This window comes from Podarcis pityusensis (genome assembly GCF_964106645.2).
Source record: "Podarcis pityusensis genome assembly, chromosome: Z".
NCBI lineage: Eukaryota > Metazoa > Chordata > Lepidosauria > Squamata > Lacertidae > Podarcis > Podarcis pityusensis.
This window is the reverse complement of record NC_138044.1, coordinates 9,762,404-9,823,351: the sequence shown is the minus strand read 5'-3', so window position 1 is coordinate 9,823,351 and position 60,948 is coordinate 9,762,404. Positions and strand designations below refer to the sequence as shown.

At 45.5% G+C, this 60,948-nt stretch overlaps 2 protein-coding genes and 1 long non-coding RNA gene across 4 annotated transcripts; 2 read left to right on the top strand and 1 right to left on the bottom strand.

Annotated features, from left to right (window-relative positions):
* Positions 1 to 6,073: 6,073 nt before the first annotated feature.
* On the top strand, positions 6,074 to 21,916 carry NELFB (negative elongation factor complex member B). Its single transcript, XM_080990934.1, has 13 exons — positions 6,074 to 6,273; positions 7,563 to 7,726; positions 9,272 to 9,371; positions 11,747 to 11,977; positions 12,880 to 13,065; positions 14,251 to 14,363; positions 16,600 to 16,702; positions 17,178 to 17,273; positions 18,017 to 18,159; positions 18,778 to 18,884; positions 19,550 to 19,691; positions 20,157 to 20,265; positions 21,341 to 21,916. Exons 1-13 carry the CDS (start codon positions 6,172 to 6,174, stop codon positions 21,479 to 21,481), a joined length of 1,737 nt encoding a protein of 578 aa, XP_080847060.1. The 5' UTR covers positions 6,074 to 6,171; the 3' UTR covers positions 21,482 to 21,916.
* Positions 21,917 to 24,569: 2,653 nt separating this feature from the next.
* LOC308468583 (uncharacterized protein) lies at positions 24,570 to 38,906 on the bottom strand. 2 transcript variants are annotated; one of them, XM_080990960.1, is made up of 7 exons: positions 38,752 to 38,906; positions 35,122 to 35,346; positions 32,970 to 33,063; positions 30,030 to 30,139; positions 28,246 to 28,316; positions 27,191 to 27,320; positions 24,570 to 26,278 (listed from the first exon to the last, which is right to left on the bottom strand). In XM_080990960.1, exons 2-7 carry the CDS (start codon positions 35,328 to 35,330, stop codon positions 25,684 to 25,686), a joined length of 1,209 nt encoding a protein of 402 aa, XP_080847086.1. In that variant the 5' UTR covers positions 35,331 to 35,346; positions 38,752 to 38,906; the 3' UTR covers positions 24,570 to 25,683. The 2 variants fall into 2 exon arrangements, with proteins under 2 accessions (XP_080847086.1, XP_080847087.1); XM_080990961.1 differs by lacking the exon at positions 38,752 to 38,906 and adding an exon at positions 38,594 to 38,721.
* Positions 38,907 to 42,808: 3,902 nt separating this feature from the next.
* On the top strand, positions 42,809 to 53,295 carry LOC308468636. The gene is made up of 2 exons (XR_013981749.1): positions 42,809 to 43,639; positions 51,740 to 53,295. It is a non-coding gene; the product is annotated as an uncharacterized lncRNA (long non-coding RNA).
* Positions 53,296 to 60,948: the final 7,653 nt, after the last annotated feature.

The following is a 60,948-nucleotide window of genomic DNA, read 5'->3' as shown; positions in this document are numbered from 1 at the left end:
CCACATTGGCCAGTAGCCATTGATAACTCTTTGCTCCATGAATTTGTCTAATCCTCTTTTAAAGCCATCTAAGTTAGCAGTTTCAGTTTTGCTTGCCTGGCTGGAGACTAGGGATGAGTAGGTGGATGGGTGCGGAAACTAACCTCTGCAAAGTTTAAATTTACATTTGTTGTTCCACCTACTTTTGCATCTGGTCCCACCCACCACTTTCATGTGGGCCTAAAGAGGTTGCTCAGAAGGCAGTGTGTCCCCAGGCCACAAAAGGTTCTTACCCCCTGCTCTGTGCCCTAACCTTTAAGTGACACTCCTCGATGTAAGAAACTTGACCTGGGACACATTTGCAATGGGATTACAAGTGACAGGGAGTGTTAACAGGACAGACTTGTTACACTTGTCAAACGGGGACACTGCTGCCACTGTGTTAGCACAAGCCACAGGTGGATGAAGGACTGGATTAAAGTGCAGGACACATATACAGTGTGCAGGGAAATCTTTATTTTTGTCAACCCACCAAATCTTGGCATATGAGGAAACAGAGAGAGGTAAAATACAGTTTTTAAGAGAAGTCATATGAAGCTGCCTTGCATCATGTCACACTTTTCTCTCCATCTAGTCCAGTGTTGTCTACTCTTGATGGGCATCAGCTTTCCAAGGTTTCTAGCAGAGTTCTTTCCCAGCACTATCTACCTGGCTGAGTTGCTGAGGTGTTACCAAATGTTAAATGACATCTCAACTTTTCAGAAATTAAAAAATGTCAGCAGCAAATAAGGCCCAAGGGAAGATGAGGCTATACAATATTAGTGGGAAGGGGTTCAGTGGAGAAGAAAGTAGGGAGTGTACAGTGGTACCTCGGGTTACAGACGCTTCAGGTTACAGATGCTTCAGGTTACAGAGTCCGCTAACCCAGAAATAGTACCTCGGGTTAAGAACTTTGCTTCAGGATGAGAACAGAAATCGTGCTCCAGCAGCACAGCAGCAGCAGGAGGCCCCATTAGCTAAAGAGGTACCTTGGGTTAAGAACAGTTTCAGGTGAAGAACGGACCTCCAGAACGAATTAAGTTCTTAACCTGAGGTACCACTGTACTTGGAAGTGTTGGTCATTCACTTCTTCCCCATGACCTTCAAACACAAAAAATAATTCATTAAAGGAAATGGAAGGCCTGCGCCTTAAGTGAGTGAATGTATTAATAGTATGAGACGTATTTGAATGTTGCATGTGATGGTGAAAGTAGATGTGATGTAGGAGGATTGTGATAAGACTCTTTCAGGAAAAAAAGAATAGTGGCCCCAAAGTAACCACAAACTAGGTTATAATCAAAGCAACATGAGTGGGGATCTCTACCCTTTCCCTTTCATGCTACTTTCCTTAGTAAAACAACACCCCCCCCCCCAGCAACTGCTATTTGCTGCTTGGAGGAAAATGTGCCACATCAGTGTACCAGGATTAGACAAATTCATGGAGAATAAAGCTATCAGTTGCTACTAGCCACAATGGCTATGCTCTGCCTCCACTGTTGAAGGCAGTATGCCTCTGAATGCCTGTTGCTGGGAGCGATGAGTGCGAGGAATGATACTTGCAATCAGGTTTTGTTTGCTTCCCATTGAGGCAGCCAGGTAAAATCACAGTGCGGGGGGGGGGGCTGCAATGGACATGTCCTGGGGTAGTCTTGATGGCCAGGTAGGCCTGAAGGGCCACATTTGGACCACCATGCCCACCCACCCACCACCTGTGTGTAAGATTGCCAGGAAAGGTGCACCCCTGAGCCTGAGATTTCACGGGTCAGACTTGAGACGGAGGGCTGGCCCCAGTGATTATATTTATTTCATAAAATGTATCGACCAATTGATTGGGGGGGGGGGGACTCAATGTGGTTGTCCCACCACCACCACCACCACCAAAGCAATGTCTTGGGGTGACCCCTGGTGATGTCATGGAGCAGCTACCAGTGATGTCGTTCAGCATGGCACATTAAGCATTAACAACAGTCACTGAGGGCATGCTATTTGTACACACAAAAACACAAAGACTAACAAATGAGGTTAATTGGGAGATGGGAAGGAGCAGACCTCCCTCCAGCAGGGTCTATGCAGTAATTTGCAGCCGTCCACCTGCTGCCTGGAGGGAGGCAGGCAAACCTGGAGACTCCAGGTCAGCTGTGGCATCTTTACCTGTGTGTCTATTGAATCAAAGGTGTCATGTGAATAATACAGAACAACAGACCACCGATTCTTACTGGTTGAATTACACAAGGCAATGTCATTTCATAACACTTCCAAAGAAGAACAAAAGAGCTACATAAAACACCAAAGGAGAAGCAGGGAGTGATACTGTGCTGTCTGGACTGCCCCCCTCCCCCCATTTCCAAATGAGCTGAGAAGCCGTCTGGTTCAGTGGAAGGGCTCATCAATCCAACACGCCTGCCCTCTGGGTCGAAAGAAAAAAAGTGGGGCAGGGGGAGAGAGGAGAGGCACAGCAATCTATTGTATCCGTCTCCTAATTTGTGAATTTTGCCATGAAATATTTATTAGTGCTCCTAATTTGCACACAGACACGAAAGAAGGAAGGAAGATATAGCGCTGAAAACCAGTTACAACGAAGGTAATCTCACTAGGCATAAATCACTTGTTAAACAGACTTTAAAAGAAGGATTATTAATATTTCTAAAGGCCTTCCCTTCCCCAGCCCCTCTGTGTCACGAGGAAAACCACTCTCCCCACCTCATTGTGCCTGAAATGTGCTTTGTCCTCAGTGTCATCCCAGATGCCTGGCGTGCTCCACTTTGTTCTAGGCCAATGGTCAGACGTGATGTTGTGCACTGGTGATTCTACAGAGCCTAAAAGGGGCCTTGGTAGAATAGAGAGAAGTGCATCAAGAGTGGCTGCTTAGACGTGACACCCCAAAAAAGAGAGATTTGCATAAAGTCTGCATGTGCTAAATTATGTGTAAATAAGACGCAAATTTAGAGTACCGCGGGTGGAGCTGTGGTCTAAACCACAGAGCCTAGGACTTGCCGATAAGAAGGTTGGCGGTTCGAATGCCTGCGAGGGGGTGAGCTCCCGTTGCTCGGTGCCTGCTCCTGCCAACCTAGCAGTTCAAAAGCACATCAAGTGCAAGTAGATAAATAGGTACCACTCTGGCGGGAAGGTAAACGGCGTTTCCGTGCGCTGCTCTGGTTAGCCAGATGCGGCTTAGTCGTGCTGGCTCCCTCAACCAATAAAGCGAGCATTGCAACCCCAGAGTTGTCTGCGACTGGACCTAATGGTTAGGGGTCCCTTTACCTTTTACTCAAGAGTTCGCTGTACCGGCATCCTTCTCCCCTGCCCCAAATGTTAAAAGTGTGGCACTTAATGTAACAATTTCATTGTGAGTACTGGCACCTTTTTTTCTTTTTTAAAAAAAGAAATGATAATGAAAGTAAAAATAGAAAGTTGACAAGGCAGAGAGCAGGTGATCTGTGTACCTGCTCAGATAGTGCTTTAGAGTTGACTGCTGATGGGTGACTTTAAGGCCTCTGATACTCTCCCTTCTGATGGTTCTTTATCTGAATACATTCAAAATGACTGAGGGGATGGAGCGACTATCTCAATGGAAAAAGTAATGCTTCATCCTAGCTCTCTTTATTCAGTGGTCCTCCAAAAGTGTACACACTGTACATTCCCCCTCAAAGAATTATGGGAACTGTAGTTTTGTTAAAGGTACTGGGAATGGTAGCTCTGTGAAGCACAAATTACAGTTCCCAAGATTCCTAGAGGGGCTAGGTGGGTGCTATATGCATTTGATGTAAACACAGCCCACAAAGCATCACATAGAAGTCAGTGGAAAGGTGCAAAGTGATATATATGTATAGCTCAGTTGGTACAATATGAGACTCTTAATCTCAGAGTCATGGGTTCTAACCCCATGTTGGGCAAAAGATTCCTGCAATGCAGCGGGTTGGTGACGGAGCCAGCCGTCACAAATGGCGCAGTTTAGCATAAAATAAAGACACAGAGAGTCAGGATGGTATGAGCAGCTCCTTTCGAACTTCTCTCCTCTCCCGTAACTTTTATTATCCTTTGTTCTCTCCTCTCGCATGGCCGTTTGCCAGTGTCTCACATTACCTACATCCGGTCATGGCTTAAACCCACCCATCGCCATATAGGGTAATTACTGCCCAGAGGGGGAACATAACTCCATATAAGCCTATGCACTTAATACACTGCAAAGCACGGGCATGCAGGTCACTGAGGTCAGCGAGGCACCAGGTGGCGCTACAAGCCTTTTTCATGACTTCCTGGCTCCCACAGGTTGGACTAGATGACCCTTACGGTCCCTTCCAACTCTACGATTCTACGACTCTGTGATTAAGAAATATCTATGCTGCCCCAGCCAGGAGCAACTGGGATACTGCTTAACTGACACAGGAGATATGCCTGTCTGGCCAGGATTACTCGGCATGGTGGCAAACCCACAAAAATTACATTAAAAATATCATCACCAATAGCAACTCAAAATAGAACAATACTGTATTCTGTGCTATTCTTCTAGAAAATGAGGTGCTGGAACTCACCATGAACGCCTCCTACCTTCTCTTAGAATAGCAATGGCACCCACCTAAGAGGTGCTGGAACTGAGTGAGTTCCGGCGGAAAAAAAGCCCTGACTATTGAGAATGCCTGGAAATGGTGTGAGGGAGATTGCTTTTGCTGTGTAGCATAGTGACATCTGACAATCTGCTATATTCAAATCCCTTCTGAAATCCGTCCCTCCTTCCATTGTTTTTAATTTTATTTTTTATTAAAATATTGTTTCCATATTAAGCATTGTAAGTTTCAAATAATTAGTTTAACTGTTATTTGATCGCCATCTGAGGCCCGTCCTTGTGTGCCCTCCCCAGAAGACGTCCAGAGGGTGGCAATATGAGAATGGGCCTTTTCTGCAGTGGCTCCCCATTTATGGAATTCTCTCTCCAGTGAGGTTTGCCTGGCACCTTCATTGCATATTTTTATACTCCAGGCAAAAACATTCATGTGTTTTCTGTTCTTGTTTTGTATTTTAATGTTAATATTTAAAATATTAAATAATATTTAATATTAATATTTTAAATAATTTATATGGTTGTTGTAAACCGCTTTGGGGTTTTACTACAGTCAAGAAATGTATAAGTTCTGTAGGATAAATAAATAATGCAAACACATTGCCAGACTTCCTATATATGCAAGATGTAAACATTTACATAACTAATTGCTTTCATTGTCACTTGTTAGTTCTTTCCCTTGTTACTCAAAAGTCTCCAAGCAACTTGCAACACATTAAAAATATATAACTACATTATACCATTAACAAAATCATACATAGCACCACCTACAATTCATTACTTGCCTCACACCACCACTGCCATTCCACACACCAGCCACAAGTGTGTGTGTCTCACAGAAAAACAAACATATGAAACAATCATCATAGAACTGTAGAGTTGGACAGGACCCTGAGGATCATCTAGTCCAACCCAATGCAGTAACATGCAGCCACCCCATACAGGGATCGAACCTGCAACCTTGGCATTATCAGCACCACGCTCTAACCAAGGGAGCTATTCATTGCCATCCTACTTCTTAGGCACCTCATGAAAATCCACATTAAGGCTGCGTGTTTGAAAAAAGATGACGGTTGTATTTTAAGGCTGTATTTCTGATGCACCCAACAGCCACAGGAAACGTGTGTATCTCACGCCAACAAAACGCCGTCATCCTACTCTTTAGGCAGCTCATGAAAATCCACATTAATAAGGCTGCGCGTTTGAGATCAGACGAAGGTTGTCTTTTCAAGGTTTTATTCCGAATTGTGTTTGTTTCTGGAAGCATTCCAGAGAACTTGGGTTAGATGGGCAGCATATACAGAAGGAGCCACGGAACAATTACTGGCAGTGAAAAGCACCGGTACCATTGTGGTAGTTATAAGAGCGAGCCCTTCTCAAGACCTTGCCGCAGTCCCCTTCGCAAAGTTTGGAGGGATGCGTGGAGAGACCTACCTTCAGCCTGCGCCCAGAGCGGAACCCTTTGTGCTACAGGAGCGGTTTGCGGGAGGACGCCTTACGGGAGTGCTCCGCGGCGCTCTGGGGGGCCGGTTGCGATGTGAGACCCAGGCATTAGGGGGCGGGCGGACCCCATTCAAAGAGGAGGGTGCTGCGCCATGTTTGCCGGGCTGCAGGACCTCGGAGTGGCTAACGGGGAAGACTTGAAAGAGACTCTGACCAACTGCACGGAGCCGCTGAAGGCCATCGAGCAGTTCCAGGTGCGTGGGCCTCCCTCCGTCCCTCCCGTCGCCCTGGAGGCTTAACCTTTGAGGCACCGGCTAGAGATGGTGTGGTTGCATCTTTGTGTTCCCGCGCAAGCCTCGTATAAAAAAGAAAGAAAGGTGCCTCTCGGAGCATGTGCAGAGTGCAGTCACGCTCTCGCGTAGGAAACGGCCGTATGGCGATGCCCGGTTGTTGTTGTTTTTAAATGCAAACCGCATACAAAACAAAACAAGCAAACGCCCAGTATGCAGAAATTGCTTTGGGGTGCAATTCTAGGCACACTTACCTAGGAATAGGTCCTACTAGTGGTTAGGAGCGATAGACTCATAATCTGGGGGACCAGGTTCGCGTCTCCACTCCTCCACATGCAGCTGCTGGGTGACCTTGCACACTTCTTCGAAGTCTCTCAACCACCCTCACCTCACAGAGTGTTTGTTATTGGGGAGGAAGGGAAAGGAGAATGTGAGCCGCTTTGAAACTCCTTCGGGTAGTGATAAAGCGGGATATCAAATCCAAACTCTTCTTCTTCTTGACAATTAAGTCTCTTTCGAGCAGGAGTGGGAAACTTTGTCAAGCCAAGGGCCGCTTTCCTTTCTGGTCAACCTTCTGGGGGCCACATGCCAGTGGTGGGCAGGGCCAGATGCAAAACTGAGTGGGACAAAAATTATAAAAATTACCTTTGTACAGTAGACTAGTTTCTGCACACATTTGAACGTCCCTCTCCAATATGTAAAGGGACGCGGGTGGCGCTGTGGGTAAAACCTCAGTGCCTAGGACTTGCCGATCGCATGGCCGGCGGTTCGAATCCCGCGGCGGGGTGAGCTCCCGTCTTTCAGTCCCAGGTCTTGCCCACCTAGCAGTTCGAAAGCATCCCTAAGTGCAAGTAGATAAATAGGTACTGCTTTCTAGCGGGAAGGTAAACGGCGTTTCCGTGTGCTGCGCTGGTGCAGGCTCGCCAGAGCAGCTTCGTCACGCTGGCCGCGTGACCCGGAAGTGTCTCCGGACAGCGCTGGCCCCCGGCCTCTTAAGTGAGATGGGTGCACAACCCTAGAGTCGGACACGACTGGCCCGTACAGGCAGGGGTACCTGTACCTTTTACCTCCAATATGTAGGCAAGTAAGAGGCATTGTCAGGTAGTAATAATTTATTACCTACCCTTTGCGATCAGGACCCAGGGGACACTGTAATGAATTCTAAGGGCCAGATAGAGATCCCCACCCTTTGCTTTAGAGATATGAGATCTGCAGCATGCTACCTTGACACAGTTTGTGTATGACATTGACAGACAGAAAATGGCATCCTCCTGCCCACTCTTCAGTCCGCCCTGCCATTCCTGGACCTCCACGGCACCCCCAGGCTTGAGTTCCACCAGTCTGTGTTTGACGAGCTGAGGGAGAAGCTGCTGGAGAGGGTCTCAGCCATCGCCTCTGAAGGAAAGGTTGATGAAAGGTATGTTTGGAATACTTCTGTGGGGAAGGACATTTTCCTGTTCTTTTTGTAGATTATCCGGAGCTTTGGGCTGGGCTGTCACCAATATGCTGATGACACTCAGCTCTATCTGCTGATGGATGGCAACACTGACTTGGCCCCGAACACACTGACCAGATGCTTGGAAGCTGTGGCTGGATGGTTTCGTGGGAGCCAATTGAAACTAAATCCTTCGAAGACAGAGGTCCTATGGCTGGGTTGGGATGGCATGGGGATGAGGGACCAACTCCCTTCTCTTGCAGGGGCCCAATTAGTGCCATTGCCTTCCGTTAAGAGTTTGGGTGTTATCCTTGGCACCTCCCTTTACATGGAGGTGCAGGTTACAGCAACAGCCAAGGCGACATTTTTCCACCTTCGCCGCATCAAGCAGTTGGTCCCTTACCTCTCCCGCCCCGACCTGGCCACAGTGATCCATGTGACTGTCACCTCCAGGCTTGACTAGTGTAATTCGCTCTATGTGGGGCTGCCCTTGAAGCTGTCCCAGAAACTCCAGCAGTGCAGAATGCTGCAGCGAGGCTCCTCACGGGGTCTCTGCCATGGGAGCATAGTCACCCAGTTCTTTTCAAGCTGCACTGGCTCCCGGTGGAGTACAGGGTCAGATTTAAGGTGCTGTTTTTGACCTTTAAAGCCCTTCATGGCCTAGGACCCTCGTACCTACAGGACCGCCTCTCCTGGTATGCCCCACGGAGAACCTCAAGGTCCATAAATAGCAACACCCTACTGGTCCTGGGCCCTAAGGAAGTTAGATTGGCTTCAACCAGAGCCAGGGCCTTTTCAACTCTGGCTTCGGCCTGGTGGAACACTCTGCCTCATGAGACCAGGGCTCTGCAGGACCTGATTTCTTTCCGCAGGGCCTGTAAGACAGAGTTGTTCCACCTGGCCTTTGACTTGGAGCCAATTTGATTCCCTCCCTCCCTTTCTTTTTTCCTTTCCTTCTCTTCCTGCGATGAGGCTACATTTTAATATTTTAATGTTTCATTATTTTAATGTTGTATTTTATTTTTATTTTTAAGTTGTAATCATTCAACTTGTTTTTATTATTGCTTGTAAGCCGCCCTGAGCCCAGCCTTGGCTGGGGAGGGCGGGGTATAAATAAAAATTATTATTATTGTAGTAGCGCTAAACATGTGGCGCTGTGGGTTAAACCACAGAGCCCAGGACTTGCTGATCAGAAGGTCGGCAGTTTGAATCCCTGTGACAGGGTGAGCTCCCGTTGCTCAGTTCCTGCTCCTGACAACCTAGCAGTTCGAAAGCACGTCCAAGTGCAAGTAGATAAATAGGTACCGCTCCGGCGGGAAGGTAAACGGCGTTTCCGTGCACTGCTCTGGTTCGCCAGAAGCGGCTTAGTCATGCTGCCCACATGACCCGGAAGCTGTACGCCGGCTCCCTTGGCCAATAAAGCGAGATGAGCGCCGCAACCCCAGAGTCAGTAATGACTGGACCTCATGGTCAGGGGTCTCTTAACTTTAAACATGTTCTGCATGCCTCTCTTGTCCCACACTCCAGATACAAGAAGCTGGAAGACCTCCTGGAGAAGAGCTTTCCCTTGGTCAAGGCGCCATCAATCCAACCTGTGGTGATGTGTGTCATGAAACACCTGCCCAAGGTACAGTGAATCACTAGCATTCAATTTTTGGCATTGCCTGATTTTGGGGAAGGCTGCCTATGCCTAGAAATTGGTATTGGGCCTAGGATTCTGTATTCTCATGGGGATGGATTGTAGCTCAGTGTCAGAAACATAAGAAGCTTCCTTATATTGAGTCTGGTTGAATTAGTCCATCTAACTTAGTATTGTTTATGCTGACTGGCAACAATTCTCCAGGTTTTCAGGCCAGAGTCTTTCCCAGCCCTTCTTGAAGATTCTGGGGATTGAACCTGGGACCTTATTTGTGCAAAGCAGATGCTCTACCAATGAGCTGTGACTCTTCTAGAGCATCTGCTTTGCAAATATATCTGGGACGTCTTGAAAGGCAGCCAAGAAGTTTCTTTCGTAGAAAATATAACAAGGCATTGCATCGCATAAAAAAATACAGCAGTAACTACAATAAAAAGTCAGTAACGTTAACAGTAAAAACTTGTGTGTATCACAAAGACCAGTTTTTGCCAGGCACAGGTTTCCCTTATTAATCTTCCAAGGCCAGAGAATTAAAATTGATGGGAAGCAGGTGGTTCCTCCCTCAAGATAAGGAGGGGTGGGAGTTCACTGTCTTGAAGGTTCCATCAGTTGAGCATCATGATTGGTTACATCAAGTCATGGGATTGGGGCCAGTTTTGCTTAAATCTGACGGGTTATCTTCCTTCTCGTGCTGTAGTTATGCTGCTGAATTGAAAACTGATACTCTGCGTAGCTGCGTAAGTGTTTGTTCACTTGTTAGCCAGATAAGAAAGCTCTGATGTTTTTTAAGCTTCCAAGTTACTTTACTTTGTGCTGTTACCATAAATCTTTTTTTAACCCTGTAGCTTTCCTTTAATAGAACTTTAAAATATTTTTATAAAGAAGTTTGTTCTTTTTTAATGTATTTTTAATGAAGATTTTCTTGATTTACGAAGGTATGTGCAGTGTCTCTCTCTCTCTTTCTCTCGTATTTTTTTCCCACGTAACGCTTTTTTTTTTTTTTTTTTACAAATCGGTTTCATTTGTTGAGACATTAGGAAGAATAGGGGGAAAGAGGTGGAGGGGGGGGGAAAGATGAGTGGGGGTGGGGTTGAGTGGTGATGTTTCTATTTAACTTATGTGGGGTTTTGTGTCAGCGTTGCTTGTGCGGGTTCTCTGCTGTTCACTTGTGTTCCTTTGGTGGTGAGAGACGTTGGGGTTGGCCTAGGGTGTGGCTGTTCATTTGTGGTTGGCTGTGGTGGTCTTTGTTTTCATGTGTGAGTAGGGTGCGTGAGTGTTTTGGATCAGGTTAGCCATATTGATTTGTATACTGTTGGTGGATTTTCGTCATTGTCTTGTTGGGCTCTGTATGTGATAAAGGGGAGCCATACCGGGGTGAAGGCATCTTCTTCTATTTGTCCCCGTGTCAGTTTGTTTATTGGTTAATTTTTCTAGTAAGGCTGGTTTCCTATACTATTTGGTACCATTGGTCTCTCCAGTGTCTGGTTATGATGTTTCTGGCTGCTGAGAGTAGGTGGGTTATGAGTTCTTTGTGGTGTAAGTGGGCATTATTGTCTTGGAAGATGTTTAGTAGGGCCATTTCTGGGGTGAGTTGTAATACTTGCTTGGTTATTTTACATATTTCTCGTATGACTGTTGCCCAGAATAGTTGGATTTTGGGACACTCCCACCCACCACATGTGGAGATATGTGCCTGTAGAGGTGCACCCTCTACAGCATTTTGGTGAGGTTCCTGGGCATATTAGTGCTAGTTTTCTTGGTGTTAGGTACCACCTGTAGGTGATTTTCAGAGTGAGTTCTTTTCTTTTTGTTGATATGGATTTAAAGGGGGGTTTAGACCACATTCTGGTCCATTGAGTGGGGTTAATCTTGTAGCCTATGTCATCCTCTCATTGTTTTTTGATTGTGTCTAGGGAGTTTGTGGGATTTTGGAGTAGTATTTTGTATATTGCGGATACCATCCCTTTACCGTGTCCCTTTGTTGTTAGGAGGAGGTTTTCGAAGGTTTTCAGGGGCCTAGTTGCTGCTGATTTTACTACTGGATTGTTTAAGAGGGCAAAGATGTTTGTTCTTTTGAGTTACTGGACCTACTGAGCTTGATTATGTTCCAGAGATGGGTCAGTCTCCACAAACTCCATCAGAAGATCTCAGTGATCAAGGTGGAGCAAAAGGAATCGGGCAGCCCTGCCTTCTTTCCTGAAAGTCAGCCAACAAGTTTCCTTAAATAATAGTCATAACTAATTTGGAGTGTGATAAAAATGCCAGCTCTTAAATGCAAAGGATGCTGTTACCAGGGTCTCATGAAGGGACCAACCTTATGATTAACTCTCACTGAAATTCTCTCCTAACTGTGTGTCTGGCCACAGGTGCCAGACAAGAAGCTGAAGTTGGTGATGGCTGACAAGGACCTGTACAAAGCATGTGCCGTGGAGGTGAAGCGTCAGATTTGGCAGGATAACCAGGCCCTGTTTGGTGACGAGGTGTCCCCTCTGCTGAAGCAGTACATCCTGGAGAAGGAGAATGCCTTGTTCAGCTGTGACCTCTCTGTCCTGCACAACTTCTTCAGCCCTACTCCCAAAATGAGGCGCCAAGGCGAGGTGAAGTCCAAGCACCCAGCGCATTGAGGCTGGGAGTGGGAAACTGGGTTCTTTTAATAAATCGGGGGTGGGGAACCTTTTTCAGCTCATGGGCCAAATACTCTTGTAGGTAGCCTTCTGGGGGCCACGTGCTAGTGGTGGGCAGGGTAAGAGGCAAAAGTGGGTGGAGCAATGAATTTTACCTTTCCACAGTAGGTTTGTTTCTGTTCACACACTCACACCCCAGCTCTGTCCTCCATCCGTGCAAGCAAAAGGCTATATCGGAGTTCAGAGACGCATTCCAGCCAAGTAGAAGCGCTCAAGGGTGCAAAGCAGGGCCCCGTTGAAGGGTGTGGTCTGGGGAGAGGGGCATGGCTGGTATCTGTGTGGCCTGGAGAGAGTCCTGAGGACCAGATAGAGCTTAGAGCTGCATTTGGCCCTGGGTGTTCCCCAGCCCTGTAATAACTGGTGAGCCCTAGTATCAGACTCAAGATTTGAAAGATCAAATATCAATCCCTTCGACCTCAAGACTCCCTGAGTGACTATCAGCCAGTTCCTATCTCACTTAGGCTACCCTCCCTCTTAGGGTTGTTGTGAGGATAAAATGCAGTGAGGGGAGGTTATATATGCTGCTGTGATGTTATTGAGTTAGATTAGAAGGATGGCCTGTTAAAAATAAATGAATAATTTGTGCTGTGCTCTGAAGCTTGCAGAGTGATGTGGGGGCCAAATCTCAAAAAGTGTGATATAGAGGATTAGAGCACTAGACAAGGATTGGGGAGAGACCTGGGTTCAAATTCCCTACTGAGAGAGAACCTAAATGACTCAAAGTTTCTGCCCTGATTTTAAGCCCCGGTGTTCCCCATTAGAACGTTTGGGTGATGCTCCAGCCTCAGGTTTCTTTTCTGTCTTTGGGATTGAAGGTGGTCCAGAAGCTCACCCAAATGATTGGGAAGAATGTGAAACTCTACGACATGGTGCTGCAGTTCCTGCGGACCTTGTTCCTGAGGACACGCAATGTCCATTACTGCACGTTGCGGGCAGAGCTCTTGATGTCCCTGCATGACCTAGATATCAGCGAGATCTGCTCGGTTGACCCCTGTCACAAGGTATGGGTGCAAGGACTCGGGTGCATGCAGTTGTGGGGGGTGCCCCCAGTTAGAAACAAGACCTCTCAACTCCTTCTTGTCTTTTCAGAGGGGTGGAGCAATTCCCCAAGGAGGCAATGTTACAGTAGGCCAATACAGACAGTTTAGAACACATCTTTCCACAGTGGTTAATTGATGTCTGATTTCCCACAGTTTATATGATTCTATGCATTACTGTTGAAAACCATGTTGATATTTTTTAATGGAAGAGTACATAAATATTTTTATAAACAATAAATAAATAAATTTGGGGCTTTTTTAGTTCAGAGAAAAGACAAGCGACCTGCTGTGAGACCCCACAGCTAATTCTCCCCTGGTCTCCTCGCTGGCCCAAGTAGGACCAATTCAGCCAGCCATTCATTTTTGAATGTTATTGTTGTTCATGTTTTTATACTGTATTTTATGCTGCTTTTATAATTGTTTTAAATGTGTTGTTAGCCACCCTGAGCCCGGTTTTTGAACCGGCAAGGGTGGGGTATAAATAAGAATTTATTATTATTATTATTATTATTATTACAGTGGTACCTCGCAAGACAAATGCCTCGCAAGACAAAAAACTCGCTAGACGAAAGGGTTTTTTGTTTTTTGAGCTGCTTCGCAAGACGATTTTCCCTATGGGCTTGCTTCGCAAGACGGGAACGTCTTGCAAGTTTGTTTCCTTTTTCTTAACACCGTTAATACAGTTGCGACTTGACTTCGAGGAGCAACTCATAGCACGTGGTGTGGTAGCCTTTTTTGAGGTTTTTAAAGACTTTGGTGATTTTTGAAGCTTTTCCAAAACTTTCCCGACACCGTGATTCGCAAGACGAAAAAAATTGCAAGACGACAAAACTCGCGGAACGAATTAATTTCGTCTTGCGAGGCACCACTGTATTAAGTAAGAGGCAATGTATTGGAAATAGATGGTTGTTTTTTAAAATGCACAGTATGGAGAAATAGAAAATTTCAGAGGCCTTGTGGGCACCTGGGAGAGATCTTGAGAAGGCCACCATGCTCAATGGCACCACATGTTGGCACCCCCACCCCCCCCCCGTTCCACAACCTTGCTGCAATGGTCTCTTGTCTGTTCCTTAGGAAATCAATCTTTGTGTTCTCTAAGGGTGAGTGTCCCCACAGAGTGCGCTAAACCTTTTGCTTCTTTGGCAGTTCACCTGGTGCCTGGATGCCTGCATTAGAGAGAGGTTTGTGGACAACAAGAGGGCCAGAGAGCTGCAAGGCTTCCTCGATGGAGTGAAGAAAGGGCAAGAGCAAGTCCTGGGGTGAGTTGTTGCAAATCAGGTGGTCCAGCCTTGCTTTTTGTGCTGTACAGAGTGTCACTCCATTTTCATAGAGAGTGGGAAAAACTCATTTAATTAGTACCAACAGATTTCATAGTGTGGGTTCACCAGGTTTTGAGTTACACACACGAATCTGAGACTGGGTGTTAAAGGAATTAATATTTTGAAAAGGGTTGTGGTAGGAGCGGAAATATTCGTGAGGGGAAGGCACAATGTTCCACCACCTGTTTTGATAGTAATGTGTTTTTGGAAAGGGGAACTTGTGACTCCTTCAGATATTCCTGGACTATTACTAATGTACTGTCTGCCCTTCACCAACAAATCCCAGGTCAGGTTACAACAATTTAAAATTCAGAATAAAAAATGGTTATAACAGATTTACAGCCACAGGAATATTGCGGGGGGGCATGTGTGGAAAAAAACACATCTCGTGTGTCAAAGGCCAGGATAAAGAGGTGCAAAATTTGATAGCCAAGTTGCTCACCTGGGCAAAATGAGTTGAGCTTATAACACCCATCCTGGCCTGATTGCACTGGCTGCCAATTAGTTTCCAGGTCCAATTCCAGGCTCAGGATCTCAATACCTTAAGGACCTCCTCTCCCCCTACAAACTGTCTCAGACCCCACGCTTGTCTTCTAACGCCCTTCTCTGTGTGTGTATTATTATTATTATTATTATTCTGTGTAATTATGTTTTTAATGTTGTATGTTACCCCAGGATCTTCGGATAAAGGGTGGTACATAAATTGAACAAATAATACATAATAATCTTCAGCATTTGCCAGAAGTTGTATGATGAAGGTACCAGCTGCACCTCTGTGGGGAGGGAATTCCATAACGTACGGGCTGCCGTAATGATGCCCTCCCCTGGGCCACCACCCTAAACTACCCTTAGTTTTAAAAATACTTTTATTAATATTATAGTATTATACTTGGTAGCCAAGATACATCAAGCCAGCTTGTTTGTCAAGAAAAAAAGAAATCAAGTAGTTAGGGAAAGGAAAAGGAAAATGACATTTGAAGGAGAAAAGGGGCAGCATAGCAAAATCTTCTGAGAGAGGTTGAACTACCAAGAGGCCTCCCTCTGCTGAACTTAACATCCTAAAGACTACAACTCCCATCATCCCTGCCCACTGGCCATGCTGGCTGAGGCTGATGGGAGTAGGAGTCCTACCGCATCTTCAAGGCCACCACTGTTATAGAGGAGTTGTGTTTGAGCTGTATTTATTGAATTTATATACCTCCCGATACCTGAAGGTCTCAGGGTGATTCACAGAACAAAATCATAATATAAAACCACAAAATATATAATCAAAAACAATAACACTCCCCCCCCCCCGGAAAAAACCCACGTTTTAAAAGGGCATAGGATGTCAATCAGATCAACCAAAGGTCTGGTTAAAAAGGAATGTTTTTGCCTGGTGCCTAAAGGTGTATAATGAAGGCGCCAGGCAAACTTCCCTGGGGAGAGCATTCCACAGATGGGGAGCCACTGCAGAGAAGGCCTGTTCTTGTGTTGCCACCCTCCGGACCTCTCGAGGAGGAGGCACACGACGAAGGGCCTCAGAAGATGATCTCAGGGTCTGGGTAGGTTCATATGGGAAGAGGTGGTCCTTGAAGTATTGCAGTCCTGAGCCATTTAAGGCTTTATAGGTCAAAACCAACACTTTGAATTGGGCCCGGAAACTAATCGGTAGCCAGTGCAGTCGGACCCGGATCTGTGTAATATCCTCAAACCGTCTTGCTCTGGTATGCAACTTGGTTGCTGAATTCTGCGCTACCTGAAGTTTCTGAACTGTCTTCAGAGGCAGCCCTACGTATAATGCATTGCAGCAATCTAACCTGTAGGCCTTTAGCCAAAGATCATTGATTGCCCATAAGTAGGCTGGCTCTGAGAAGCCAGCAAAGCATCTCTTTTTAGAAAGCTCATTTACATGTGATTAAAAAGTGTCCTTTTAGCTAAGAGTCTGAGAACTCCCAGTTGCAATACCTGTTTAATTAAATGGAAGGTACGCCTGGTAACATTCACATTTACAGACAGATCTTCCTCCATATTTTCAAAGGCTACATATGTAGATGGCTACAATAATATCATTATTATTTGACAGGCTTTCTGGCTTTCAAAAGGAGCCAGAATAATTTTGTGTGAGCAAACCTATTTCAGTTGTGGGCCTATGTGTTTGATGTTCTGTTACTTTCTGTCCACCTTACCCCAACAGGGATTTATCCATGATACTGTGTGATCCATTTGCCATCAACACCTTGGCTCTGAGCACCATCCGCCACCTGCAAGAACTGATTGGGCAGGATATGTTACCCAGGGTGAGTGAGACATTGATGGTCTCCCAGATAGTCAGCAACTGAAGGCTCCAGGATCACATCTCCACCCCCCCCACCCCCCACAAGAGAGTACCATTCCATCCTCCCCAGCTGCCAAGAGAAATGTGCAGAAGACTTGTATAGCAATCTGTAGTCAGAATGGGGATCTGGCCTGATTGACCACTGTGTGATACAGGATGCTGGACTATATGGGAACATAGGAAGCTGCCTTATTGGTCCATCTAGCTCAGTGTTTGCCTACACTGGCTGGCAGCTGCTCTCCAGGATTTCAGGCTGAGGACATTTCCAGCCCTACCTGAAGGTGCCTTAGATTGAGCCTAGGACCTTCTGCATACATGAAAGATGCTCTTCCCTTCCAACAATAAAGCGTTTGATCTGATATCCTGCAGGACTCTAAAAGTTCTTTGGAATTTGAAAAGGGTGATGATGAGTTACTTTGCTTTTCTTGAATTTTCAGGAAAGCCCTGATCTTCTGCTTCTCCTGAGGATGTTGACACTGGGACAGGGAGCCTGGGACATGATTGACAGTCAGATCTTTAAGGAACCCAGAATGGTAAGAGTGCCCGTGTGCATCACTTTGAGCTGCCTGTGATGCCTAAGATCTAATTCTCGCTTAGAGTGTCACGCTGTAGAATAGCTGGACCACTCCAGACAGGTATGGCTGCGAGTGCTTCTCCCAGGTCTGGGCTGGACATCAGTAATGATTGCGTAGGCCAGAGACAGGAGATGTGGTTGTGTACAAGCTGGAGGTACAGCACTAGATTGGAGAGACAGGGCAGGTAGCAAGGGAAATCAGGAGGGAGAAGAGAGAATCTACATAGGAGCAGAGGAAGTGGCCCATTTAGCTCAGTATTGTCTGTACTGACTGGCAGTGGTTCTCCAGGGTTTAAGATGAGGGATACTCCTACATGGAGATGCCAGGGATTGAACCTGGGGCCTTCTGCATTCAAAGCAGGTGCTCTGCCACTGAGCCACAGCCGTTCCCCACGTGACACTTCTGCATGGCTTCTAAATGAGAAAAGTTGCTCAGAGTGGCAGCCCAGACTTAGCAAATCTGCTTTACAGGGCCTGTTGCTTCTCCATCAGTTTGGAAGGTCATCTGTTTTCAGGCTGTAGAACAGGGGTTGGGAACCTGTGACCCAGATGCTGAACTACAGTTTCCATCATCCTGGACCATAAGCCATGCTGACTGATGGGAGTTAAGGGTCCCACAGTATCTGGAAACCCACAGGTTCCTCCCGTCCCTGCCTTCCATTTTCTGACCATTGACCCTCACTTTCCTTCTCTGCTCCTCAGGAAGTAGACTTGATTACCAGGTTCCTACCACTGTTGATGTCTTTCGTGGTGGATGACCACACGTTCACCGTTGACCAGAAGCTGCCTTTGGAAGACAAGGGCCCAGCAACTTACCCCACCACAATCCCAGATTTATTTCCCAAGTGAGTCATATCGAACACTGAAGTGCCTTGCCATTTAAGTCCTCTTTGCGAGCAAAGCAGTGGAGGTGTGTCCAAAAAGACCCATAAGGAAGGGAACTAACTCCGTGGCCAGAGAAAGTGGAGAGCTATTGGGGGGGGGGGAGAGACCATAACAGGTTGAAGTAATCTGTTTCCTGTCGCTCTAGCCAGAAGAGAGCTTTAGGCTCCATCCCACCTCCAGGGATGGTTCCACATTTGAGAAAGCTGTGGCCTCTAGTGCTGGACTCATTCACTAGAGATTTTTAACTAGAGGTTGGCTGGCCATCTGTTAGGGTTTTTTTCGCTGTGATTCCTGCAATCCAACTCTGCAATTATATGATTCTATTAATCTAACATGTAAGTGCAGCCAGTGCTTCCTTCAGTTGGCTGGGCTTGGAATCTCTGGCTTGCATCTGAGTTAATCTTCCCAATTGTTTTCAAGGGCATCTACTCTGAGTAGGACCAGCATGGGACACCACCAGTTCTCTCTTAAACTCCAAAGATGTTTGTAGCTAGAGCAATGAAAGTTTGAATTCAATTCACTCTGTTCATTCCTGGAAATAGTGGGGAGCGGCAGCTTAAAACCCTTTTGCACCCTAGATTTCTGCAAGAGCACCGGATCGCCTGCGAGATTGGGCTCTACTACGTGCTTCACATCACTAAGCAGAGGAACAAGAATGCTCTTCTCCGGATGCTCCCCGCCCTTGGTAAGTTGCCCTTCCAAAGGATCAGCCGTTCTGCCCAGACACTTCGGTCCAGTGCCAAGTGCCAAACTTTTAGAAGACATCTAAAAGCAGCCCTGTTTATGGAAGCTTTTAATGTTTAATAGGTTATTGCATTTTAGTGTTCTGCTGGAAGCTGCCCAGAGTGGCTGGGAAAACCCAGCCAGATGGGTGGGGTATAAATAATTATTTATTATTATTATTTATTATTATTATTATTATTATTACTACTATTATCTCCCTCCTTTGTTTCCCAAACAGTTGCCTGCAGAGCCGAGCGATATTGCCAACTCAGTTTTACTTGGAGTAGAACGCCCCCCCACCCCACGGTGAATGGGTCTGAGTTAGTCACATCCATTAAGTTCAGTGTGTCTGTTCTGAGTAGGATTAGATTTTGGCTACAACCCAGAACAACCAGATACAAGAGAGCTAGCATGCAGTTTCAGAGTTGGTTGCATACGGCTCAGTACAACTTAGGCCATGTCACACATAAAGAGAGGGATCCTGCCTTAGTCCTTCTGTGTGCAAGGTGGATGCTTCGGCCCCTCCCTGATCTGCCTGGGAGAAAGGTGGGATAGAAATGTGCCTGGTAAAAAGGATTGCCTCTCAGGATCACCTGGGGATTCTCTGTTGCTGCTTTGGTCCTGCAGGGGAGACATTCAATGATCTGGCCTTCAGTGACATCTTCCTGCACCTGTTCACCAGCAACCTCACACTCCTCAGCGATGAGTTCGCTCAAGAGGAGTTCTGCACTAGCCTTTTTGATGACTTCTTCCTCCCCACCTGCTTGAGGTACTGTCCTTTTCTGAAACAGGCTCACATGGCTCTCAGTCAGAGAATTGGCAGGCAGTGGCCTTCCTGTTAGGCTGGTGCTGTCATTGAACTGGGCTGTATTCAATCTACTGTTTATAATGCCCGCTAAAAGCTTTTGTTTGTTTATCCAGGCAAGCCTACCTGATTATGCCATTTTGTTGGGAAGTTTTGTTTATTTTAAAAACTGCGATTGTATCTATTTTTTCATAAATGTTACCTACCTTTTAAAAAAAGGTTCATTAGTATTTTTTTAAGAATGTTCTTTATTTTTGCTTGCAAGCCATTTTAGAGGGCTTTGGGTTTGACCAGCCCCCTCCACAATAAGGGCCACCTGCTCCCCACTACAGCAATGTACCCGGAGGGAACAGATGGGGAGTGGACTGCCCAACCCCCAGCCAAGAGTCCTTCAGCTCTAGGCTTTTCATCTCTTCTGCTACTTAACAGGAAGGAGAATGTACACAGACACGTGCTGAGGCTCCTGCTTCACCTCCACCACAAGGTGGCACCTGCCAAGTTGGAGTCCCTGCAGAAGGCCCTGGAGCCTCCCAAGCAGGTAAAGTGGTGGGTGGGAGATGGGGTGAACACAAGCACCACAGTCATTTGTTTTGCCCTGAATGATTTTCTTGGAAGGCACATTATGCTTTGAACCGGAAGCCATATCTGGATTTGTACACATGGACACAGACACTTCTGGTGGGGAACCTCAGACCCCACCCTGGGAGCTAATGTGGCGTTCCAGGTCTTTCTATATGGGCCTCGCAACTATCACCAGCCACACCGTTCACTCATCCTGCTTTGTACCTGAACGGGGTGAGACCTTTGGTGTAGAGGTAGCTGTTACCTTGGAAGAATCTGAGACTGGTGGGAGGTGGGTTCTGAATCCAGGAGGTACCACTTCAGGCTACCCGATTGGCAAGCTCAAGCTTTGCATTGTAGCCTGCATTTATTGCCAGTGGAGCTTCCTGTCTTGGATGGTCACTCCTCTGTGTCAGATCTAGCTCAGTATTGTCTTCCCGGACTGACGGTGGCTCCCCAGGGTTCCAGACAGGGAGTCTTTCCCAGCCCTACCTGGAGATGCCAGGGATTGAACCTGGGAACTTCTGCATGAAGCAAATGCTGTACCACTAAGGACACGGTGCAATCCATACCACATATACTTGAGAGTGAGGGAATGGTGCAGTCTTTCGGGCCATAGAGTTCAAAACCTAAATTCAAGGCCACCTGCCTTAATGGAGGATACAGAGGAGCGGGGGAAGGATGCAGAGAAAATAGCCTCATGTACAAAGGTGAAATTTGCATTCATTCGGTGCCCCCGATCCATAGGTTCCCCCACTCCTGAAGGAGAGTTTCGTTGACTGTCAGACGTACCATTCTCTCCTCGGCTCTGTTTCCAGATCCTCCTTCATTGGTGCCATTTGCTTTATTCATAATTTTGCACGGGCCCCCGGCTCAACAACTAAACACAGCTGATGGATAAACACACCTTTCAAAGTGTGTGTATATGTGTTTAAACAGACAGCCTACAAGAAATAGTGAAAAGAAATGCTAGTAACAGCTAGAGTGTGATTTAACAGCTTCAGGTTTTGAGGTTTCTTCACCTTTGTAAAACTTGTGTTTTTGTCGGGCAGAGTGGAGAAGCCTTGAAGGAGCTTTACAACCAGCTCATTGAAAAACTGGAACTCCGCAAGCCCAGCCCTGTCCAAGGCGCCGCCGAAACCCCAACTGTGGACTTGCCCCTGCCAGCAGCGGCCCCGCCACCCTCACTCTAGTCTGGGCTTCCCCAGAGCCTATAGGTCAAAGTTTATTGTGTTGATCTCCTAGCCGAGACCAGACCCACGTCTTGATGCTTGACACACTCCATTCATAATCTTTTGCCTGTTTTTTGGACTGGGGTTGCCAAATCTCATCTGGCCTGTTGCCCTAGAAGACAGCTCTGCCCTCAAGATTTGCCTTCTGCGGCAAATTTGGTACAGCTGTCCTTATTTAATTTGTAAACTGCTTTGGGGGTATAAAAAATAAATATAATAGCTGTAATAATAATAATGGATTTGGTATTATGGGGAAAGGAAACTGACCATGTATGTATTTTTTTGTATTTTTTTTTTAGATGTTTGCATATAGAAGCCTTGTAATTTAATGGGAATGAATTATTTGTGAAGCTTGGCTTCTCTTTTTTTTATTAAATATTTTCTTGGTTTACAAAAGTGTGTGCAATGTGTCTCTCTTTTTTCAAATAACATTTTTACAGATCAGTTTCATTTGTTGAGACATTAGGAAGAAAAGGGGGAAAGAGGTGGAGTGGGGAAAGGTGAGTGGGGGTGGGGTCGGGTGGTGATGTTTCTATTTTACTTAATATATGTGGGGTGTTATGTCAGCGTTGCTTGTGCAGGTTCTCTGCTATTCACTTGTGTTTCTTTAGTGGTGAGAGAGGTTGGGGTTGGCCTAGGGTGTGGTTCTTAGGGAGTCTCAAAGCGGCTAACAATCTCCTTTCCCTTCCTCCCCCACAACAAACACTCTGTGAGGTGAGTGAGGCTGAGAGACTTCAGAGAAGTGTGACTGGCCCAAGGTCACCCAGCAGCTGCATGAGGAGCAAGGAAGCGAATCTGGTTCACCAGATTACGAGTCCACCGCTCTTAACCACTACACCACGCTGGCTCTCATTGTCTTTAGAGAAGACAATGAAATAAGTTTCAAAGGCTGTCTGTTTACTTAATCTTACTTGACAAATTCCCCTTTTGGTTTGGGGGTGAGTCCTACTGAATGTGTTAATGTACCAGGCAGGGTCTCTTAGTAGTGGCTTCCATGCTCCAGAGTTATCTCCTGACCTACTGAGCGCAGGGCGGGGGGTAACATGCAGTCCCTTCCAAGTACTGCTGGAGGTACTCCAGCTCCTATCGGCCCCAGCCAGTATGGCCAGAGGTCAAGGGTGATGAGAGTTGTAGTCCAATGCCTACAGGGTTCTCCAGCCCTAGCACTCGTGCTTTGCTTCCAGGGTGCAGTACCGTCCTGCCCGAGCATTCTGTCGGCTGACCTTAAGGCTGCATCGCTTTCCCCATAAAAATCCAATATCGGAGCTTGCTCTTGGGTCTGAGCAGTTTGCCTCTTAAGTATGAAGAGAGGGGACAGCTGATCACAGTGCCACAGTATTAGTGACCATAGCACAGCCTCCAGGATTTGTGGTCCAGTGAAAAAGGTTTTCTTGATTTCTGCATCCAGGTTCAGTTCTGCCCAGACCTGGAGTCCCCTCAGAGGCAAAGCACGACCTCCCAACAGAGATCTGCACCACCGATGACCTGTATGAGCCATTAGAACCAGACCTTCCCATCCCACGACCAGAGGCCTCAACAACATTTGCTTGGATTTCTGACCAGCTCTTGCCAAATCATTCCCACAATTGCCTCTAGAGACACAAAAAGCAAAGGAAATGGCAAGAAATGCAGAGGAGTGTCAAGGCTACCAGCAAGTGCCGCTGGACCTCGGGTGGCAGAGATGGAGGGAGCTGCGGCCCAGCAGGAACATGAGTTGTTGGATATGACAAATGAACTTGGAAAAAGCCAGATTTGGAGAGATAGAGTTTTTGTTTGGTTTGGAAATGGGGGGTTGGATAGACCCCCCTATGCAGGGATGTTTTGACTTTTCAAGTCTGGCAATGGGCCGTGAGATGTTTGGGGTTGTGGGGGTTCTTAACTCTGGAGGGACTTTGAAACATGTTTTTAGATATCACGTGGAGTTTAGTGTGGACTATGGAAAAGGGGCTGATTTGTCGAGAAGGGACAAAAATACTGTCAAGTTGGAGTTTCCACGAGTGAAAGGAGCAGGAGACAAAGTAAAGTACAGGTATAAATATGAAGAAGATCTGCGGAAGGGACATGGAAGAGACTTAAGGGCCTCGGACATAAGATTACCAGGTTAATGAGCTAGATGGATGGGATAGAAAGGACTGACAGCCCGGGACCAGGAGGAAGAGACGTTGGATGAAGATTGGAAGAAAGTTTTAAAAATTGTTTAGTAAAATTAATGAGTATTAGAAAAATGTTGGAACAAAACTATTTGGCTTTAGCAGAAATGTTAAAAAGAACTATGCAAGAATATGTTATGGTCATGAGAAATTGGTATAAATAAGATTTAAGATTTAAGTTTTAGGGTCTTTTATAGTAAGATAAGGTTAAAATAGATTAAGGTAATTTAATGACAGAATACTATGAAAAATGGAAAGGATTTGCTGTGATAATTAACAACTAGAATACAAAAAAGGGAGGAGTGAGGAGGTCGATGAAATAATGTAATGACTGTTAAGGATTTGGGAATATTGGATTTGTTTTTAAATTTTTGTGGTTTATTTTTGCTTTTTGATTGTGTTGTGTTACGTGTTTTGTTGTTATTTTTTGATTTTGATTTTTATCAATTTGTATTGTTTGATTGTGGCTTGGTTTTTTTTTTTTTTCCTTCTTTTTCTCTTTGTTTTTCCTGTAATTTTAAAATTCTTAATAAACATCTTTTTTTTTAAAAAAAGGCTACCAGCAAGTGCCTATCTAGAAACATGTGAGGGTTATTGGGAGGAGGTGGCATCATTATTCATAGGATTGTAGAGTTGCAAGGGAACCCCAGGGGTCATCTAGTCCAACCCACTACAATGTAGGAATTGCAGCTAAAGAATCCATAGCAGATGACCACCCACCTTGGTTTAAAAAGCTTCAGTGGAGGAGAGAGTCCACCACCTTCTAAGGGAGTCTGTGTTCCACTGTCAGATAGCTCTGATCCCCAGGAAGTTCTTTCTAAAGCTAAGTCAGAAACTCCTTGAATCCGTTGGTCCAGGTCCTGCCCTCTGAAGCAGCAGAAAGCAAGCTTGATCCATCATCCATGTGACAGCCCTTTATTTGAAGGTGTTTATTAACTGCCCTTCAACAGCAACTCCAGGTTACAATAATTTCAAATTCAGTATTTTAAAACTTAAAACAAATCACAGTCACCTTGAAAATACCTCGGGTATCAAAGGCAATGGCAAAGTGCATCTTCAGTGAGAAGTGCATGTAAGCGTCTTCCTGGATACAGAGCAGGAAGGCAGTTTAAAGTGCCAAAGTCATGACCCACAAGCTTTGAAGTAGCCCTAGGTGAGTTTGTGGTACTGGCAAGGAAACACAAAAAGAAGCGCCACTGCCAGTGTTCCATGCACCCCTCTGAATTGGAGCCATAGTTCTTAATTCTCTCTCTCTCCCGTGGTCCTTGAATAGACAAATGATCCTCTACCAAGTATTCTAAGCTAAGCTGCAAAGAATTAACTCCTAGTCTTACAAGCCAATATAGGATGCAGCTATAGCATCCTTGGCAGATGACTGTCCAGCTTTAGTTGGTATCTCCAGTTCCCAAGGCAGGCAGCTCCACTGTCAAACAGCTTGTGGTACTAGGAAGTCCCTCCTAATGTTCAGCCTTGCTATTTCTACCCATTTGCTACTTATTAGGTGGACCACTATTCTGGTCCCTTGGGTCTGCAGATATTCCTGGGCTACAACTCCCATGATCTCTGGCCAGCTTAGCCCTAAAGCCAGGGTTAGGGTTAGGGTTGTAGTCCAAGAACATCCAGTGATCCCAAGGTTGAAGAACACTGAGCTAGACTCCTTGCTTTCATTCTCAAATATATATATATATTTTAAAATAGTTTTGTGAAATAACATTTTTTTGTTGCTGCTATTGTCAAGCCTTTCACGTGTCTAGAGTATATTTTTTAAAAATTGCCCCAACATTGTCCTTGTTCAGCTAGATCTGACAGTGAAATTGGGATTTCTGCATCCAAAGTCCACCAGGTGTCAGTCCCTAGGGGCTTGCACCTCCAGCTCCTCATGACTTTAAAAGAGTTTATCTGCCCCTTTCCCTCATGGGTATGCAGTGCAAGCATCCCAGCCACATCCTCCCTCACTGCAGGCTGGCAAATGGTTACATGCCAGGGGTGGGTGGGACCTGGGGACCCATGGTGTCAGTTGCCTTCGCTGGAGGAGTCCTGGCTGATATATGGGATGACAATGGCGCTCCGGGCATGAGTGATAGCAGCTCTCCTGCTCGCGCCAAGGCCCGGCTGGATTCCAGTGGTGTCCACTTCTCCAAAAGTCTCACCATTCCATTTCTCTCTGCTGCTGAAGAGTTGGGTCAGAGAAAATCCTTCATAGCAATCCTTTGCCGACACGGGTCTCAGCTTCGGGGGGCTCCCTGGACACGCGTGGGACTCAGTAGGTGCATTCGTAGCACCTCCTTGTATGAACCAGTCTGGGTCGTACCCCATATCTCCACTCCATCCTCCTTTGCCCCCTTTCCTTGCAGGGTACCCACGGAAGACGTCTGCTGGGGGCACTGCTTTTTCAGGAGCTGGCTGCTGCTGCACTGCGGGAGCGTGCTGTTGCTCTGCTGGGCTTGCGGGGGTTTGTTCAGGGAACGCCTCTGCCTTTTTGTTGACAAGCACCAATTTGTTGATTTTGTACGTCAGGCTGGCAAGTCCATGCGGTAGGGTGTTCAGGGGCATGCTTCTCAGAAACTCACTGCCAATCAGGCATTTGGTATCAGTGCTTGCTTTTCCCCTAGGTGTAGACGAAGAAGCAAGGGGGTGTGGGGACCACAGAGAGACGTTGCACTAATTCTTTTTTGTGAACTGCTCGCTGGATTTGGGCCCAGGATACGTAGCCAGAATGCCTTCTTCCCATCAGTGGGGACTGGTCCATTAGGGCAAATAGGTCACTGACCCCCAGCAAGCTCAGTCTGCCAAGCCAGCCCCAACTTGCCCAAATACTTACAAATCCAGGGTGCGTGTTGGTTTCCTCCTCTGTGTCAGTGTTGCTCTTGTAAAATTCGGCAGGGAGGAGGATGGGGCAAAGCTAGAATTAGTTAGCTCAGCCTATCATTGGCTCTGGTGCCACCTACTGTTGGGCTCCCCATCTTCCACCCTACCAGTTTCAACAGGTACCAGCCACCACTGCCTCCCGTACAAACCAACTTCTGTTTTTAGGAAGGAGGATTGCTGTCACTAAGCAGCAATGCTCCCACATGCCACTTTTCTAAGCTGCTGCTCCGAACGACTTACAATCCAAAATTCAGCAGAGGAAGGGTGCTGGAAATGGAAGCAGGGGCAGCTGAGGAAATGAACATGCCTTTATTCCAGTACTAACATTACATAGGCTTCGGGACATAGGAAGCTGCCTTTAAATACATCAGATAATCTAGCTCACTGCCTACACTAGCTGGTATCTAGCTGGTTTCAGACCAGAGCCATTCCCAGTCCTTCCTGGAGATGCTGGGGATTGGACGAACCTGGGACCTTCTGCATGCAAAGCAGATGTTCTACCACCAAGCTGAAGCCCTAACTTAGCCACAGGTACATAGAAAGCTGCCTTATACTGAGCCAGACCTTTGGTCCATTTAGTTCAGAATTGCCTACACTTGACAAGCAGAAGCTCCCCAGGGTTTCAGTTTATGGGAACTAATCCTAACTGTACCTTTGAGCTTTCTTTGTCTCCTGTTGGCACGGAGGGTTCTGGATCAATTGCTTATGTCTTGCATTTGTTGTAGAGAGAGTACAAGGCTGTTGGTTTTCATTTTTGCCAGTGCAATAGTAAACGGACTTTCCTGCGGAGGAAAGATTTATAAAACATAATGAGCGCTATACTCAAAGGGTAACAGCCTGACAGCAAGGCAGACTTTGAGACTCTCTGGACTTAATAGTCTTACATAGCAGAGAGGTAGATGTGAATGTCCTGTCGATCCAAGGGTGATTTTTTAAAAATACAGTGGTGCCTCACGACGAAATTAATCCGTTCTGCGAGTCTCTTCGTCTTGCGGTTTTTTCGCCTTGCGAAGCACGGCTATTAGCGGCTATTAGCGGCTTAGCGGCTATTAATGGCTTAGCGGCTTTAAGAAAAAGGAAACAAACTCGCAAGAACTCGCAAGACGTTTCATCTTGCAAAGCAAGCCCATAGGGAAATTCGTCTTGCGGAACGACTCAAAAAACGGAAAACTCTTTCGTCTAGCGAGTTTTTCGTCTTGCGAGGCATTCGTCTTGCGGGGCACCACTGTAACACAATCTTCATTGGTTTTTACATATATAGTAACATATATAACATAATACACACTCATTACAAATATCCGGCCACATATTAACATAGATTATTCCTGTTAATCCAAACAGATAATCCAAATATCCAGCATATAAAGTCCTGAGAACAGCATGAAAGTTGTTCTATCCATTACAAATTGTTCTTCCCGGGGGGAAATACATTTCAAGCCATATTACTAAGGATAGCCATATCTACAAAGATACTTTGGAGAGTATCTTGAAGACCAGTTTGATTTGCATAGTGAATAAATGGCCACCATATTGTGCATCATTTGTCCATTTCCCCCCTGTTCTGTTTTATCACTTCTTAGTTGTGAGTTGTTTTCTCAGCAACAGCCAATCACCATTTTTAATATACTAAGTCCAGGGACAGTCTTTGTAAAGCATTCCAGTTTCAGCTATAGATAGCCAATGGGTTTACTTTTTGTTTTGTTTTACCTGGATATATAAACTGGTATTCGGAGACTGCCTGATATTGCCTCTTCTCCACAGCGCTGGGTTGTTTCAACCTTTTTGTCCAGACAGCATGGGAGACAAAGGGATTGAATTGAATGTAGGAAGGGAAGCATTGTCATTCAAGTTGAGCCCACCTATTAATTCTTGATGTTGACTGTATGGGCTCATCCACAACTCAGCTTGTGCCACTGCTTTCCTCCAGGAAAACCTGTGGTTTACTTCTGAAGTGGACCAAATGGCAATTGGGTTTCCCATGGTTTGCTGCTTATTCCAATTCAGCAGTAAAGAGTGGGTTTTCCAGGGCAAAGCTGTGGGGCAAATGCAAAACTGCTTGGACCTGTGCCTAGAAAGCATGCGGCAAGCGGAAAACCACTCAGCCCTGTGCTTTCTAGGCACAGGACTAGGTGAAGGGTGGATGAACCCTTGCAATCGTACTGTGTTAAATGTACCAGAGAGCTATTTCTGGCTGGTGATGTCAAAAGCACTTCTGTAAAGCAAATCATGTTGTGCACAGGGACAGTGAGTTAGATGCTCATGGAGTCCTTGAGTACAGGCTCTAGGAGACCGTCTTGCTGCAGGCTTGTGTTAAGAGCCCTGACAGGGAGCTGCATATAACACCCTCAATAAGCTCCCTATGTTATCAGCAGCTTCATGGAGTGTTAATCTGTCAGTCATGGTTCAACAGACAATGTGTGGTTTTAGAATTGAGTTAAATGTGATCTGTAATCAGATATCCCAGTGTGCTTTTAGAATCTTAAAAGCACCAGTGGAGGCCTCTGATGTTGATGAAAACTGTAGCACAAGAGGAGGGTGGTGTGTAACCTTGGTGTTTTCCTTCTCAAAATACCCACCCCCCCAAGTTGCTGTTAGCCCTGGGGTGTGGAGCAGAAGGAGATAGGTACAATATTTAACCTACAGGGTCCTTCCTCACAGCAACACACTGTGGGCAAAGTCACCTAGAAACAGACACACATTTTGCACAACAGCAGCTAATTAAAGTTTGAAATGTCATTAAAGCTTTTAAGGATGACTTTTAAAAGTTTTATAGGACATTGTGAAATTTAGTTTGCTGCTGTGACAAGAGTACAGGCACCTCTCTCATAATTCTGGGCTCTGAAAGGGGACACCATTCCCATCCTGGGTATGCAGGGTTGCAACTTTAAATTAATCTTAAAATTGATTTTTGAATTATAAAATCTCAGAATGACATTGAGAATAGGGAGATGTTGTCAGGTAACTTCTATCCAAGGGCTATACAGTGGTACCTCGGGTTACATATGCTTCAGGTTACATACGCTTCAGGTTACATACGCTTCAGGTTACATACTCCGCTAACCCAGAAATAGTGCTTCAGGTTAAGAACTTTGCTTCCAGTTGAGAACAGAAATCGGGCTCCGGCGGCGCGGCGGCAGTGGGAGGCCCCATTAGCTTCAGGTTAAGAACAGTTCCAGGTTAAGTACAGACCTCCGGAACGAATTAAGTACTTAACCCGAGGTACCACTGTAGCTCAGTGGTAAAACACTCACTTTGCAAACAGAAGGTCCCATGTTCAGGCACCGGCATCTCTAAGTAGTGTTGGGAAAGACCCCCATTTGAAACCCGAGAGAGCTGCTGCCAGTCAGTGTAGTCAGTATTGAACTGGATGGACCAGTGGTCTGACTCAGTACAAGGCAGCTTCTTATGCACCTGTGCTAAGAACGATGGTGATAACAGTTTCCAGAGAGCACCACACATTTATTCAAAACACTGTCTTGTGGCTGCATTACCTTGGGTTTTCTTTTATGCTGATAACATTTTTTCGCTTTTCAGAACTCTCCACTCTTTTGCTGGGCACATCTTTCTCCTTAGCTTTCACCCCAGGAATGTTTAAATGTCCCTGTACGTATTTGCAAAGGAAAGGAAGACATGAGGAGGAGCAGGACAGCACATCTGCATCACAAATCTAAACCAGCTTCAAGCCTGATTGGCTGCTATGGCTCTGTGCCCCTGGATAGGCATGCTGAAGGTTTTCAGCAGACATCTAAAACAATGTAGTCAAGGCACCTGCCTGGCGTCAATAGGCAGGAGTTCCAGAGCACTGGTGTTGCCACACTTAGTATTAAATTGTTATCCCTGTGACTTAGACTTGTTAGTTGCTTGTTACTCAAAGGTTGCCAACTGACTTAGATTTAAAACATAAATATAAATGCATTATACCATACAAGCAGAATGAGACAACCCCCATTATAGTCACTAATCTGGAATAGAATGGATTATGTACAAAACAAAGCAATGTTTGTTTGTTTGTTTAATGGTGAAATCATTAAGGAAGAGCCTTGCTGGATCTACTCCAGCATTGTCAAGGCCAGCCCACCTATGAGGCAAGGTGAGGGGACCGCCTCAGGCAGCAGGATCCACGGGGCAGCAGATCCTGATGCAGATGGTTGTTCTCTACTTGTTCCCAGTATAGATCTTCACTCATCCCTTCTTCCCTTGCGGAGAGGGAGACACTGTTTTGCGGCTTGCCTAAAGGGCCAAAATGTCTTGGGCTGGTCCTGAGCATCCTGTTCTTACAGTGGCCAACCAGATGCATCTGGGAAGCCCACAAACAAAACCTGAGTGCAACAGCAGCCCCCTGCATTTCCCAGCAACTGGTATTGAGAAGCAATACTGCCTCTGACAGGGAAGCAGGAAGATAGCCATTGTGGTGTAGCCATTGATAGCCTTCTCCTCTGTGAATTTGTCTGATCCTCTTTTAAAGCCCTCCGAAGGGAAAGTACATTAATACATACATAAATCATACATACTGTATTTTTCAGTGTATAAGACGCCCCTATATATAAGACTGCCCCTATTTTTTGAGCCCAAAATTAAGAAATAAATAATTGCAACATTCCGTGTATAAGACGACCCCCAATTTTAAACTTAAAAAAAAAAAAAAAAGTGTGGGGGGGATATAGTCTTATACACGGGAAAATACAGTAATTTTCTTTTCCTTCTGCCTTTCTATAGTTAAAGCCATGCTCAAGGCGGCTTACAACATGCAGGGGGGGTGGCGGCGGGGAACTTAATTACAAAAAGAAGTCATAAACAATAAATAAAACAACATCAAAAAGAGCACAACCAAATGGTACAATGTCCACATATGATAAGATATAAAATAATAGTATCAATAACAGCAGCAACGCCCCCCCTAAACAATACCATACCCAGATACATTAATCAGATGAAGATAGGAACATTTCTCACTGCTCCCAACTGACCCTCTTTGACCCCCATTTTTTGTCTCCCACACCTGCAGAGCATTTCCACCACCACTACACCAATGGGACACAGCACACACACCCTCCACTATCCTAAAAAAAACCCCTTAATCCTGATTTTATTTTATTCTTTGGTAAAATAAATAAATAAATGATTTATATAATAATAATAATAATAATAATAATAATAATAATAATAATAATTTATTAATTTATTATAATAATTTAATAATAATAATTTAATAATTTATTATTTATACCCAGCCCACCTGGCTGGGTTTCCCCAGCCACTCTGGGCGGCTTCCAACAAAGTATTAAAATACAGTGGTCTGTTAAACATTAAAAGCTTCCCTAAACAGGACTGCCTTCAGGTGTCTTTTAAAAGTCTAGTAGTTGTTCTCCTCTTTGACATCTGATGGGAGGGTATTCCACAGGGCAGGTGCCACTACCGAGAAGGCCCTCTGTCTGGTTCCCTGTAACGTGGCTTCTCGCAGTGAGGGAACCGCCAGAAGGCCCTCAGCACTGGACCTCTGTGTCCGGGCAGAATGATGGCGGTAGAGACTCTCTCTCAGGTATACTGGACCGAGGCCATTTAGGGCTTTAAAGGTCAGCACCAACACTTCAAATTGTGCTCAGAAACGTACTGGGAGCCAATGTAGGTCTTTCAAGACCGGTGTTATGTGGTCTCGGCGGTCGGTCCCAGTCACCAGTCTAGCTGCCGCATTCTGGATTAATTGCAGTTTCCAGGTCACCTTCAAAGGTAGCCCCACATACAGCACATTGCAGTAGTCCAAGTGGGAGATAACTAGAGCATGCACCACTGTGGCGAGGCAGTCTGTGGGCAGGTAGGTTCTCAGCCTGCGTACCAGAAGGAGCTGATAAACAGCTGCCCTGGATACAGAATTGACCTGCGACTCCATGGACAGCTGTGAATCCAAAATGACTCCCAGGCTGCACACCTGGTCCTTCAGCGGCACAGTTACCCCATTCAGGGAGTCCTCCACACCTGCCCACCCACTGTCTCCCAGAAACAGTACTTATGTCTTGTCAGGATTCAACCTCAATCTCTTGGCTGCCATCCATCCTCCAACCGCCTCCAGATGGTTGAAGAAAAAGAATCCTTGCCCTCTGCTCCACTCCTCTTTCTTCCTGCCCAGGGCAGTCCTGTCCTCTGCCTGCCCCTCAGAGCCAGCTTGGCACATGGGGCTGGGCCTCAGCAGTGGCAGCCTCTCCTCCTCCTTGCTCACCCCCCAGCAGCTGCTACAAGCTGCCCAAGGGAGGAGTATGGCAAGCGCGACCGTAGAAAGGCCACAGAGAGGCCACAGGATGCTCCCTCACTGTCACAGCTAGGGACAAGCGCTGGCTCATTCTCCTCCCTGGGCTGTGGTGGCGGCAGCACTGGCAGGGAGAAATAGGGACATTCTGGGGTCGAAACTGTAGTCGTAATTCATGTAGTTTGGATACCTTGAATGGAAGGATTTCAACTTTGGGTTCTGGAGTGAAGTTGACTATGGCCCCCTTGAAACAACAACACCTCTCTTGGCTTTGGAGTGGCAGCCTGTACAAGACAAAAGAGACAAAAAGCATATAAACATCTGCTAGGAATCATCTGTACTCCTGGCATTACAACAGGCGCTCTTTTTACCATGCACTCATGATGCCGCTCTCAATACTGTTTATAGCTGCAAATGTTCCAGGACAGACATGCTGCTTTGTTTCCAACCGGTGCATGTCCTGTAACTTCCTGCCGAAATTATTGCATTTGTTTTCATACCACAAATGCTCTGGTTCGTTTTATTTTATTTACTTTGCTCAGTTTTTATTGTGCTTATAAGCAACAATAATGCAGTAGCACTGAAGAAGAACAGCTAATAAAGTGGAATGACATGTGGATGGTCCAGTATAAACCCACCACTAATGCACTATTAGTGCACGTGGGTGTTGCTGTGGTCTAAACCACGGAGCCTAGGGCTTGCCGATCGGAAGGTCGGCTGTTCGAATCTTTGTGACAGGGTGAGCTCCAGTTGCTCGGTCCCTGCTCCTGCCAACCTAGCAGTTTGAAAGCATGCCAAAGTGCAAGTAGATAAATAGGTACCACTCTGGCAGGAAGGTAAACGGCGTTTCAATGCGCTGCTCTGGTTTGCCAGAAGCAGCTCTGTCATGCTGGCCACATGACCCGGAAGCTGTCTGTGGAAAAACGCTGGCTCCCTCGGCCAGTAAAGCGAGATGAGCGCCACAACCCCAGAGTCGTCCGCAACTGGACTTAACAGTCAGGGTTCCCTTTACCTTTACCTTTAATGCACTATTATTGTGTCAATGACATGTTGCAGAATACTCCCACAAAAGGCAAAAGCAAAAGCCCTTAGGCCAATGTGCCCTGCATCCAACCTTCCATAATCTCAAAGTGTACCATTATCAAGAGCACCTTTACATGAATTTTAAGGGTTGCCATTCCATCTTGTGCTGGGAATTCTAGCTCTGTGAGAGGGAAACTCTAGCTTCCAGTATTGTTTAGGGGAAACTGATGCACTTTAAGTGTGTGTTAAATGTGTTTTATCATGTGCTTTATCAAGCCCCTGACCCAGGATTTGGAACAGATCCATTATCCCAAATTTTGACCTAACTCCCAGGCAGTATGTCATCTGCATTCATTCATTCATTATTTTATTTTATTTAATAAGCTTGGTTGGAGGAAAAATATCCTCAATGAGATAAAACAATAACATTTTCATTAAAAGATTTTACAACCACAATTTAAAGCATACAGAAAGTTAAAATGGCAATAAAACAGACTAAAACAAATAAAATTACATGCTAACTTTCTAAACACCTGGGTAAAAAGGTAAAGGTAAAGGGACCCCTGACAGTTAAGTCCAGTTGCGAACGACTCTGGGGTTTCGGTGCTCATCTTGCTTTACTGGCTGAGGGAGCCGGCGTTTGTCCACAGACAGTTTTTCTGGGTCATGTGGCCAGCATGACTAAGCCGCTTCTAGCGAATGAGAGCAGCGCATTGAAACGCCGTTTCTAAACTTTCTAAACATCTGGGTAAAAGGTAAAGGTAAAGGGACCCCTGACCATTAGATCCAGTCATGGCCGACTCTGGGGTTGTGGTGCTCATCTTGCTTAACTGGCCGAGGGAGCCAGCGTACAGCTATTGTGGCCAGCATGACTAAGCCACTTTCTGGTGAACCAGAGCAGCGCACGGAAACGCTGTTTACCTTCCCGCCGGAGCGGTACCTATTTATCTACTTGCACTTTGACGTGCTTTCGAACTGCTAGGTTGGCAGGAGCAGGGACTGAGCAACGGGAGCTCACCCCGTCATGGGGATTCGAACCGCCAACCTTCTGATCGGCAAGTCCTAGGCTCTGTGGTTTAACCCACAGCGCCACCCACATCCCTAAAACACCTGGGTAGGCTTGTCTAAATAAGAATGTCTTCAGCAGGCTCCAAAAAGAATACAACAAAGGTGCCTGCCTGGTATCAATAGGCAGGGAGTTCCAAAGGGTTGGTGCTGCCACACGATACAATTGAGTTCTTACAGATGCAGTGCAGGTATTAGGTGCCACTTGTGAAGAGTTGTAGATGGGGAGAAGCCAATGAGAGGCGGCCCTTTACCTAAAGGCTGAGCAGCTTCTGCCTTGCACTTTGAGCTTGCTGGTGCGCTTGGTCCTTTGCCATTGGGAGCCGCAGGATTTTATTCGCCGCCTCCGAATGCGCTTCTTCTTCTTCCGTGGCTGCTTAATGATCTGTGCTGAGCTGGGTTCCACCATGGTGGGCTTGCTTTTTGCCTTCTGGGCAACTTTCGTTAGACTTCCTCCGTACATTTGGGTACCCAGTGACCTGTTTGCAAAGATGGGAGCGATTATGTGAACAGCAGGGAGGGGAGGGGAGGGAGAAAGAAATGAGCACCTGAGCACAATAGGGCAAGAGGAGGTTCTGGCAAAAGTATGCTTTCTAACAAAGGAATGGGGAGCCTTAGGCTCAGGGAATGAATGAGCAGTCCTCACAGCCTCTCTATTGTTGGAAATGAAGCAGCAGGGATCGTTTAGGTTGTAATTTAGGGTATTAATTCTGTTCTCTGTAAACTACTTAAGGAGTGATGGTGGAGGAATGGCTTAGCAGTCAGAAAATGTAGCATGATCTCTAGTAAGGTATCATGTGCTCTGATTGGCTGTGTAGTTCTGTGGGAGCTTTCCTCTGCATGTTTGGTTGAATGTCTCCTTGCTATGTAGACGGCCTGGAGTAAGAAAGAGAAAACAGGCTCCCACAACCCTCCTGCAACCATTCAGCAAACTGGTTGTGCTGTCCTGCGATAAGTGTGTGGTCTAGCACTGTGTTTCCAAGCCGGGGACCACGTGGCCCCCTAGGGGCCCCCAGGATATTCCAAGGGGACTACAGGTGAAAAATGCATAAATGGGAGGCCACAACATGAGGTTGGGAAAAACTGGTCTAGCTTCTTGGTCTCAGAACTGTGCCCATGACCCAATCAAACCCACTGGGTAGACAGAAAGGGGGATTGACTTCTTATCTGGGCAAAATGTTTAATAAATGGAACTTAATTAATTAAAAGCCTTTGTAATCAACTCAAAGGGCATCTCCAAATCAGCAGGCAACATGTTGCTTTTGGGTTGTACTAACCTGAGTTGGTGATGGTGGTGGTTGGGACTCCTCTAGGGCAGGAGGCCCACTTGACATTGGTCAATCGGACAACATTACTGGATGACATTGGCTGATAGGCAGGGCGGGGCAGGGTTCAATCCTGCATGGTGCAGCTTCGTCAGTGGATCCCATGAGGGAAATGCACTGGCAAAGCAGAGAGCAGGATTGATGTCTCTGTGCATTAGCAAGGAATGCACCATCAAAGCTGATACCTCTCCATGGGTCAACTTTCACAGATGGGTGGGACTGCCCACCCAATAGCCACCTGATGTCATCATCATGTCAGAAGATGAACAGGTGAGCTGCCCCTGTCCACCTCTCATAGTTGACCCAGCTAAGCAGGGTCCTGTATGGTTTCAAATTGGATGGGGCCCCATGTGTTGAGATTCCTGCATTGCAGGGGGTTGGACTGGATGACCCTCAGGATCCCTTGCAACTCTACCATTCTATGATTCTATTATTCTGTTCCCCACCCCTGAACTAAGTTATACTCAGAGGAGGCCGATTGGGCAGATCTAAGCCATGTCTATTAATTTAATTGGGCCTATTCCAAATGTGACTAACATTGGAAGCAATCCTTTGTTTGCTAATGTTAATTGTTTTTAACACAAGTGTTTCTATGGAACAGCAGATGGAACAGAAGAGATTACCACTCTTCCCTCTCTACAGAGGCATCTGCTGTGACATACATGCACTGTCTAAAAACACAGAATGTATCATTATTTCTTAACAGTCTTGTCTTGATTCATATGCAAATGAATGCAGATGTAATTGGTTAAAACGGATTAATAAGAGAGAGCCAGTGTGGTGGTTAGAGTGCTGGACTAGGACTAGGGAGACTGGGGTTCATATCCCCACTCAGCTACAAAACTCACTGGGTGACCTTGGGGCAGCCATTCTCTCCCAGTCTGCCCTACCTCACAGGGTTGTTCTGAGGATATAAGGCAGAAGGGGAGAAGTGTGTAACCAACCATTAGGAACATTAGGTGTAACCAACCATTAGGAAGAACTTCCTGACCGTAAGAGCTGTTTGACAGTGGAATTTGCTGCCAAGGAGTGTGGTGGAGTCTCCTTCTTTGGAGGTCTTTAAGCAGAGGCTTGACAACCATATGTCAGGAGTGCTCTGATGGTGTTTCCTGCTTGGCAGGGGGTTGGACTCGATGGCCCTTGTGGTCTCTTCCAACTCTATGATTCTATGATTCTAACCACGTTGAGCTACTTGCAGAAAAGGTGGGATATAGGTGTAATAATAAAATAACAAGTAATAAAATAAGTTTTCATTAATATAAATTTTAAAATAGTTTTTTAAAACTGGTCTACATTTCTTCTTGTTTCAGTGTTAATTACTGTATTTCGTTTCTTCAGTTCAAGTGCTGTGCTAGGTTTTATTCTTAACTCCTGTTGTTTAGCTTTTCTAATCACAGTTAGACTGCTGTTATGAAATGTTTGTTTCGTGGTTGCTGTTGTTGCAAATGAAGTCTGTGTTATGTGACTGCAAGCTGGTTTTGTGAATGAATGAATGAATGAATGAATGAATGAATGAATGAATAGGTGTTCAATGATGCTCCTTCTCAGAGTAGACCATTGAAGGTAATAGGCATGAATAGCTTAGGGTGAATAATTTTATTCAGTCTGAGCAGGACTTAGTTGAATACAACCGATAAATAAACCAGCTAAGATTCATTGAGTGACAGTCACGCTTTCTGTCCCTATCTGCTCATTCTAAGATCGCATCCGTTGTGAGGAACAGAATTGGCTGCCTTATCTGAGAAGCAGACACCTGCTCATGTGTAGGAAAGGTGGCCAGGGAGGGTGACAAGGGGCAGCTTAAAGGGAAAAGGTACTTCCAATGGCACCACAATGATCAGATAGAGGGGTAGAGCTTTCAAACAATGAACATTCCGTCCCCTTGACCTGTCGCATCACAAGACTATCCACCCATCCACCTTCCTACATTTATATCTTATTAATACTGTCCCACACTGATTTCATAAGCCCCCTGCATTAGTTTAGAAAATGAGCCACTCCAATTCCCTCTCTCCTGAGAGAAGTTGTTTGCTTTCTGGCTAAACTGACACGGCAAATGTACCACCCATCCCTATTTCGAAAGAAGAATGAAGAGTTTAAAATCAGATAGTGCCCAAGTGAGGGCGAATGGACATCCAGAAGTAGAAGCAGAAACATTTAAGAATGGTCCTGGAAATAAACTCAGCGGTGCGCTCAGGGTTGGACCTTCAAGGGCAAACACACAGATGTTCCATTTACTCAAATGATACAGGAAGGTGTAAAGCAGGGGTTGGTAAGGGATGTGGCTCAGGGAGGGTCCTCATGGCCAGTTAGAGAGGCCTCTGGGCTTCTCCATCCCTGATCTAAAAAGAAGAGGCATCAACAGACCATTGTGATATTTTTATGGTTAAAATTTGCCTACCTTCAGTGAAGTACCGTAATCATATTCTGTAAGTTAATGGGATTCCCAAAGACATCTGGTTGGCCATTATGATAACTGCTGGACTAGATGGGTCATTGGAGTGATGAAGCAGAACACTTCCTATGTTTAACAAAAATACTGATGCTGTCCTCACTCACCTTGGGCAGGTTGCTGCTTTCACTGCCAAGACTGAAGGAGAGACTTAATAACAACAGCAGAATCCATGGGCGGAACTGGGCCATGAGGGGGACCACTTGCACAATGGGAGCAAGGATGCTGCCAGTTATACCTTTCTCAGGTAGCCTGGCAACTGCCTTTGTTGCTATGGGAACCGGATTCCAACTTCTTTCCATGTGGTACTCTGTTTCTCTGTTTATAAACTTTGCTCCTGGATTAGCCCCTTTCCACGAATACAGTTGGGTCCACTTAAACGTCACATACTTGATTCATTTTTTTAATTAAAAAAAACTTTCCCCCCTCTCCACACAAGGTTTCCCCGCCCCAGAAAAGGGAGAAGCAGGAAAAGAAATGAAATATACTACTACCAGCCATAATGGCTACATTCTACCCTTCATTACTGGAGGCAGTAGGTCTCTGTTATGTACTGAGTTGAATAGGATCCAAAATGCAGCAGTCTGATTGGTCCTAGAAAAATAGTATCCAAAATGCAGCAGTCTGATTGGTCCTAGAACAATGCAGCAGTGTGATTGGTCCGCAGGAGCCACCCAATCCAGCTCCAGGTGGAAGTGAATGCACAACCTGATTGGCCTACAGGAAAATCCCGGAATTAGCCAATCACATGCAGCCCATTGTGTAAATAATGTATATAAAGCAGATATTGTGGGGGAACCTCCATTCCTCCTCAGCACTATGAGCTGAATAAAGAGCATGAAATCCACTCTCGACTCTGAGTATATTTCAGTCTCTGAATGCCCAGTTCCTGGGATTCGCATGTGGGGAGAGTGTTGCTACACTCAGGTCCTGCTTGCAAGTGTTTCCCACTGGGACATCTGGTTGACCACTGTGAGAACAGAAAGCTGGACTAGGTAGGCCTCTGGCTTGATGTCCAACAACCCTGTGGGTGCCCTGCTACCAACGGCGAAGAAACACCGGTTTGGGGCCATAGCACATCCATTTTGGTTGAGATATTGACTGAAGTTGCGTGAGATCTTGTGGAGCATACAATATCTCACATAATTTTGGGCGAGATCTTGAAATTAGCATGGTCTTCCCTGAAATTTGCACCGCTGCTCTACCAGTAGCAGACACAGCAAGGCAAACAGCAGTGGCAGAGCAGGTGGGTGGTGCTGGGAGTGGTGGCAGCAGCGCATGGATTGCTCATGTCATCTGCTTCCAAATGTGTCCCCATTGGGATGGGAGGAGCAAAACCTCAGGATGTACCTTCCTATTACGCACATTGCTGAACATACGGGAAGGGTCTGCAAGTGTCGCCTGGGGCTCTGTAGTGCCTCAGGTAAACAATTGTCTCTGAGTCCCGCCTCCTCATTTCCATATTGGGCATAATAACTGAACAAACCTTCCAAGTACGCTGTAAGCATTGCAAGAATCTGGCATGTTTAAGCAAAACGCTTACCCCAGAGAATCTTGTGAAGTGTAACTTATCTTCACAAAGCTACAATTCTGAGCAACTTTAAGAAAGCTACAATTCCCAAGATTGATTGGTAGTGGCAGTGGGGAGATCCGTATGTTTTAAATGCAGCCTGCATCTGGAGTAGCAGTGGGATTTTTTAAAAAAAATATCTGTGGCCAGCTTATCCACACAGACTCCCCCGCCCCCCACATTCCTGTCTTGTACTAGATATCAGTGAGAAGCAACTCATTCCCCACACTGGCTCCAATCAAACAATTTCGGCATATTAAGGTAAAGGTAAAGGACCCCTGACAGTTAAGTCCAGTCGCAGACGACTCTGGGGTTGCAGCGCTCATCTCGCTCTATAGGCCGAGGGATCCAGTGTTTGTCCGCAGACAGTTTTTCCGGGTCATGCGGCCAGCATGACTAAGCCGCTTCGGTGAAATCAGAGCAGCGCACAGGAATGCCGTTTACCTTCCTGCCTGAGAGGTACCTATTTATCTACTTGCAGTTTTGACGTGCTTTTGAATTGCTAGGTTGGCAGGAGCTGGGGATTCAAACCGCTGACCTTCTGATCGGCAAGCCCAAGAGGTTCACTGGTTTAGACCACAGCGCCACCTGCGTCCCTTTCTGCATATTACCTGCATTGTTATACACATTACTATAAGTGTAATTATAAGCGCATTATTATACATATAATAATATATATATGTACATTCAAGTTTTCCTGAAGTAGCCAGCACATGAACATGTGCATACCACAATAGATACAGCTGTACCAAAATACTTAGGTATTGATGCTTACAGTTTATACCGCAGAAGTCTATTATAGGAAAGGCCTTAACTCTTTCATACGCACTATAGGTATGGCATATGTAATGGTGTGTTAGTTAGACTGTTTTCTTTTATATAACGAGTGGCTTGATGCAACAAGTGCTCCTAAACAGGCAAAACTCTTTTGGGTTGGAACTAATTTCCATGTAAAACTAGGGTTACCAGATGTCCCCGTTTTCCAGGGACAGTCCCCAGATTTGCAAATTTGTCCCTGGACAAATTCCATCCCCAGATTTCATCTAATGTCCCTGGGAAATGTGGCAGCAGCGGCAGCAGCGGCAGTCTCAGCAGCCCGGAGCCAGCCTGGTAGTGCAGTTGGCTGTGGTTGGCTTCAGGAGCTGCTCACTGCTGTGGCACCCGCCATTTTTCCTCTCTGGAAGACCCCATATGATGTGTTGCGCACAAGACACATCATATGGGGACTCTGTGTAGGAGCTGAAGACACGCTGCTAGGCGCCACCGCTGGGCGAGAGCTGCGCAGGGTCGTTGAGCTTGGTGCGCCACTGCAACTTGGTGCTCAGCTTGCCATTGGCGCCACTGTCCAAGACCGGCAGCTCGGGCTCTGGCTTGGCCTCCAGGTGGTGCTTGGGCGGCTGTGGCTGCTGCTCGGCTTTGCCATTGTGCTCCTCAACTTGCAAGCAGTGGCTCAGCTTTTCAGACAGCTCATCGTTGGCCATTGCAGACGAGAGGCGAGCAGGAGACAAGCTGATCCGGCCCAAGTGTGCCTCCTCCCACTCGCTCACCACCGGCTCTGCCCCGGACACACTGACTGGGCGCACCGCGGCGTGGATGGGCGGCCACCGGACAATGCCTGTGCAGCAGATGCCCAGACAGGTGGGCAGGGCAGCAGCAGAAGGAGGGGGTTTCTGCTAATGCTTACTCCTGAGTAAGCCTGTAGGGGATTGCAGTGCAAGGAGGGAGAGGGAGGGAGGGAGGGGGGAAGCACGGCTAGTGCTCCAAGAAAGGCCAGGACCCAGAGGAAGGCCACGCAACAGAGGAGACCACAGAAGAGAAGATATTACTTCTTTATTTTTGTTTTTCATAACTATTCCCCTCTCTCTCTCTCTCTCTCTCTCTCTCTCTTTTTGAAAAAATTGTATATATATATATTGTGTCCCTGGATTCATTGAAAAAAATCTGGTAACTTTATGTAAAATTCTATTTTATAACCTGTTCCTCCTCCTAGAGCATTGTGAATAAAGAATGCCAATATAATCATTAGGAAGTAGGGATGGGCAGCTTCGTCAATTTTGGTTTCTCCCAGTTTCCCATGTTTCCAGTCTTAAATTCAATTCTCCACACTTCCACATCACTTTGCAATTTCCTTCCTTTTTTTTTAAAGGCCTCATGAAAATTTATCAGCAAATTTCTCCTAATGTACAAATTATTATATGCAGTTTGACCTACTATACACTATGACAAGCAATTTTGCTTAATATAATGCACTTTTGAATGTTATTTTAAGCAATTGTGCATTTTAATGCACACTTTACTTCAGTTTGTCCATTTTCACATGGTTTACTTGGCTAGAGAACCGCACTTCAAAATTCAAGGAGCTGTAAATTTTGAAGAATTGCTAAGTTCCAGCTCCTGAATTGTTTTGAAAAGTGCAAATTAAATGCAAACTGAACTGAATTTCTTCTCAATCCTTATTAGACAGTCAAAAGTAAGACTGGAGCAAGACTCAGGAGTTTGACTGAATCTGTGGGTGTAAGGGTGTGAACAAAGCCAGATTTAAACTCGCAGTACATTGTTTAGGCGATCACCATACTAAACACAAAGAGAGGCGAGAGAATAATGCCAGCGTTTTCCTGCCTCGGTGGTGAATCTGGAAACGTAGCCATTCTTCTTATAAGAACTCCGTTTCCCAAACCTTCATTAGTCTTTAAGACTCTGTAGTTTTTGCTGCAAGAGACGAACATGGCTACCCCTCTGCAAAATATTTGCAGAAGGCTAATGTCCGTAGAAGTCTAGGTCCTCCTGAGAGACTGGCTTTGGACCCCTGCAGCACCGTAAGGGAGGCAGCTAACCGGTGCTTTTTCTGCCCCTGCTCCTCCAAATGGATTGATCTGGAGACAAGCTTGTTTTGTGTCTCAAGAAACATGCAAAACGCTCCTTTGTTCTTGCGTCTGCCTGCACAGGCATCCGCAGAACGATGCAGTAAATAGCACCAGAGCGGAGGACAGGAGCCAGCCTGCGGACAGACGAGAGATGGTGGTGGAGGCAGAGGGGCAGACGGAGACAACATGTGCGGCCACATCAGAGCTGCTCAGCGGCATGGAAAGCACCTGCCTCCTGCCTCCAACAGCAGTAAATCACTCTGCACGGTCCCAGCCAGCAAGCCATCATTTATGACAGCTGCTTTTGCATCCCCACTCCTCCTGTTTGCCAGACAGAGAAGGAAGAGCAGACAAGAATTATCCCTCCTCTGCCTTTTGCTCCATTGCATCCATGTCCCCCGGGCCCAATGAAGGAGACCCAGAAGTGCCCCAAATGGACCCGGCCATCCTCATCTTCCTCCTTTATCTGATGATCATCCACGAGCTTGTGAGCGGCTGGATGGAGTACCAGAAGCAGGCAACCAAACCCAAGAAGCAAGCTGGGCCTCTCTGGTCATCCAGGTAAGTTGATTAATGCTGAAGTATAAAGGCAAGAGAGGATTCATCCAGGACACCGAAACATAGGTGTCTGCGTTTGCATGTGAGTGTGTGTGTGTGCACGTGAAACATTTTGCATGCCGAGCATGTGCTCTGCCACAGAACTAGGGCTCTTGTCACCCCCTGAGGCTCTCTGTCTGCACACTCTTGTCTGTGAGACAGATTTGGGTGGCAGAATTTTTGACTGCCAGCATGCACTGGTGCTACAGATGCACGCAATATCACAACAATCTGTGTTAATTCATCTGAAACAATGAAGCCACCTAACCCTGGTTTTGACACCCCAGATTACTTCCAGACAGCATGTTTATTGAGCATTCATGCTGCTTTGCTTGCACACAGCTTACAGTGGGATTAGACCATGTCCAGTCTTTATTGAGCATTTGTTCGGATTTGTTTCCAGAGCAGCATTAGAACAATGAGTGTGCATCTTGCATTCATCCTGATTTGCTTGCAGGGTGTTTACACATCTTCCTCCTATCAAGTCTCCTCCACCAGGCATCCTTTTAATTGTGCATTCATGATTATTTGTGCTCATTATGGCCTCAGGATGGATATACACAATCCTGCTTTCAATACCATTTGCAAAAGTTTTTGGACAGACATGCTTCTGTGCTTCCCGTTGGTGCATGTTCCGCAACTTCCTGCTGAAACCTGTAACTTTTTATACTACAAATGTTCCAAAGGGGCGGGATGTCACACCTTTGCTGCACTATAGCACAAGACGGCAAGAATGTGGTGACATAGGGGAAGTCTTGCAGAACAACTAACAAGGCAGAATGATGTGTGGATGTTCCAGTATAAATCCATCATTAATTTACTATTATGCCGATGGTATATTGCTGGGGGGGGGGGGGGACCAGGGACCACCAACCTAGAAGGGACCTCCTTTGGTCAACCCAGTTTTTTGTGCTTTTCCCTGCAATGTTTGTAACTGCAAATAGTCTGATAAAAGGGGTGAAATCGTTAAGCTAGTGAGACAGATAGCTTTAATTGCACAAATCTAAATTAAACTGTATGCACTTGAATCCCTCCTGAAAAATACTGGTAATTTTACTCTAATGCAAAACAGTCCACCACCACTGAGTCAAAAGGTTGGCAGGAAAAATGAAATCCAGAATCACCAAGCTCTGAATGTTGCCAGTTGGCTAAATGATCTCAAGGAGGGTAAGGGCCATAGGCAGAAGCAGAGCACCCACTTTGCATGCAGAAGGTCCCAGGTTCAGTCCCTGGTGTCTCCAGACAGAGCTGGGAGAGGCCCTCATCTGAAACCCTAGAAGCCCACAGCCACTGCTGATCAGTGCAGAGCATAGCTTTTCAGACAGTGGGTCAAGACCACCAGGTGGGCTGCAAGGCCATCTCAGGTGGGTCAAGGCAAAGCTCTTGCTGCCATGTCTGACTCCAGGTAAGCCTGACCAAACCAAAGCAACACTGCATGCACTGTTTGAGCTAGGAAACATTCTTCTGATGAGACACACATTTTATTAATTTCCATGGATGCTACAAAGTGGCAGGAGAAAGGCAAGAGCCTTCTTCAATAGAGAATACTGTATAGTCTTCCTTATCATCTTCCTGTAGCTATGCTTGTAGTGAGGGAGCTCTCTGTGGAGCAAGTCTGCTTGCTTTCTAGTCTGTTTCTATGGCTTTTTAGACTTCTCCCAGTATGGAATTATGCTGGGGACTAGAATGCAGAAGTGTCCACTGCAGTGGGCAGCTGGGCAGTTGTGCAGCACCTGCCATCATGAGTCTTAAAGAAAACACACTGGGTTTTAATAGCTTCTCAGCGTTTTGGATAAGAACAAGTGTAAAAATCATTGGCTTTCATTTGTGTAAGCTGCCTTGAGTCTAGGGGAAAAGTGGGATATGAATACTACAACAACAACAACAACAACAACAACAACAACAACAACACTATGTTGAGAGGGAATCTCTGCCCCACGCCTTGTACAGTGGTACCTCAAGTTAAGAACTTAATTCGTTCCGGAGGTCCGTTCTTAACCTGAAACTGTTCTTAACCTGAGGTACCACTTTAGATAATGGGACCTCCTGCTGCCACCATGCCACCACCGCGTGATTTCTGTTCTCATCCTGAAGCAAAGTTCTTAACCCGAGGTACTATTTCTGGGTTAGCGGAGTCTGTAACCTGAAGCGTCTGTAACCTGAGGTACCATTGTACTGCTAAATGAAGCTGTGTATCATCATATGCCTCTAACTTCTGTTTGTCCTTTGGTTTCTAAACACGGGTCCAATAGGTTTTTCTTTTGCCCTCCCACTTTCCCCAGGAAAACCCTTGGTTTACTGCAGAATCAGAGCGAAAGTCGACCGGGTTTTCTGCTGATTTATGTTTGTTCCATTTCAGCAGTAAACAGTGGGTATTTCTGGGGAAAGCGGTGGGGCAAAAGATAAACAGCTCAGACCCATGACTAGGAATCAAGGGACAAACGGAAGTGTGAATGAGCCCTCAGTTGATGGGCAGCAACAGCAGAAGGCCCCTGCCGTCATGCCCACAGGGTTGCCACACATCCAGAATTTCCCAGACATATCTGGAATACTGCAGTTGGAAGCAGTGTCCAGGTGGAAACTGCTAAACTGTCTGGGAAAATCCAGGTGTACGACAACCCACGTCGGCGGTGTTGTTTTGGGCTCAAAAACTCAAAAAGCGCAAAACCTTTTTTTAAAAAAATTGCCATACTTTTTCTGGCGGATTTTCAGAGTTTGAAATATAGCAATCCTAGTCATGCCTTATCTGTGAATTTCCTGATATGGTTGCCAGAGCTCCAGTCTCTAGGTTTTCCTAGCCCCCTCCAGGTGTAGGGCTTGAATCTCCAAGTGGGTAAGAGTCCCTCTTGTAATATAGTAATAGTAATAGTAATAGTAATAGTAATACAGTGGTACCTCTGGTTAAGAACTTAATTTGTTCTGGAGGTCCGTTCTTAACCTGAAACTGTTCTAAACCTGAGGTACCGCTTTAGCTAATGGGGCCTCCCGCCGCTGCCACGCCATCATCATGTGATTTCTGTTCTCATCCTGAAGCAATGTTCTTAACCCGAGGTACTATTTCTGGGTTAACGGAGTTTGTAACCTGAAGCGTCTGTAACCCGAGGGACCACTGTACTAATAGTAATACTTAAGACTACACACAAAGCTTACAAGCTTCCTCTTGCAGGAGCTGGCTACTGGTTACATACCCCAACATTCCTCAGACGAAATAGGGACATTTCTCACTCTCCCCACAACTGACCCTACTCCGCCTACCATTTTTGTGTGTGTCCTCCTATCAGAAGAAGGGCGATCATCACCACTGCTACACCAATAGGACACAGCACACACACACACTCCATCGTCCTGAGAAACCCCTTAATCCCAGTTTTGTTTTATTCTTTGGGAGATTTACAAAAAGAAAAACACACAGCAATAAATAAATTCTAGAAAGGGGCAAGATTAAAAAAGGGTGCACAAAGCACTTTTTTATTTTTATTTTTAATCAATATTCCTTGCCCATTGCTCCACCTTTCTCTCTGCCCAGGAAACTCTGCCCTTTTGCTGTCCCTCCCAGCCAGAGCATCACGCAGGGCTGGTGCTTGACAGTGGCTGCCTCTCATCCAGGCAAGCAGCGTGGAGAGGACGGGGGGGGGGGGGATAGCCCCAGTCACATGCTTTTTTAGGGGGTGCAAGTTAGGTGTCCTCCAGTGGTGTAGGGAGCTCCAGTGGCACCTGTGGTGCATGCTAGCACGCACACACCACACCATGCAGGCGGGACATGCCAGGGAAGTCGTGCTGGGTTTGGCCACCAGAGCTGCATCCCTCACTGGCACACTCCACCTGGAGGGGGGCTGAGGGGGACGTGGCCTGCATGCGCTGATCCCACGCTGCCCACAAAAGCAGCGCGGGGCTTGGGAGCCAGTGTGGTGTAGTGGTTTGGAGCGGTAGTCTCGTAATCTGGTGAACCAGGTTCGCTTCCCCGCTCCTCCACATGCAGCTGCTGGGTGACCTTGGGCCAGTCACACTTCTCTGAAGTCCCTCAGCCCCACTCACCTCACAGAGTGTTTGTTGTGGGGGAGGAAGGGAAAGGAGAAGGTTAGCCGCTTTGAGACTCCGTCAGGTAGTGATAAAGCAGGATATCAAATCCAAACTCTTCTTCTAAAATAAAAATGATAATAATAATAATAATAAGAAGAAGAAGAAGAAGAAGAAGAAGAAGAAGCAGCAGCAGCGCGGGGCTGACACCCAAGCTGCCACATCCCCATAGCTGTCAACTTTCAGATTTGAAAATAAGGGATCAGCAGCCTCACCTACGGGATATCTAACAATCCGGGATAGCAGCAGGAAGCAGCAGGAAAAGGCACTGAAATAAGGGAATTTCCTGCAAAAAAAGGAAAGGTTGACAGCTATGCACATCCCTCCCAGGCATCCTTCAGGTGGAGCACAGCTGAGGGGGAGGCGGAGGACGCCCAGGAGAAACGTGCTGGCTTGGGCACACTGCAGACCCATTGCTGCTTACAGGGGCCAGTGTGTGCCGGTTGTGTCCTTCTCAGCTAACATCTGGAGGCTGGGGTGGGGGAAGGCAGCAGCTTGGTGCACTGTGAGCCCCAACCCTGGGCCACGGTAATTTGGGAGTGGTGCGATAGGCTCTGGGGCACCTGGGCTTGCGTGCCACCTTGGGCTCTGGCATGCCGCCTCCAAAGGTAAGTGCTGCCGGGGCGCCCCTCCCCCTGCCCCCTAGCTATGCTACTGGAGCCCCCACACAGGGATCCCTGCCCTGTCTGCCACTGTGGGGCTCTGGGCCCCAGAGCCCGACCTGGTCTTGCTGCCACAGTGTTGTGGGAATGCACCCATTGGCTGGCTGGGCTCCCCCCTGTGCAAGTGGGCGAGCGGGCGGTGTGACACAGCACAGCCCTATGAACCCTCTTTTCCCTGTGCCCACTCTGCAGTGGCGGCAAGACTTCATCATCATCATTTTTTATTTGTATGCCGCCTTTCCACAATTAAAAACAATGCTCAAGGCGGCTTACAACACGACAAGATTTACATAACTACGAAAGTCATAAACAATAAATAAACCACGTAAAAAAAAATACACAACCAAATGGAAAACAACTTCCACATACCGTATTTTTCGCTCTATAAGACGCACGTTTCCCCTCCTAAGAAGTAAGGGGAAATGTCTGTGCATCTTATGGAACAAATGCAGGCAAGAGGCTCTGCTCAACGCTCCCTTTAAAGAGCCGCATGGAGCGTGTGTGCAGCTCTTCGGGGCTTTTCCCCGAGGAGGGAGAAGGGGTGCCCCTCTCCCTCCTCGGGGAAAAGCCCCCAAGAGCCGCACACACACTCCACACGCTCTTTAAAGGGAGCGCAGCTCTAGGGGAAGCCTTAGCTGCGCGCAGCCTCTCCCAGGCAGGGGATGAAGGCTCCCCTTGCCCGGGAGAGGCTGTGCATGGCCAAGCAAGAAGACAGGACAGCCAGAGGGATCGCTGCGCTGCGATCCCGCTAGCTGTCCTGGCTTCTGGGATTCAGAATATTTTTTTTCTTGTTTTCCTCTTCTAAAAACTAGGTGCGTCTTATGGTCTGGTGCATCTTATAGAGCGAAAAATACAGTAAATCAAAATCTAAAACTAAGAATACAGCATTAATATCACAGTTTAAAATGACATAGGTAAAAAATAACAGCAATTTAAACAAAAAACCAAAGAAAACGGAGCCCTCTCTGCTCAGCAGTAGCAGCAGTCCTTTATAGAGCCCATGAGGCCCCGCCCTGGGCCAGGTGGTGAGTGACAGGACTGGGGCCCTCAGGCACTGAGCAGGGGAGTCCTCCTGGGTGGTAGCAGCCACAGCAGCAGATCTTATAGGCCTGTCAGGCCCCACCCTGAGCCAGGTGGCGAGTGGCAGGACTTGGGCTGGTATGGGGGGGGGGTTACCCTCTGGGCCCAGCCCCTGGTCCTGTCTGGCGCATGTGTGTACCCCGGGCACCAGCAAAGGATGCAATCCTGCTGCTCTCTTCACCCCCTATCTAGCAGCCACTATGAGCGATTTCATTAGATGATTGGGAAAAACTTTGGAAATCAGATATTAATTTCACCGCATGTATTACTATCAAAGAAAACATTATGAAGATGTTTTACAGGTGGTACTTAACCCCTGTAAAACTGGCTAAAATTTATAAACGTAACATCGAATCTGTGTTGGAGATGTAAGGTATCAGAGGGATCCTTATATCATGTCTGGCGGGGATGTGATAAAATTAAAATTTTGGGGAGGAAATATACACGAGGAACTGAAAAAAATGTTTAAAACAACAACTGGTAAGAAGCCGGAAACATTCCTTTTAGGAATTATAACAAATGACATCCTCAAAGACATGAAGAGAATCTTTTTATATGCAACAGCCGCTGCAAGGTTATTGACTGCAAAAAATAGGAAATCAGAAGAAGTACCAACATTGAAAGATTGGCAACATAAATTTTTTGAAATGATTGAATTAGCGAAAATGACGGCGACAATTAGAATGCATTCTAATCAAAATCTCAAACAGGAATGGAAATGTGTAGAAGAATACATGACCAAAAGATGCTCCAACAAGAATTTATTGCTATGTATAGACTGATTTCACAAAGTGAAGTTAAGCTAAGCAGATATATAATATTGAAAGTTTAATTATTAAGATACAAAATTACAATCTCAATAATAAATTTACAAAATAATAACAAAGAAGTCACGCGCGGGTGGAGGGAAGACACAGGGCAAGAAATAAGAAAGGGATAAACGTTGGTACATAATGAAATGTGAAAATGTGAATTTACGAATATAATGCATATGTATCATTATGTAAAGATTTCAAATATGTATCGCAACATTAATAATTAATTAATTAATTAATTAATAATAGCTGCCCAGCAGAGGAGGCCAGTGGCAACCATGGAGAGGCAGCAGGGGTCTCCCTTGCAGCAGCCACAGTCACCTTTGTCATAGCTTGGAACAAGCACCAACTCATCCTCCTTTCTGAGCTTTGCGCTGGCAGTGCTGGCGGGGGGGGGGGGGCGGGACAGGGGCATTCCAGGATCAAATCAGAAGCTGGGATGGCTTTTGTAATTCCTGGGACTGTCCCTGGAAAATCAGAGTACTTGTGGGAGGCTATGAGATTATAGAATATACATGCTGGCTCAGTCGTGTAGGTATATGATATATGGTACACCAAACTTACTTACTTATTCACTTATTTACTTAATTTGGAGTTCAGGGAATATTCACTTTGATTCTCCTTTAAGTTTTTTTTACAACTTTACTGCCATCTTCCTGATCCTTTGGCCAAAGTTGGCGGGTGGCTTATATTGCATTTGAATGAATGCTCAAGAAAAAGCCAACTGGTTTCCAGGGAGGTTTGATGATGTTGCCCCAAGCAATTGTTATCCAATAATTTCTAGGGCATTTTTACATCTGTTACTTTATTGCAAAAAGTCTGATTTCAGGCAAGTGGGTTTTGCAAAAGGTGCCAAATCAGCTTTAATTGTGCAACCTAAATGTGGTGGTATGCACTTAGGACCATAGAATCACAGAATTGTAAGGCTGGAAGGGAATCCCAAGGGCCATCTAGTCCAACCCCCTGCAATGCAGGAATCATAGCTAAAGCATCCCTGACAGATGGCTGTCCAATCTCTATTTAAAAACTTCCAGTGAAGGAGAGTCCACTTTCTTGAATCTCAGGTGAAAATAGCAGTGGTCTGACTAAGTTGCATTTTGAAGTTTTGTGCAAAGAAGGACCTGGAAACTAGTAGCCAACTACAGCATCATTCCAGCAGGGCTCTTCTTGATGTTCTCCTTTTGCTTTTTCCCCCATAATAATTTTTATTAAGTTTTCAATTTTTTCATATTCACATTTTGTTACATAATTCCATATCCTAATACATTGCTCTAACAGAGCATCGACCTCCTTCCCTCCCTCTTTCTGACTTCCATACATCTTACTAAATTCTTAGCATTTCTATAATCACTTTTATCTTTCTTCAATATTTCACCTTATTTTTGGTAACTCAGTTCCTTATATATTTACACCCTTTTGCTTTTTTTCAGCCGTTCCTCACGGATGAACCACTCAGGCTTTTCTCAGCCGCTGGTTTACCCACCACGGAGGGACCGGTACAAAGACTGGAGGAAGCCAGGCAGAATCCTCAGGAAGGTATAAGGACTCCACTTGAGGGCCACAAGGGGGCTCAACAGAGCAACTGACTGCAAGGAACGTAAGAACATTTTCATGCCGTTCATGACCACGAGTACCTTCCATCTTCCAGCAACCAAGGCAGGAGCATCCCATGGACAAGATGGACTTTTTGGAGCTCCCCTCCAGCTTTTTCTTCTTGTGGCTCATGGTGCTTGATTGTTCCCAAGCAGCTGAATCTAAAAGAGGAAATGAAAATGAGAGACAAACCCACCCATCGCAAGAGCAAATGGTGGCAGAAGTGAGACAGGATTATTTCTGCTGCTCTTGCAAACAATAGCCTACCAGCTCCATCATTTGTCTGAATATTGTCCGCCCTTCCCTCTGCTGCCACTGGTCTGGTGCACTCTGTATCTAAAACAGGGTACAATATGAGAATTCAGCATCAGTCCACCCGCATTTGGGTTCCAGGTTTGAGGGCTAGTTTGAGGAACTGTTGGCAAATTTAAAGGACAAGCAACATTTGGAAGGACCTGTGAGAAAACGTGGCAGGGCAGGGCCCTTCCAGACAGCCTTTTCATTGTACATTCATGATTATTTGTTCTCATAATGCTAGTGGAGTGGCCATATGCAAATCTGCTTTCAATGCTGTCTGCCACCTGTGAAAAGTTCTGGGGTGGCCACATGGCTTCATTTCTCATCTGTGCATGTCCCATAACATCCTGCTGAAATCCCAGAACTTTTCACGCTCACAAATGTTCCGGTTTTGTTGCTCTATAGTCCCCACCCTGCTCTGGACAACCAAAATGTGGTGCCGTTGGGAGCGCATCTCAGAACAAACTAAGGCAGAAAGATACCCATCACTAATGCACTCTTTTTGTGTCGAGAACACACTGCAGAATACACTTGCAATAAAACCCAGGTCTAGAGGGGCCCATAGAGCGCTGCTCTTCAGGGTCCCAGTGACTCCTTTACATTCCCCTGCTCACTTCTCTGTTCCACTCCCCATCCTTCAATAATCAGTTTCCTGTGTCCACCAAACACACTCCATCCTTGCTGAGGGTTTTTTGGGGGTTCCCCCATTAGGGTCCCTCTCCCCAAAAGATGCGTGTACTTCTGCAGACTTGGAGTTCTCCCAAGGCTGCTGATACCTCCCTCCTGTGTTTGGGTGGTGCTGTTTTGGCTACATAAGGAACGGCACACATACATTAAACACTAGAAATAGTGGGAAGGATTCCAAGCTGAAAGAGGCTGTGTGGTTGCAGAGAAGATGTGAATCAAAGTATGAACCAGTACAGACTTAGCACTTTGACATTTCTCATCTGAAAGCTTAAAAGTGAGAAAGGAAGTCTTCTTGTCACACTATAAAGGAGAATGCATTTATTGTTCAGTAAACTTTCACTGGACAGAGGCCTCATGGTCAGGTGGAACCTTATGCTACAATAAACCTGCTAGTGATTATGGCAGACAATCCCTGGTTGTTTTAGCTTGCAACGGGTTAGGGATCCGAAATTTCTGACTTGTGAAGGCTGATAATGAGGAATTTGTGCATGCATACTTGAGGGGGGATGCACCCCCCCCCCACAAATCTTGCCAATATTTTTAAAGGTCAACTCTTTCTTTATTTAACAAATTAAGTACTTCATACTTAAGTACTGCACAGCTCATGTCAGGACTGGAAGCCACAATGGCTCTCCAGCTAAGAACTGGAAGTATGTTGGGGCCAAGAATTAAATTGTGCACCCTCACTAAGCTCTGGTTGATTGAGGGGAGTCGGAGATTCATCTAGGAGTCTTCTTTGCAGAAATAGGCCAAAGGGTTCAGGTGACTGCCCCAAGTAGAAGATCTGCTCCCACCAGCTTTCTTTCTCGTGAAAACTTCAAAGAATATGATCTGTGCCCCACTCCCCAATAATGATTGCAATCCACTAACCATCTACCGTGACCTTCAAAGTACTTGCATTCCCAGGTAATCAGCCCAAACAGATAGCTTGTTGAACACCTGATTGACCACCACCCAAGGCTCACCAGGAGCTCAGTGTTTCACTCTTTAACCCAGAGGTGGAAAGCTTTTTCAGCTCAAGGGCTAACCCCCTTCCAGGCAATCTTCCAAGGGCCACATGCCAGGCAAAAGCAGGTGGAGCGCTTAATGTACCGTATTTTTTACTCTATAAGATGCACCAGACCGTAAGACGCACCTAGTTTTTGGAGGAGGAAAACAAGAAAAAAAAATATTCTGAATCCCAGAAGCCAGAACAGCAAGAGGGATCGCTGCACAGCGAAAGCAACAATCCCTCTTGCTGTTCTGGCTTCTGGGATAGCTGCGCAGCCTGCATTCGCTCCATAAGACGCACACACATTTCCGCTTACTTTTTAGGAGGGAAAAAGTGAATCTTATAGAGCAAAAAATACGGTATATTTTCCCTTCATACAGTAGGCTGGTTTCCACTCTCTCACACAAACACACACCCCTATCCTCGATCTAGACAAGCAAGAGGCATGAAGAAGGTTCAAAGACACATTCCAGTCAAACAGAAACATTCAGGGGGCAAAATAGGAGCAGCAAGGGGCGTGGCCTGGCGAGAGTGCTGAGGGCCAGATGTGTGGCCCCCAGTCCTGAGGTTTCCCCAACCTGGCTTAACCCATTCTCATAGCTACTTGTAATAAGCAGCAGGCTTGGCTCAGCTCACAGGAGATGTTTTCCAGGTCACTTTGTTCTTAATTTAATTTTTTATCAATTTAAACCATACAAAGTGCAAAGAAGTTCGACAAGATCAGCTACCAAGAAACAGGAGCATAGAAATGAAGTGCTGAGTCAATGAGGAATATTTATACAAGGCCAGTGTGGGAATACTTTGGATTATTAACTAAGCTTAATTGTATAAGAAATATCCCCTCCACTGTGGGCCATGGTTCGCGTGCCTCAGAACGGAAAACAAGGTGAGAACTGTGTGCTGCCAAGTTTGCTCTGTTAGGACAAATGGGGCAGTGCCCTATACTCCATCTACCCTCAGCTTGCTCTTAGCTAGCTGTCGCCTGCCTGCCTGCCTGCCTATTTAAAACCTGTCTGGGGCAGACAATGCCTATCAGCTTCCTCCTCCTTAGTGCTGCCCCTGTAGAACTGGAGAGACACTGTGGTGAAGTGGTTAGAGCAGGGGTCAGCAAACCTTTTCAGCAGGGGGGCGGTCCACTGTCCCTCAGACCTTGGGGGGCCGGGCAGGACTATATTTTGAAAAGAAAGAAAGAACTAATTCCTATGCCTCACAAATAACCCAGAGATGCATTTTAAATAAAAGGACACATTCTACTCATGTAAAAACACGCTGATTCCTGGACTGTCCGTGGACCGGATTTAGAAGGCAATTGGGCCGCATCTGGCCCCCAGGCCTTAGGTTGCCTACCCATAGGTTAGAGTGTCAGGCTGGGAGCTGGGGGAGACCAGGGTTCAAATCCCCCACACAGCCATGAAGCTCACTGGGTGACCTTGGGCCAGTCACTGCCTCACAGTCTAACCTGTCTCCCAGGGTTGTTGTGGGGTTTACACAAGGAGGGGGAGAGCCACACATGCCACCTTGAGCTCCTTGGAGAAAAGCATGGAATATTAGTGCAATATGTAAGTAAATAAGTGAACTCAGCAGGAAGGAGGATAGGAACAGAAGTCAAATGAGTTGACTCTGCCACTCCTTAGCTCCGGCGCCACCAGGGATCCCTGTCTCCTGCCCTACCGGTCCCAATGGGCACCACCATCTTTGCTGGTACTTGGCACTTCAACCTCTCCATCTGCACTGGGGTAGCTCAGCTGGTGGAATATGAGACTCTCAATCTCAGGGTCATGAGTTTGGGCGCCATGTTGGGCAAAAGCCTCCTGCATTGCAGGGGGTTGGACTAGAATGACCCTTGTGGTCCCTTCCAGCTTTACAGCACTACAATTCTATGAATCGGGACCTGAGCAATTGAGGAGAAGCATGGATGCACAGGGGAATGGTTGTAATCAAGTGCAATTTTGACACTGCACAGAGTCATTGGTAATCACAGGTAGGGATGGAGGAGAAATTCAACTCAGGTGACATTTAATGGTGACCATCCCTTGGGTACCAGAACCCAAGGGCATCCAGTGAAGCTGAAATGTTGGAAAATTCAGGGCAAAAGAAAGTACTTCTTCACTCTACACAGGATGGAACTCACTATCCACAAGAGGTAGCCATAGCCACCAGCTTTGATGGAGCTGAAAGAGGGTCAAACAAAGTGGCCTGGCCAGTCCAGCATCCTGTTCTTGCAGTGGCCAGCCATATACTCCAACAGGAAGTCCACAAGCAGGACTGAAGTCCAAGAGCGCTCTTTCCACTTGCAATTCCTGGCAACGGGTATACTCAGAGATCTACTGTCTCTGGACAATGAAAGCAAAACAGAGCCATTGTGGCCAGAGCAGGCCTAGTGCAATCAGTGTACAGTGGTACCTCGGGTTACAGATGCTTCAAGTTACAGACACTTCAGGTTACAGACTCCGCTAACCCAGAAATAGTACCTCGGGTTAAGAACTTTGCTTCAGGATAAGAACAGAAATCGTGCTCTGGCGGCGCGGTGGCAGCAGGAGCCCGCATTAGCTAAAGTGGTACCTCAAGTTAAGAACAGTTTCAGGTTAAGAACGGACCTCCGGAAAGAATTACGGTAAGTTCTTAACCTGAGGTACCACTGTACTTGGCTAGCTTGTTTATTTAATTTGTATTATATGCCATCATTTATGTACAGTACTGAAATATCAGTACAGTGTACTAAAACATCATTAAAAAACAGTACAAAACATTTATTAAAGTGATTTATTACTTTTAGGATGACAGGTGTTTTCTTTTTTTTTTTTTTTTGTAAGAATTTTTATTGGTTTTACAGAATAATTTTAAACAATACAAACAAATAAAAAAAGACATACAAACATGTAAAATTTCATAACCTTTTTTTCATGTCCCTCTCTTCTCGGACTCCCCCAAACCTCCCCTTCCTACATCCCAATTTCCAAAATTTATTTCAGCAAATTCTAATTAATTTTATCAAATATATTTTTTCTTATTCTTTTCTTCAACTTAATCTTATGTCACTGTAATCTCCTTTTCTTTCTCCAAACCTCGACATTTTAACATTCCTCAATTTTATAATAGTTCTTAAGGTAAATTTTAAATTTCTTCCACTCTTCTTCCGCCGTCTCTTTCCCCTGCTCACGGATTCTGCCAGTCATCTCAGCCAGTGTCATATAGTCTATTACCTTCATCTGCCACTCTTCCAAGGTGGGTAATTCTTCTGTCTTCCAATACTTTGCGATGAGTATTCTTGCTGCTGTCGTAGCATACATAAAGAAATTTCTATCTTTCTTTGACACCAATTGGCCGACAATGCCCAAGAGAAAGGCCTCCGGTTTCTTAGGAAAAGTACATTTAAGTACCTTTTTCATTTCATTATATATCATTTCCCAGAAAGCCTTAATCTTCGGGCACGTCCACCAAAGATGATAAAAAGTACCTTCCGTTTCTTTACACTTCCAACACTTATTATCAGGCAAATGATAAATTTTTGCTAGCTTGACTGGGGTCATGTACCACCTATAGATCATTTTCATAATATTTTCCTTTAAGGCATTACATGCCGTAAATTTTATACCAGTGTTCCACAACCATTCCCAGTCAGCAAACATAATGTTATGACCAATGTCCTGTGCCCACTTAATCATAGCTGATTTAACTATTTCATCTTGTGTATTCCATTTCAGCAGCAGATTATACATTTTTGACAAATTCTTAGTATTGGATTCTAACAGTTCAATCTCTAATTTTGATTTCTCCACCTGGAATCCAATTTTCCTGTCTTGTTTATGTACCTCCATTATTTGATAATAATGGAGCCAATCTCGAACCTTGGGTTTCAATTTCTCATAGCTCTGTAACTTCAATTTATCTCCATCTTGTTCCAAAATTTCCCAATACTTTAGCCATTCAGCTTCCATATTAAGCTTTTTCAGCGCTGTAGCCTCTAAAGGTGACAACCATCTAGGGGTTTTACTTTCCAACAAATCTTTATATCTTATCCAAACGTTATATAATGCTTTCCTGACAATATGGTTTTTAAAGGCCCTATGCACCTTAATTTTATCATACCATAGATATGCATGCCAACCAAATGTATTATTAAAACCTTCTAAGTCCAAGATATCTGTATTCTCGAGGAGCATCCATTCTTTCAGCCAGCAAAATGCTGCTGCTTCATAATACAGTTTTAAGTCCGGCAGGGCAAACCCCCCTCTTTCTTTTGCATCCGTCAGTATTTTAAATTTTATTCTGGGCTTTTTGCCCTGCCAGACAAATTTCGAGATATCCTTCTGCCACCTCTTGAAACAATCTATCTTGTCCAGAATTTGTAATGTTTGGAACAAAAATAACATTCTAGGCAATACATTCATCTTAATAGCTGCAATTCGGCCTAACATTGACAATCTCAAATTTGACCATATTTCTAGATCTTTTTTAATTTCCGACCAACATTTTTCATAATTGTCTTTATACAAGTTCGAATTCTTAGATGTCAAATAGACCCCTAGGTATTTCACCTTCTTTACCACTGTCAAACCTGTTTCATTCTGGAACTTCTCCCTTTCCATGACTGTCAAATTTTTTTCCAAAACTTTAGTCTTTTGTTTATTCAATTTAAATCCGGCCACCTGACCAAATTCTTGAATTAGCTCCAACACCCTTTTTGTACTAGTGTCTGGCTCTTGTAAAGTAAGTACTAAATCATCTGCAAAGGCCCTTAACTTGTAATGTTTGGCTCCGACCTGTACACCTTTAACCTGCTGGTCATCTCTAATCATATTAAGCAACACCTCCAGAACAGAAATAAAAAGTAAAGGGGAAATTGGGCACCCCTGTCGTGTCCCTTTTTCTATTTTAAATTCTTCAGTTATCACATTATTTACAATCAACTTAGCCTTTTGTTCAGCGTATATGGCACCCATACCATTCTCAAATCCTTGGCCTACCCCCATCCCATGAAGATTCTTTTTCATAAAACTCCAAGAAATATTGTCAAAGGCTTTCTCCGCGTCCACAAAGATCAGAACTGCTTTAGTGTTTATATTCACCTCTAATAATTCCAGAATGTCTATTATGTTCCTCACATTATCTGATAAATACCTTTTTGGGAGAAAGCCTGCTTGGTCCTTATGAATCTTCTCCATCAACACTCTTTTCAATCTTTTTGCCAGAATGTCTGCAAAAATTTTATAATCCACATTAAGTAATGATATTGGGCGGTAGTTCTTAAGTTGAGTCTTTTCAGTCTCTGTCTTTGGTATGAGTGTAATATACGCTTCTTTCCACGATTCTGGTGCCCTTTTCCCCTCCAAGATCTCATTACAGACTTCCTTTAATGGTTGTACCAACCACTCCTTCAAAGCTTTATAGTATCTGGAAGTCAGTCCATCTGGTCCTGGAGATTTGCCCAGTTGCATATTTTGAATGGCACTCTCTATCTCTTGATCTGTTATTCTCTGGTTTAGATCCACCTTACTTTGGTAGGAGATTTTTTGTAGTCCATACTTTTTAAGGAATTCGTCTATATCTTCTTCCTTCTGCGGTCCTTGTGAATATAGCTTTTTAAAATAACTCAAAAAACAGTTTCTTATCTCGTTAGGTTTAGAAATATTCTTTCCATCCACTTCTAGACTTGTAACTGTATTTAGTTTCTGTCTTTTCTTCAGTTGCCAAGCCAGAAGCTTACCACATTTATCTGCTGATTCAAAAGTCTTTTGTCTCATTTGTTTTATCTTCCATTCAATCTCTTGATTCATCAATTCCATATATTGTGTCTGGTATAACTTAATCTCTCTCAGAATCTCCTGGGACTTTGGTTTTGATCTCAATTTCTTCTCTCCTTCTTTTATCTTTTCCAAGATCTTATCCTTCTTCTCATTTTGCTTTCTCTTTTTTACTGAATTTTGTTGAATTAAAAATCCTCGCATCACTGCTTTGCTTGCGTCCCATATCACTCTTTTTTCTACATCAGTTTTTAGATTTATTTCAAAATAGTCCTTTAAAGTTTTTTGGGCCTTTCTATGGATCTCCTCGTCTCGAAATAGGTTGTCGTTCATCCTCCATCTGAATTGACCAGTTACTGTAAATTTCATCTCCATCTTCACGGCGTTATGGTCGGAGCAAGTCTTTGGACAGATTTCCACTTTCTTAATCTTTGGAGCCAACCCACTAGTAATCCAAATTTGATCGATTCTGGTCCAGGTCATCATTGCTTCAGAGAAGAAGGTTCCCTCTCTCGAGAGAGGGTTCCTTGTTCTCCATATATCAATCAAGTCCATATTTTCAGTCATTTCAAAGAAAGTCTTTGGTAGTCTCCCATCTCTGGTAATTACCTGTCTTTGTGCTTTATCCATATTTGTAGATACCACTCCGTTCATATCTCCCATCATAATTAATTTGTAATCCAAATAGTCCAACAATGTCTCATGCAGCTTCTTAAAAAATTCTGACTTCCCTTCATTAGGTGCATAGATCCCTAGTATCAAAAATTTTTCACCTTGAATTTGCACTTCAATTGCCAAATATCTTCCTTGTTCATCTTTAAATATAAACTTTGGGGAAAATTTTTCTTTTGCATAGATTACCACTCCTCTTTTCTTAACTTTATCCGATGAAATAAATTCTTGGCCTAATCTCTTATTGACGAGTAATTTCCTATGCAATCTTGTTATATGAGTTTCCTGTAAACAAATTATGTCCAACTGCTCTTTTTTCAATAAATGGAATATGTTTTTCCTCCTTCGCGGAAGATTGAGTCCATTACAATTCCAGCTTAGAAGTTGCAGGGCCATCCTGAAGCTATTTACCTCCTGTCGCTCCGAGTAGTTGTTCTTCTTCTGTCGGTGATTTCAGTCCAAACGTCAGGTTTAAAATGTCTGTTGCGTCTTTCGTTTCTGATGTTATTTCCTCTCCGACTGTTCCTTTCAGAAGGTCTTCCCTGTAGTGATTTAAAAATTGATCTCGATCTTCTACTGATCTTATCCTTATTTTCCTACCTTTGAATTTGAAAGATAGGCCTTGCGGGAATTCCCACCTGAAAGGTACTTCGTT

Coding starts and splice junctions, on each gene's coding strand:
- NELFB (XM_080990934.1), top strand. CDS start 6,172: ATGTTTGCCGGGCTGCAGGACCTCGGAGTGGCTAACGGGGAAGACTTG. Junction 9,372..11,746: donor TCATGAAACACCTGCCCAAG/GTACAGTGAATC, acceptor GTCTGGCCACAG/GTGCCAGACAAGAAGCTGAA. Junction 14,364..16,599: donor GGGCAAGAGCAAGTCCTGGG/GTGAGTTGTTGC, acceptor TTACCCCAACAG/GGATTTATCCATGATACTGT.
- LOC308468583 (XM_080990960.1), bottom strand. CDS start 35,330: ATGTACGGAGGAAGTCTAACGAAAGTTGCCCAGAAGGCAAAAAGCAAG. Junction 28,317..30,029: donor AGCATAAAAGAAAACCCAAG/GTAATGCAGCCA, acceptor CTGGACAAAAAG/GTTGAAACAACCCAGCGCTG. Junction 26,279..27,190: donor GAGACAAAGAAAGCTCAAAG/GTACAGTTAGGA, acceptor GTCTACACCTAG/GGGAAAAGCAAGCACTGATA.